This window comes from Caretta caretta, chromosome 2, assembly GCF_965140235.1.
Source record: "Caretta caretta isolate rCarCar2 chromosome 2, rCarCar1.hap1, whole genome shotgun sequence".
In the NCBI taxonomy this organism is placed as follows: Eukaryota; Metazoa; Chordata; order Testudines; family Cheloniidae; genus Caretta; species Caretta caretta.
The window spans coordinates 5800306-5870483 of record NC_134207.1 but is presented as its reverse complement, the minus strand read 5'-3'; the positions used below and the strand labels follow the sequence as shown (position 1 = coordinate 5870483).

The 70178-nt window shown below is 49.8% G+C and overlaps 4 protein-coding genes across 4 annotated transcripts; 3 read left to right on the top strand and 1 right to left on the bottom strand.

Moving 5' to 3' along the window:
• The first annotated feature begins 13939 nt into the window (after positions 1 to 13939).
• LOC125632898 (ly6/PLAUR domain-containing protein 2-like) lies at positions 13940 to 20882 on the top strand. Its single transcript, XM_048841801.2, has 3 exons — positions 13940 to 14085; positions 18946 to 19065; positions 19997 to 20882. The coding sequence occupies exons 1-3, from the start codon at positions 14034 to 14036 to the stop codon at positions 20200 to 20202; spliced, it is 378 nt and encodes a 125-aa protein (XP_048697758.1). The 5' UTR covers positions 13940 to 14033; the 3' UTR covers positions 20203 to 20882.
• A 4213-nt stretch (positions 20883 to 25095) lies between these two features.
• Positions 25096 to 32405, top strand: THEM6 (thioesterase superfamily member 6). The gene is made up of 2 exons (XM_048837257.2): positions 25096 to 25706; positions 30397 to 32405. The coding sequence occupies exons 1-2, from the start codon at positions 25203 to 25205 to the stop codon at positions 30508 to 30510; spliced, it is 618 nt and encodes a 205-aa protein (XP_048693214.2). The 5' UTR covers positions 25096 to 25202; the 3' UTR covers positions 30511 to 32405.
• Positions 32406 to 32545: 140 nt separating this feature from the next.
• LOC125632899 (uncharacterized) lies at positions 32546 to 43642 on the top strand. Its single transcript, XM_048841803.2, has 2 exons — positions 32546 to 40386; positions 41090 to 43642. The coding sequence occupies exons 1-2, from the start codon at positions 39984 to 39986 to the stop codon at positions 41305 to 41307; spliced, it is 621 nt and encodes a 206-aa protein (XP_048697760.2). The 5' UTR covers positions 32546 to 39983; the 3' UTR covers positions 41308 to 43642.
• A 6386-nt stretch (positions 43643 to 50028) lies between these two features.
• LOC125632897 (ly6/PLAUR domain-containing protein 2-like) lies at positions 50029 to 64279 on the bottom strand. Its single transcript, XM_048841800.2, has 3 exons — positions 64173 to 64279; positions 52108 to 52227; positions 50029 to 50740 (listed from the first exon to the last, which is right to left on the bottom strand). Exons 1-3 carry the CDS (start codon positions 64222 to 64224, stop codon positions 50529 to 50531), a joined length of 384 nt encoding a protein of 127 aa, XP_048697757.1. The 5' UTR covers positions 64225 to 64279; the 3' UTR covers positions 50029 to 50528.
• Positions 64280 to 70178: the final 5899 nt, after the last annotated feature.

Genomic DNA, 70178 nt, shown 5'->3' with positions numbered 1-70178 from the left:
GGGCAACAAAATGGCAAATGAAATTTAATGTGGATAAATGTAAAGTAATGCACATTGGAAAAAATAACCCCAATTATACATACAATATGATGGGGGCTAATTTAGCTACAACTAATCAGGAGAAACAACTTGGAGTCATCGTGGATACTTCCCTGAAGACATCCACGCAGTGTGCAGGGGCAGTCAAAAAGCAAACAGGATGTTAGGAATCATTAAGAAAGGGATAGAGAATAAGACAGAGAATCTCTTATTGTCCTCATATAAATCCATGGTACGCCCACACCTTGAATACTACGTACAGATGTGGTCCCCTCATCTCAAAAAAGATATACCGGCATTAGAAAAAGTTCAGAAAAGGGCAACTAAAATGATTAGGGGTTTGGAATGGGTCCCATATGAGGAGAGATTAAAGAGGCTGGGACTTTTCAGCTTGGAAAAGAGGAGACTAAGGGGGGACATGATAGATGTCTATAAAATCATGAGTGGTGTGGAGAAAGTGAATAAGGAAAAGTTATTTACTTGTTCCCATAATATAAGAACGAGGAGCCACCAAATGAAATTAATGGGCAGCAGGTTTAAAACAAATAAAAGGAAGTTCTTCTTCACTCAGTGCACAGTCAACCTGTGGAACTCCTTGCCTGAAGAGGTTGTGAAGGCTCGGACTATAACAGGGTTTAAAAGAGAACTGGATAAATTCATGGAGGCTAACTCCATTAACGGCTATTAGCCAGGATGGGTAAGGAACGGTGTCCCTGGCCTCTGTTTGTCAGAGGGTGGAGAAGGATGGCAGGAGAGAGATCACTTGATCATTACCTGTTAAGTTCACTCCCTCTGGGGCACCTGGCATTGGCCACTGTCGGCAGACAGGATACTGGACTGGATGGATCTTTGGTCTGACCCAGTATGGTCATTCTTATGTTCTTAGTGGTTTACGGTAGAGGTGGGTTAGTGACATTTCTCAAACTGTGTGTTTTTAATTAAGGTAACTGTAATCAGCTTGTGAATCACGGAAGTTCAGCCTCTGGGGAAGCCGCATCTTTCACATTCCCCTCTGCTCGGTGTACTCCAATGAAGGACAATGCCCAAACCGCACCCCAATGCCATAGCCTAGTCTCCCTGACCACTAGGAGGACCTCACACAGCAGGCCCGCACCTCTGCAATGAGCTGCGTCAAACTTCCAGCTCCCTCACCGCCAAATCTAGGAGAATGCCCAAGCTCACTTTACCTGGTATCTGCTTCTGCATGCTTCAGACGAGAGAGACACTACCCTTGTGTTTCCCTTACAGCTGAACTCTAGGGCCCGGGGAAAGGCAGACCTCTGTATCGCCCACAGCAGTCACAGAGGCCGGGTCAACAGGCTTGCGGGGCTCACACTACGGTGCTAAAAGCGGCTACGTGGACGTTCAGGTGGAGCTCGGGCTCTGAAATCCACCCACCTCCCTAGACTTCAGAGCCTGAGTTCTGGCCTGAGCCCCAGCGTCCTTTGGGGATAGCCCCCAGTTATCCTTAACGCTGTACCGCAAGCCTGAGACTTGCTGCCACGGGCCGCCACGCACTGTGTGGACGCACCCAGTGCTGCTTCACCGCTGCTGAAGGCGGGTGGGAAGGAAACAGGTCACCCACTCCCCTGAAGCTCTTTAAGGATGTAGCGGGCAGCGGGCCTTTACAGGTACCCCCTAGAGATGGCCAGTGTGGGGAGCAAGCCTGCTGCCTGCCCCAAAAAGATAGGAGGGAATCTGCCCCTAAATATTGTGGGGGAGGGAGCATGTGGGCTACTGGAATCCCCAGAAACCATCTCATAAGAATGGCCATACCAGGTCAGCCCAATGGTCCATCCAGCCCAGTATCCTGTCTTCCCTCAGTGGCCAAAGGCAGATGCTTCAAAGAGAATGAACAGAACAAAGCAATCATCAAGTGATCCATCCCCTGTCATCCACTTCCAGCTTCTGCCAGTCAGTCTTAGGGACATCCAGAGCATGGTGTTGTGTCCCTGACCATCTTGGCTAATAGCCATGGATGGACCTATCTTCGGTGAATCTCTCTAATTCTTTTCTGAACCCAGTTATACTTTTGGCCTTCACAACATCCCCTAGCGATGAGTCCCACAGGTTGACTGTGCAGTGTATGAAGAAATACTTCCTTCTGTTAGTTTTAAACCTGCTGCCCATTAATTTCATTGGATGACCCCTACTTCTAGTGTTATGTGACGGGGTATATAACATTCTCTTAGTCACTGTCTCTACACCAGCCATGATTTTATCAACCCCTCTCATATCCCCCCTCAGTCCTCTCTTTTCCACGCTGAACAGTCCCAGTCTTTATAATCTCTCCTCATGCAGAAGCTGTTCCATACCCCTAATCATTTTTGTTGCCCTTCTCTGTATTTTTTTCATTTCTAATATCTCTTTTTAGAGATGGGCAACCACAACTGCACACAGTATTCAAGGTGTGGGTGTACCATGGATTTACATAGAGGCATTACGATATTTTCTGTCTTATTATCTATCCCTTTCCTACTGGGTCCTTATATTCTGTTTCCTTTTTTGACTGCTGCTGCACATTGAGTAGATGTTTTCAGAGAACTATCTACAGTGACTCCAAGTTCTCTTTTTAGAGTGGCAAGAGCTAATTTAGACCCCATCATTTTGTATGTCTTGTTGGGATTATGTTTTCCAATGTGCATTACTTTGCCCTTACCAGCACTGAATTTCATCTGCCATTTTCTTGCCCAGTCACCCAGTTTTGAGAGATCCCTTTGTAACTCTTAGAAGTCTGCCTTGGACTTAACTATCTTGAGTAATTTTGTATCATCTGCAAACTTTGCCACCTCACTGTTTACCCCTTTTTCCAGATCATTTATGAATATGTTGAAGAGTTCTGGTCCCAGTACAGGCTCCTGGGGGACCCTGATATTTACTTCTTTCCGCTCTGAAAACTGGCCATCTTATACTGAACTCGGTGCAAACCAGGCCTTGTTAGGAGCCAGCCTGAATCATCTACAGGCTTTGTGGGAGCCTATTCCCTGGGACAGAGTGAAGCTTTACTTGTCTATCCCCACCACGTGCTGTTGGACTTGATGCAAGGATGGCTGGGAGAATTTCTCTGGCCTGTGGTATGCAGGGGATCAGGCTGAATGATCACAATGGTCCCATCTGGCCTGTGAATCACAGTATGAACCTGAGGTTCACCTTGTCTCAGGCTGAATCACCCACCCGGGCCATCGCATTCTCCAGTCACCACACCCATCAATGAGAAACTGCAGACCCTATGTTCTGCGTCGACAGGGCCAGCCTCACGGGTGGGTGTTGTGGTCAGGGGGGTGCCGTGGTCAAAAGTCAAGGAGCAGGGTGGGGTGGGGTGTGAGGCCATGGAAAGGAGCTTGGGGAAATGGGGGGAAGGCAGTGGGGTTCGGCGGCGGTGGGGAAGGTGGGCAGCCCGGGGAGGCAGTGGGGACCAGGGGGAATGGGTGAGGGGTCATGGGAAGCAGCATGATCCAGGGCCGATGGGGGATGGATAGAGAAACAGCACGGGCTTGGAGGGATGGGGGGATGGTTGAGAACCTGGGGGAGGCAGCAGAAGCCAGGGGCAATGGGGCGATGGTTGGGTGGCCTGGGGAGGCAGTGGAGACCAGGGTGATGGGGGGAATGGATGGGGAGGCAGAGGGTGCCCAGGGTGATGAGGGAATGGGTGTGGGGCCAAAGGAGGCAGCAGGGGCCAGGACCGATGGGGGGGTGGATAGGGAGGTGGTGGAGGGGCAGGGGTGATGGGGGAATGGGTGGAGGGCCAGAGGAGGCAGCAGGGGCCAGGACCGATGGGGGGGGTGGATAGGGAGGTGGTGGGGGGGCAGGGGTGATGGGGGAATGGGTGGGGGGCCAGAGGAGGCAGCGGGAGCCAGGAGCGATGGGGGGTTGGATAGGGAGATGGGGGGGCAGGGGTGATGGGGGAATGGGTGGGGGGCCAGAGGAGGCAGCAGGGGTCAGGAGTGATGGGAGAATGGATAGGGAGGTGGTGGAGGCCAGGGGTGATGGGGGAATGGGTGGAGGGCCAGAGGAGGCAGCGGGGGCCAGGAGCGATGGGGGGATGGATAGGGAGGTGGGGGGGACAGGGGTGATGGGGGAATGGGGGGGGCAGAGGAGGCAGTGGGGAGGAGTGATGATGGGATGGATAGGGGGGTGGTGGGGGCCAGGGGCGATGGGGGAATGGGTGGGGGGCCAGGGGCGATGGAGGGGGCAAGGTGGGACATCCGGGTGCCACAATACAAATTGGCCCATGGCCTCATTTCCCCTAAGGCTGTCCCTGTGCGTCGAGCTGGAAAGGAACGCAAAGGTCTAGCTGGAACTCAGCCGAGACACCTGAGCTGATCGCAATGCTCTCCCGAACAGAGCCGTAAACATCCCAGCTGGGCGATCCTCACACAGGCACAGGCCCTGAAACCCTTGTGTCACCCAGGCAGCCTCGGGCTCTGGTTGTGACATCCCAGCCAGTTAGGAAGAAAAGGAGGGCAGGGAGTGACTGCCTGAGGGAGCGCCCTGACCACTCCTACCTCCTAAAGCTTCCCCAAAGGCAGCAAGCTCCAGGGGACCCCCAGATTTCAAAGGAGAGCAGCCCCCGACTCATGTCCCCACCCCCCAGCCCCTCCGCCCAGGGCAGGTGTAGGATCCGCAGCTCCCCACAGCTGTAGGATTGCCAACTTTCTAATGCCACAAAACCAAACACCACTGCCCATTGCCTGCCCGCCCCTTCTCCAAGCCCCCACCCCTTCTCCGAGGCCCTATCCCCACTCACTCCATCCCCCCTCCCTCCATCACTCACTCTCCCCCACCCTCACTCACTTTCACCAGGCTGGGGCAGGGAATTGGGGTGTTGGAGGGGGGTGAGGGTTCCAGCTGGGAATGCGGGCTCTGGGATGAGGCCAGGGATGAGGGGTTTGGGGTGCAGGAGGGGGCTCCAGGGTGGGACACGGGTTTGGGGTGTGGGAGGGCTGCAGGGTCCCGGCGGCGCTTACCGTGACTCCGGGAAGCAGCCGCCAGGTCCCTGCAGCCCCTAGGCGCATGGGCAGCCAGGGAGGCTCTGCATCTGCCCTCATGCCCACAGGCGCCGCCCCCACAGCTCCCATTGGTCACAGTTCCTAGCCAATGGGAGCTGCGGAGCCGGCCAAAGCTTATGCCCACATAAATTTGTTAGTCTCTAAGGTGCCACAAGTACTCCTCGTGGTTTTTTCTGAAACCTGTCCTAGACAGTATCAGAAACAGAAAGCAAGACCCTAGCTATCGGGACTGTCCTTGCTGTAACTATGGTGCACATGGAACAGGATTCCCTAACATAGTGCTGTTGCTGGGTTGTCCTAGCCGCCTGATCAACAACAATCCATTTTCGGATACAAACACTTCCAACCATGAGCTGTGTGTGAATGGGGCCCTGAGGGTAAATTACCTCTGTGCAGGCTTGAATAAAATCCTGTGTGCAACCTACCATGGCTTTAAACATGGCTTAAGTGGTACCTTGGCCCCCAGGGAATTATCGCCTTCGTTATGCTAGCAGTTCTTCTAAAACTGCCCACCAAACCTGTTTGGTGAGTTTCATGGCACTAAAATGGGCTGAGAGTGGCTTGCAGAAATCCTGTTGACTATGAGTTTCAATATGGCGAACTGTAATCGCATATGTCGAGGAACAAAGAATATTGGCCATACTTACAGGATGAGGGACTCTACCCCTGAAAAAGAAAAGGAGTACTTGTGGCACCTTAGAGACTAACCAATTTATCTGAGCATGAGCTTTCGTGAGCTACAGCTCACTTCATCGGATGCATACCGTGGAAACTGCAGCAGACTTTATATACACACAGAGACCATGAAACAATACCTCCTCCCACCCCACTGTCCTGCTGGAAATAGCTTATCTAAAGTGATCATCAAGTTGGGCCATTTCCAGCACAAATCCAGGTTTTCTCACCCTCCACTCCCCCACACACAAACTCACTCTCCTGCTGGTAATAGCCCATCCAAAGTGACATGGTCTCTGTGTGTATATAAAGTCTGCTGCAGTATCCACGGTATGCATCCGATGAAGTGAGCTGTAGCTCACGAAAGCTCATGCTCAAATAAATTGGTTAGTCTCTAAGGTGCCACAAGTCCTCCTTTTCTTTTTGCGAATAAAGACTAACATGACTGTTACTCTGAAACCTACCCCTGAAAAAGGATTTGGAAGTTGTGAAGGATAATCAGTTGTGGCCAAGGGAACTAATGCAATCCTTGGATGCAGCAACAAGGGAATTTCAAGTAAGGGTAGAGAAGCTATTTTAACTCTGTATTTGGCACTGGTGTGACCGCTGGAATACTGGAATCCTGTGTCCAGTTCTGATGCCCACAATTAAGAAGGATGTTCATAAATTGCAGCGGGTTCAGAGAATAGCCATGAGAATGATTAAAGGATTAGAACACATACAATCATAGAATATCAGGGTTGGAAGGGACCTCAGGAGGTCATCTAGTCCAACCCCCTGCTTAAAGCAGGACCAACCCCAACTAAATCATCCCAGCCAGGGCTTTGTCAAGCCTGACCTTAAAAACCTGTAAGGAAGGAGATTCCACCACCTCTCTATGTAACCTATTCCAGTGCTTCACCACCCTCCCAGTGAAAAAGGTTTTCCAAATATCCAACCTAAACCTCCTCCACTGCAACTTGAGACCATTTCTAGTTGTTCTGTCATCTGGTACCACTGAGAACAGTCTAGATCCATCCTCTTTGGAACCCCCTTTCAGGTAGTTGAAAGCAGCTATCAAATCCCCCTACACTCTTCTCTTCTGCAGACTAAATAATCCCAGTTCCCTCAGCCTCTCCTCATAAATCATATGCTCCAGTCCCCTAATCATTTTTTTTTGCCTTCTGCTGGACGTTTTCCAATTTTTCCACATCCTTCTTGTAGTGTGGTGCTCAAAACTGGACACAGTACTCCAGATGAGGCCTCACCAATCCTGAATAGAGGGGAATGATCACGTCCCTCATTCTACTGGCAATGCTCCTACTTATACAGTCCAAAATGCCGTTAGCCTTCTTGGCAACAAGGGCACACTGCCGAGCCGTTCGGTCCCTAGTCTGTAGCAGTGTATGGGATTCTTCCGTCCTAAGAGCAGGATTCTGCACTTGTCCTTGTTGAACCTCATCAGATTTCTTTTGGCCCAATCCTCTAATCTGTCTAGGTCCCTCTATATCCTATCCCTACCCTCCAGCATATCTACCTCTCCTCCCAGTTTAGTGTCATCTGCAAATTTGCTGAGGGTGCAATCCATCGCCATCCTCCAGATCGTTCATGAAGATATTGAACAAAACCGGCCCCAGGACTGACCCTTGGGGCACTCCGCTTGATACCGGCTGCCAACCAGACATGGAGCCATTGATCACTACCCGTTAAGCCCGACAATCTAGCCAGCTTTCTATCCACCTTATAGTCCATTCATCCAGACCATACTTCCTTAACTTGCTGGCAAGAATACTGTGGGAGACCGTTTCAAAAGCTTTGCTAAAGTCAAGGAACAACACGTCCACTGCTTTCCCCTCATCCACAGAGCCAGTTATCTCGTCATAGAAGGCAATTAGGTTAGTCAGGCATGACCTGCCCTTGGTGAATACATGATGACTGTTCCTGATCACTTTCCTCTCCTCTAAGTGCTTCAGAATTGATTCCTTGAGGACCTGCTCTATGATTTTTCCAGGGACTGAGGTGAGGCTGTCTGGCCTGTAGTTCCCCAGATCCTCCTTCTTCCCTTTTTTAAAGATGGGCACTACATTAGCATTGTTCCAGTCGTCTGGAACTTCCCCCGATCGCAATGAGTTTTCAAAGATAATGGCCAATGGCTCTGCAATCACATCTGCCAACTCCTTTAGCTCCCTCAGATGCAGTGCATCCGGCCCCATGAACTTGTGCTCATCCAGCTTTTCTAAATAGTCCCGAACCACTTCTTTCTCCACAGAGGGCTGGTCACCTCCTCCCCATGCTGTGCTGTCCAGAGCACCAGTCTGGGAGCCGACCTTGTTCGTGAAGACAGAGGCAAAAAAAGCATTGAGTACATTAGCTTTTTCCACATCCTCTGTCACTAGGTTCTCTCCCTCATTCAGTAAGGGGCCCACACTTTCCTTGACTTTCTTCTTGTTGATAACATACCTGAAGAAACCCTTCTTGTTACTCTTAACATCTCTTGCTAGCTGCAACTCCAGGTGTGATTTGGCCTTCCTGATTTCACTCCTGCATGCCCGAGCAATATTTTTATACTCCTCCCTGGTCATCTGTCCAAGCTTCCACTTCTTGTCAGCTTCTTTTTTGTGTTTAAGATCAGCAAGGATTTCACTGTTAAGCCAAGCTGGTCGCCTGCCATATTTACTATTCTTTCTACACATCGGGATGGTTTGTTCCTGCATCCTCAATAAGGATTCTTTAAAATACAGCCAGCTCTCCTGGACTCCTTTCCCCCTCATGTTATTCTCCCAGGGCATCCTGCCCATCCGTTCCCTAAGGGAATCGAAGTCTGTTTTTCTGGTCCATGGTCCTTATTCTGCTTCCTTGTGTCAGGATCCTGAACTTGACCATCTCATGATCACGCTTCCCAGGTTCCCATCCACTTTTGCTTCCCCTACTAATTCTTCCCTGTTTGTGAGCAGCAGGTCAAGAAGAGCTCTGCCCCTAGTTGATTCCTCCAGCACTTGCACCAGGAAATTGTCCCCCACACTTTCCAAAAACTTCCTGGAGTGTCTGTGCACCGCTGTATTGCTCTCCCAGCAGATATCGGGATGATTGAAGTCCCCCATGAGAACCAGGGCCTGCGATCTCGTAACTTCTGTTAGTAGCCAGAAGAAAGCCTCGTTCTGCTGGTCTGGTGGTCTATAGCAGATTCCCACCACGACATCACCCTTGTTGCTCACACTTTTAAACTTAATCCAGAGACTCATGCCTTATAGTGATAGACCCAAAGAGTTCAATCTACTTATCTTAACAAAGAAACTGTTTGTAAGTGTCTATATGGGGAATAAATATTTAATAATGCACTCTTTAATCTAGCAGAGAAAGGAGTTGACATTATCCAATGGCTGGAAGTTGAAGCGAGACAAATTCAGTCTGGAAATAAGGCGTACATTCTTGACAGCGAGAGTAATTAACCATTGGAACAATTTGTGAAGGATCATGATGGATTCTCCATCACTGGCAATTTTAAAATCAAGATTGGCTGTTTTTTTTAAAGATCTGTGCTAGGAATTCTTTTGGGGAAGTTCTATGGCCCGGATTACACTGGAGTTCATAGAGTCATAGAATCATAGTGTTAGAGCAGGGACTTGATCCCTAACCACTGCACCATCCTTCCTCTCCCTTTGCCAGTCACCCACCTTCTGATCTCCACTCTCACCTGCTGCTGTAGCTTCAGGCATCTCCCCCGATGAAACTATTGGGCTGAAGAAACTAATATGGAGAAACGTCCGACAGGTACCAAGGGGAGAGACCCACCAAACTCATCTCACCTAAAGCCATACCTTTCTGGCTTGGTGCAGCTCCGTTGAACACACAGAAAGTAAGGGCCTAATCCTCAGCAGCTGTGAATCTGCATGGGTCTGCTAAAGTAAAGGGAGCGACATTGATTTCCAGCTGAGAATCTGGCCCTAAAGGAGCAGGTACCTGGGCCCAGCAATGGGAGAGTCAGTGACTAATGCTTTGTGTGGACGCCTAGCAGGCTGTCAGGGCATGGGATGAAGGTCCAGAATAGGGTGGCAGGAGGGAGCTGGATGGTAGCAGAACAAGCTGTGGGGTGGCAACTCATCTCTGGCAGTCGGAGGGGGTGGAATTGGGGAGCCCCAGAGTGAAAACCCACTGAAGGTGGCTCAGGATTGTTGGTCAAGCTCCTTTGGTGCTGGTTCATCTCAGGTCCAGATCAGTGACAGGGGGATGAGCGGAGAGCCCATGCACACAAGACAAAGCAGCCGTTGTCTCGTTCTCTGAGAGAACAGCGGGGCGCAGCCGTGTCCCAGGACGACACCCCCAGTTCTAATTAAAGCTGGCACACTCTGCTATCTGGTCCATTAGCCAGCAGGCAGGGACGGCACAACACATTGTGATGACGAAGGCCTCCCACCCAGCTGAGCCGTGTGTCCAACACACCAGCTTTTGCTTGCTCATGTGAAAGCTTCTACACTGAGCGGGAAGGGAGGGTGGAAAACACCAAGTCCCAACACGACACGCCAAGATGTTCTGAAGCTCTGCCTCCCACGGCAACCACAGGTTTGCTCCCAGTCACTACAACGAAGCCCAGGAGAGCAGATTTTTAATGCTTCTTTCCTTGTTATTAAAGATGCACTGTGCAACAGGGCTGATTACGTATGAGGCTGGAGCCCGAGGCTGGTATCATAGAATCACAGAATATCAGGGTTGGAAGGGACCTCAGGAGGTCATCTAGTCCAACCCCTTGCTCAAAGCAGGACCAATCCCCAATTAAATCATCCCAGCCAGTGCTTTGTCAAGCCTGACCTTAAAAACTTCTAAGGAAGGAGATTCCACCACCTCCCTAGGTAACGCATTCCAGTGTTTCGCCACCCTCCTAGTGAAAAAGTTTTTCCTAATATCCAACCTAAACCTCCCCCACTGCAACTTGAGACCATTACTCCTTGTCCTGTCATCTTCTACCACTGAGAATAGGCTAGAACCATCCTCTCTGGAACCACCTCTCAGGTAGTTGAAAGCAGCTATCAAATCCCCCCTCATTCTTCTCTTCCGCAGACTAAACAATCCCAGTTCCCTCAGCCGCTCCTCATAAGTCATGTGTTCCAGACCCCTAATCACTTTTGTTGCCCTTTACTGGACTCTCTCCAATTTTTCCACATCCTTCTTGTAGTGTGGGGCCCAAAACTGGACACAGTACTCCAGATGAGGCCTCACCAATGTCGAATAGAGGGGGATGATCACGTCCCTCGATCTGCTGGCTATGCCCCTACTTATACATCCCAAAATGCCATTGGCCTTCTTGGCAACAATGGCACACTTTTGACTCATATCCAGCTTCTCGTCCACTGTCACCCCTAGGTCCTTTTCCGCAAAACTGCTGCCAAGCCATTCGGTCCCTAGTCTGTAGCGGTGCATTGGATTCTTCCGTCCTAAGTGCAGGACCGTGCACTTATCCTTGTTGAACCTTATCAGATTTCTTTTGGCCCAATCCTCCAATTTGTCTAGGTCCCTCTGTATCCTATCCCTACCTGCCACCGTATCTACCACTCCTCCTAGTTTAGTATCATCCGCAAATTTGCTGAGAGTGCAATCCACACCATCCTCCAGATCATTCATGAAGATAATGAACAAAACCGGCCCCAGGACTGACCCTTGGGGCACTCCACTTCATACTGGCTGCCAACTAGACATGGAGCCATTGATCACTACCCGTTGAGCCCAACAATCTAGCCAACTTTCTACCCACCTTATAGTGCATTCATCCAGACCATACTTCTTTAACTTGCTGACAAGAATACTGTGGGAGACCGTGTCAAAAGCTTTGCTAAAGTCAAGAAACAATACATCCACTGCTTTCCCTTCATCCACAGAACCAGTAATCTCATCATAGAAGGCGATTAGATTACTCAGGCATGACCTTCCCTTGGTGAATCCATGCTGATTGTTCCTGATCACTTTCCTCTCATGTAAGTGCTTCAGGATTGATTCCTTGAGGACCTGCTCCATGATTTTTCCGGGGACTGAGGTGAGGCTGACTGGCTTGTAGTTCCCAGGATCCTCCTTCTTCCCTTTTTTAAAGATGGGCACTACATTAGCCTTTTTCCAGTCGTCCAGGACTTCCCCGATCGCCATGAGTTTTCAAAGATAATAGCCAATGGCTCTGCAATCACAGCCGCCAACTCCTTTAGCACTCTCGGATGCAACGCATCCGGCCCCATGGACTTGTGCACGTCCAGCTTTTCTAAATAGTCCCTAACCACTTCTTTCTCCATAGAGGGCTGGTCACCTCCTCCCCATGCTGTGTTGCCCAGCACAGCAGTCTGGGAGCTGACCTTGTTCGTGAAGACAGAGGCAAAAAAAGCATTGAGTACATTAGCTTTTTCCACATCCTCTGTCACTAGGTTGCCTCCCTCATTCAGTAAGGGGCCCACACTTTCCTTGGCTTTCTTCTTGTTGCCAACATACCTGAAGAAACCCTTCTTGTTACTCTTAACATCTCTTGCTAGCTGCACTCCAGGTGCGATTTGGCCCTCCTGATTTCATTCCTACATGCCTGAGCAACATTTTTGTACTCTTCCTTGTTCATTTGTCCAATCTTCCACTTCTTGTAAGCTTCTTTTTTATGTTTAAGATCAGCAAGGATTTCACTGTTAAGCCAAGCTGGTCGCCTGCCATATTTACTATTCTTTCAACACATCGGGATGGTTTGTCCCTGTAACCTCAATAGGGATTCTTTGAAATACAGCCAGCTCTCCTGGGCTCCTACACTGTTGGCTGCTGAGACCCCATCGACCCATTCCACAACCGTTTTCTATCACTGCGATCACTATCAATAGCGTTGTCTTTAAAAACTCTCGTGTTCCCTTGGACTTTGAATAGCCAGGAAGATTCTGGGCCACGGTGCAGCTCCTCCATGGTACCACTTCTGGGTAAAGAGGCCAGAATCCCAGCACATCCCCCACCACTCAGCAAATCCCAGAAGATCCTCCCCAGATGGATCCCAAGCAGATTCCCCACCTCTGGCTGTTGCATTGATGCAGCTCCACCAGTGGGTAGCACTAGTCAGAGAGCTAATGTGGACTGTCCCTGGCTTTTCCTCACCATCACGACCTCTATGATTATCATCTAGGCTTGCTCAGAGCAGGGTGAGCCAGCTGTGCCCTATCACATGAGGGCTTGCACCAGGCAAGGGTGGAGATCGGGAGGGGTTGGTTTCCTGATAACGCTTCCTCAAGGGAGGAAGGACAGGCCAGTGGTCAAGGCCCAGGATTGGGAATCAGGTGACTTGAGCTTAATGCTCAGGTGAGTCCCTTTGTTGACCATGCCTCAGTTCCTGCTGTGTAGCACGTGAGTGTTGAGGAGGGGCCATATCAGGACCTAGACAGCCCTGGAGAGGAGGGCTGGCTTAGTCTGAGAGCAGTGGGGCCTAGAGAAGGGCAGAACGGGCAAATAAACTCTTCCAGGCCTGGAGGCTGCTGAGGGGAAGAGGAGTTGCTATCCTGTCACTGCTAGGATTGGAGTAACGGAGGCCAGTGTACAGCAAACAGGGAAAGAGAGAGCAAAGAATATTGTACCTTGCATTCCAGGAGCACCTGCCATTGCTCAGGGCGGTACAAACACAAAGTGGCAGGCAGCCCGGCCTCAAAGAGCTCCCAATCTGAGTAAACAAGACAGGGGAGGGAGCAAGGAGCAGCAGTGTCCCCTGAGACACAGAGAGGCTAAGTGACCCACCCAAGGTCACACAGGGAGTCTGTGGCAGAGTGTAGCGCTGGTCGCCCAAGTCCCAGCCTAGCAGTCTGACTGCAGGACTGTCCATGCTGTCGGACTTGCTTCACTTCCCTGGTGCCACTTCACTTCCTGCCGCCCAGAGCTTCTAAAGACCGTTTCATCCAGAGCCATTATCTCTCAGGGGCCCCCAGCTGCCTGCGAAAGCGAAGAGGGTCAGTGAGGGGCATCAGCGTGGCACAAGGAGCTGGCACGAAGAGTCACTCCGGTGCAGGGGGATGAGCTGTATGAACCCCTCTGCTCTTGTCTGATGGGGAGGGTACAACCCCACCCCACCCTGACCAATGCAAAGGTCCCTGAACATAACCCCTCTGTACTGCTATTTTCAGCCCTGGAGAGCTTCAGGATGTGCAGGGATGGGGGAGGAAGAGGGCGGGGCCCTGCTGCGATAAGATCACTCAAGGAACTTGTTCCCCTACAGGTCTGGGGAAGGCTCTAATCAGAACCAGCGGAGGACGGGAAGTCACCTGCAGAGGGGAAGAGTAGAAAGCTACCTGCGAGCAGTTCTTGCTCTTCTTGGCCGTCCAGGCTGAGGGTCTGCTCAGGATGAAGGTGCTTCTGGCTCTTCTGCTGGCTGGCCTTGTGTGCGTGGAGCTAGGTAAGACTGCAGGGGCTTCACCTGGATTCCCCAGACTGCAGAGATTTATCTGTGACATTCCCAGTGTGCGGCTGCGCTGGACAAAGGTCTGGACAGCCCAGAGAGAGGGTAGGAGTGTTGTTATCTATTTGACAAAATTATCAGGCAAAATGAAAGGAAGGTTTTGGGGAAGGGAAATGGGGGGGGATGTTCCCGGCCAGGCATTTACTGACAGCAGAAGAGGGAGGCTCTCCTTCTGTCCTGCATTGCACTTGGTGCAGGCATCCACACCTGTGTAATGCGATTGCCTCAGAGTGGTCACATCTCACACCCCCTCTACGCTGGTGTAAAGAACTAACAAGGTAACAGGGCAAGGGAGAACGGGAACCGAGGGATCCTCCTCTCTGCTCCAGATCCATGACCCACAGCGGAATAGGGAGGGTGAAAGGACAGGAAGGAGGCCGTGGAACTGCAGGCAGGGATCGGACCTGACACGTGCTCCACCTAGCCCCCCAGTTTGGTCCTTTAGGTGCAGGATGGGTTGCGCTCCACCTTCTATGTGACTGTGGTGGCAGTCTGTAAATCAGCGTTGGCCAGACGATGGGGAGGGATGTCCAGAACTCGGATAGTTAATGCTAACACAAATTTTGGAAAAGGTGGTAACCCATGGGAGTCAGCATTTAAGCCCATCTCTAGCTAGTGGGATTGGAATGAGACCTTCATGGGGGAGATGATCCTACACATGCCTCCTATAGCGTTTCCTGAACCTTCCCCTGAAGCATCCGGTTCTGGCTACAGTCAGGGACAGACCCTGGCCCCGATGAAGCTTGGGTGTGATCCAGTCTTGTTGTGATCCTTGTGTTCCTGTTATATATCCTTGCAGTGCACATCCCTGGCAGTGCTGAGATTTAACAGCCTGCTGGGGGGTTTCTCTTGACATCTCTGCTGTGACTTTAGGTGTACCCCGGGAGTCTTTCAAGAGTTAACCACTTGGGGGTTTTCCTGATTCGCGCTGTCCTGCCTTTCCTCCCTACTCCTCGATCCTCTCCATCTGCTGGACTTATTTATATACCACGGGCCAGCTACTCTGCTGGGTTAAGTGAACAGAGCTCCATTTACTTCACCAGACCTGCACCAATTTAACCCCAGCTGAGGGTGTGCCCCATGTTCTTGTTTCAGCCCCCTTCCAGGTAACCTATTCCACATACTTAGTTATTTCCCTCTGGGGTATCATAACATTGCTTAATATTAAAATACCATAGGTGGGGGACATGACACTGACCTATTTTACAGATGGAAAGATTGAGGCACAGAGAGGGGAAAGTGACTTGCCCTAGGTCCTGCAGTGAGACGGGGCATGGCTGGGCACGGAACCGGGATCCCTTGAATCACTCTCGGGTGTGCAGGCCAGAGCATTGCACAGCCCTTTGTATGCCCTTGTTCTGCTTCTCCGTGGACTCTTTCCTCACCATTGGATTGTTCCTTAGTTTTGTAACCTCTCCCCCGTGCTTCTTTGGTCCCTTCCACGGCCCCCTCTCCATGGCAATAATGGCCTTTTGCTCCTCTGGGAAGGGTTGATTTGCCAAGGACTGTGGGGGCCTGATTCTCTTCTCCTTTAAGCTGGTGTAAATCAGAAGTAACTCCACTGAAGTCAATGGAGTTACCCTAGTGGAAAACTGTTGTGAGGTCAGAATCAGGCCCAACCAAAATTCGCTGGCCGGGCCATGATTTATACTTGCTGAAGTTCTGATCCCACATGTTAACAACCATCTTTATGCAAAAAAAAAAAAAAAAAAAAAGTAGCACATCAGTGAGTCTCAGAGCCTGGGCCAACTGACTCAGGCTCACAGGACTCACACCCGGGGCTAAAATGATCAGTGTAGATGTTCCCGCTTGGGTTGGAGCTCAGGCTGCAAAACCCAGAGAAGGGGGTGGGTCTCAGAGCCCGAGATCCAGCCCAAGGGAGAACATCTACACTGCTGGTTTTAGCCCCGTACCACAAGGATATGTCTACACCGCACTTACAAATCTGCCACTGGCCACTTGGGCTCATAGGGCTCAGGCTATGGGGCTGTTTAACTGTGGTGCAGACATTCTGCCTCGGGCTAGAGCCTGGACTCTAGGACCCTGCGAGGTGGGATCTGGCCCACTGAGCCTAATTTACCACAGCCTTCCACCTTATATTGTCATTCCGACCTGTGCAAAGTAGGTGGAGAGCATCTGCAAATCAAAATGGGAGCATTTCATACTCTGCCCTCCCTCTGCACGGTTTGAGGCTGGCATTTTCAAAGGAGCTACATGCTCAACTCCCCTTGAAATTCAGTAGGAACTGGATAGCTAATTGCCTTAGCATCCTTTGAAAATTCCAGCCAAAATGACTACCCTAGGTATGAGGCTATGGAGAATTGTCCATACAGAGCACCTGGATCCAAGTAATATATTCTTAGAAACAAAATTCATTTCTTTCTACATTTTCGCCAGGCGGTGGCAGTAGAAACGTTTCTTGCATTTTTTTAACTACTACTAGACGGATCACGTTTATAAAAAGGACACATAGGAAAGAAGAAATACATCAAAGGTCTTGACTGTGCAAGCAGCTGCTCTTAGCATATTACAAAACAACTGTAACATCATCAGTGGTTTTATACCGCAATAGCATACCCTAAGGAGTGCATTGTCCTCGCTCTGTCCTCAGTAACTCTGGGGTAAATCTGAAATTCACTGGCCCATATTCTGATCTCAGTTACATCAGTGCAACTGACACACACATACACAACTCAGATGGTGGCTGAACCAAGTTAGTCTAAAAACTAACTAACTAACTTCATAAAATTCTCTTCTAAGCTGAGAGAACGTGCATAGAAAAATTCATCCTGAAAGGAATTTGTTTTGAGAACCCTCTGAGCAAGTGCGAGGGGGCCTTGGAGTGGAAGCTGGAGCTCAGTGATAGTGGGTGCTATGGTAGGGGTATAACTGAGACCCATTTTGTTTCATGTGAACAGCACCTTGAAATGACAGCAACCACTTTGCCCTTGGTGCCGCTGCAGTTTGGTCCAGAATACACACACACGTGTTGTCAGACGCCACCAGTGTGGTGCTCTGCTCTGTCCAATGCTGATAGCAGTCGGCTGCGTGCGTGTGTTCCCTCTGTGTGCTGCCCTGGCTCTGCGCAGATCGCTGACACAGCAGACCCCGAGAGAACCCCCAATGACCACAGACTCCGATAAGGTACGAAGGCACCCGGCCAGGTTTACGGTCAAACGAAACACAGTCTTCTAGCTCCCCGCATCAGATGTCTACAGTTCTGCTAGTCCATATGTGCTCTCTGACAATGGACGCAGCTCAGTCAGTGGCGGGACACTCCACTGCCCCCTAGGCTGGACAGACACACCGCCCCAGAGATGCATTCTTATACACAAGTACAAACAAGTTACACAGCGCTCCTGATGTACTGCGGTGCAGCCCCTCTACATAGCAAGTTTCAGAGTAACAGCCGTGTTAGTCTGTATTCGCAAAAAGAAAAGGAGGACTTGTGGCACCTTAGAGACTAACCAATTTATTTGAGCATGAGCTTTCGTGAGCTACAGCTCACGCCATCCGATGAAGTAAGCTGTAGCTCACGAAAGCTCATGCTCAAATAAAATGGTTAGTCTCTAAGGTGCCACAAGTCCTCCTTTTCTTTCTACGTAGCAAGGCGCCGCCTCTCCCCTTGTACATGTTTGTTCAAACAAAACAACGCCATCCACCATACTGCCCTTTGCTCCTGTCTTTAGGATGGGTCCGCCTGTTCCTTGTTATGTGTGCGGAATGTGCAAGTTTCAGGGTGTTCTGGTATCTCGAGTGTCCAGTACCTTTTAGGGATGTAAAAAGAACAGGAGGACTTGTGGCACCTTAGAGACTAACCAATTTATCTGAGCATGAGCTTTCGTGAGCTACAGCTCACTTCATCGGATGCTTATGTTCAAATAAATTGGTTAGTCTCTAAGGTGCCACAAGTCCTCCTTTTCTTTTTGCGGATACAGACTAACACGGCTGCTACTCTGAAACCTGTCATACTTTAGGGATGTGTATTTTTGCAACATCAGCCCTTTCCTTGCCAGCATCTGTGAGCAGGGCCTGCCTCTGGCTCGCAGCTTAACTTTGCTTTATGTCAGCCAAGTCTTGACCATTACTTTAGCTCAGGCCTTAGGCCTCATACCAGGCCTCTGATACAAGGGTTTATGTTTCAGGGCCTCATCTTACTACAGCATGTACACACACTCACGAGGAAACATCTCTTTTGTTCTTTGTTGCTTTTCTTAATCTAAAAGCAAAGTCATTTCAGGTGGCTGGAACTTGCTCTTTGTGCGTGGACACACAACAGCTCCCAGCACCGGCTCTCATGTATATAAACCTGCGGGACAGGAACAAGTGTCTACTGCTTGGCAAAAATGCTGACCACGCAGGCACCTGGTATAACCTCAGAGGTAGCAATCCTACAAGGAAGTAATGAGGATCGCCAGGCAGGTGATTCATACTAGATCCCTTCACTTTTCAAGTTGCGGAACCCAAACTAGGGGACACTGGATCTTAGGTCCTTCCAAAATAAAAGAATAATAATCAATGAGCCAGCTACAGCTTGGTCTTTTAGCTCAAGTGGTAGAGGTTCATGCTTTCAGCTCTGAAGTTCTGGGTTCAAATGCCATTGCACATGGCTGGTTATCAAGGTACTTGAACCTGTGACTTACAATCGCAATGTACCCTGTGGGGGGGAGGGAATCTGGTGTTCTAAACAGCCATTTAGCACAATTGCAGGTTGTCCAAAGCTGACAAAAAAGCAGAGCCACACTCAGCACCTGCTAAGATCTATTCAGAGGCATGCCATTTTGTTCCTCTTGACAGCCCAGTCCTTGCGATGCTACACCTGCAAAGAACCGACGGATCTTTCTGCGTGCACCACAGTCAGCAACTGCTCTAAGAACGACACTGCATGCAAGACAACTTTGCATTCTGTAGACTCGGGTAAGTCTCAGCCAATCACTGCAAATAAACAAGGCAAAGGAAATGCATCTCGGTTATAACTTCTCACGCACCCTCTTCCCTTTTTTCCTTCCCCAGCCAGTGTGAGATTGTCCCCTACACTGTCTCTGAGGAACCCAAATGGAGAAGTCCAAATCCAAATTTACAGAAGAAGGAGAATAGTCTATTTAACTCTACCCTAGTGGTAAATCACCAGGATCTGGGCTCTCTCTGCTTACTTTGCTTCATCTATGCTTCATTCCTGCTTTGAGCAGGGGGTTGGACTAGATGACCTCCTGAGGTCCCTTCCAACCCTGCTATTCTATGATTCTATGTATCAGGCAATCTTACCTCTCTAACTTGTGGGGACCTGGACTCCCTTTGTTCACTTTGCTTCACAGAAGCTTTGGCCGGCGCTGGTTGTTTACAAAGGAGAACAACAACATGCCAGTGCTAATTTTACAGGAGCATCTTCTGCACACTCTGAACTGACCGTCTGCACTGTGTGATTATCGGAGAAACTACTGTACTGCTCATATGGCTGTGCCCCGTCATAAGATGCAGTGACTTTACCCTTAATTTACACTGGCATCCATTCAGAATCAGGCCCCTGGAGAGGACGGGAATACCAGCTGGTGCCTGGGTCTGAATTCCATGCAACTTTGGCACCGGGACTGTGTCTTCACATGCACGTACACAGCACCTGGCACACTGTGGGTACCACTGGATTACAGATACTAACTAAAGCCAATGAGCTTTTTGCTCACCTGCACTCAGGCTCCTTTGGATATAGTTTGCTTACCCTTCTAAGGCCCCTTTCTACTTCCAAGACAGTGTAAAGTAGCCTTAGCATAAAGGAGAACCAGGCCCTAAATCTATAAACCTCCCTTCACCATTTCTCTCTCCCGTTGTTTTCCTAATCTATCCATTACAGGTTACCCCTTTTTCAGGAACATCACCGTCTCCAAATCCTGCGCTGAAACGTGCATGCATTCCGACCCGGATGGAATTGGGGAGTCCCACCCCATCTCGTGCTGTTACAGCGACCTGTGCAATGCCGGGGGAGTGCCAGGGCTGAGAGCCAGTGCCGTGGTGATCACAGCTGCCACTCTCTGGACCCTCCTGAGTGTCATGCTGTAATATAGCAGGGTCTCAGAGAGAAATCCTCCTGGCCACGCTGCCCAATGCGTGGCACTGTTAGACGCTTGAGGAAGATATTTCTTCAGTTAACTGTGGCCTCTTCAATCGATGCCGGGAATTTAATGGACCTTTGGAGATCAAACCCACCCAGCTTTGAAACCCTGGGCAGCGCTCTGCTCCCAGCTGCTAATCAAGGGGACACGTTTCTTCAGCATTGACTACATCCTGCCGCTGCAGCCCTCCAGGGATGGGGATGTGGAAGAGACATGGCCGTTCTGCATAGCAGGAAGGGTCGGATGACAGGGACTGTGTGGGGGTGGGCACTGTTCTGTACTGGGGGGAGGTGGAGGAGCAAGACAGAGCCATGGCAGGCAGGTCAAAGAACTACAGAAACTCACCAGCCAATCCATCCAAGTAGGGCCATGCAGGGCTGGTGTCAGGGGAAAATGCAGGGTGCCCCCCAATTCTCACCTAAAGCCTGTTTTCTTGTGCAGGGGATCCAGCATTTAACCCCAATCATGCCACATTTGATTTCTTCTTAGCAGCTCCCAAGCACTGCAGTCCCCCATCTTTCTGTACGATAAATAGCTTAACATAGTGATTCCCTGTTCTGAATGTATCCGATAAAGTGAGCTGCAGTTCACGAAAGCTTATGCGCAAATAAATTTGTTAGTCTCTAAGGTGCCACAAGTCCTTCTTTTCTTGTTCTCTGGGGATGTCAATTTCCACCTCCCATTTTCTCAGCGTGCTTGAACCCCAAGAGGTCGGTTTTCAAATGCTGCTTAGAACAATGAGCGAAACGAGTTTGAGGGCTCATCTGAGAGTTTCTCTAGGTTGCAAATCCCGCTGCACAGTTCAAGAGAGAGGCCCAGAGTTGGAAGGGCAGGAGGGTTGTGCACATCAGAAATGCAGGTCCAGCTAGTACGGAACCTGCCTGCCCTTTGCCAGACGTGAACTAGTAGTCTCAGTTCTTTACTTTCAATTGCACTAAAACCCAGACAAGTTCCCAGTTGGCTTCAGACACCTGCCTCCGGGCCCCCCTGTTTCCCCCCCCCAAAAAAAACATAAAAGGGAAATATATTACTGGGCCAGATCCAGTCTTCATGGAGCACGTCCTCTGCTGAGGATCTGACCCAGCTGAGGATCCTCCCCCCCCCCCCCGCCCCCGACCCTTGAGAATGTTTTCAAGGCACATTTGTCCCACCTCTGCAGTAAAACTAGATCCAGCGTAACCGGATCCAGTTCAGAAATGGCTTGCCAGGGATTCCTAGCTCTGTCCCATCTAGGAGGGAGAATTTGGACTTTGCACCACTCTCATTCCCATGACAAAGACTTTGGCATGTGAGCCGCCCCGCTGAAATCAACAGGATGACTCACGTAAATGAGGGAAGGAGATCTGGGCAGCAGGCCCTGAATTCCAGTTATAAATGTTTCACTTTGACCAGCCTTTCCTCTGTGTCACCTTCCCATCCGGAGTAAGGTCCAGCGTCACTCCCATGAACTCTGGCACATGGAAACTGATCAGAAACCTGATGGGCAAGATGTCTGCTCTGTCCTCTGCTGCACGCTGCCTCTAGCTGGTCCTTGCACTGGGCCTGTATGTTTGGAGTCCCACAAGGGGGCACAGCACGAGCTTGTGGCAAGGGCAGAGGACCTGCCCTCTCATCATGGCTCTGCCACTGACTCCGTGTGCGACCCTGTTCAAGTCATGGGGTCATTGCTCCATGCCTCAGTTTTCCCAGCTGTAACACGGACACAGCTTCGCTGGCACAGCTTTGTAAAGTGCTTTGAGATCTAGGGGTGAAAAATGCTGATTCCCACCATTAGAGGGGGCACGCTGCCTCGGGCAGAGACAGGTCTCCTCCTCCAGTTACTGCTTCCCCTCCATTTCAGACTGGTAAGCCCCCTTCCTGCCCATACCTCAGAGAGTCTGAACTCTAAACGCCAGAGCAGACCAACCTCACCATTATCCTTTTTAAAAGAAGGTCCCGATTCCCCCTTCCCATTCTACACTGTAAAGACTGGAGTTCAACATTTTCTCTCTGGTCTTTGGATGCAGATCCCAAGCCAGAAGTGGCGACATGAGCTGAGCTGAATTCTCCACGTTGTATTGTCTGAACATGTCAAATTATTTGCCGTGGTCTGTACAAGGGGGAAGCTGGCAGGGGCCCTGAACTCCCACTGGGGCTCTTCTTCAGGCTGGCAGGTCTGCGGAAGGATCCAACAAGCAAAGTCACGTTCAACAGCTCTGCAATCTCTTCCTGTACAATTCCAAACCATTGCCCAGGGACCAGCTGCCCCCCTCCAATGGGGAACAACAATCTGACCATAGGGAACTAAAATTTGATAATGGGCATTTCAATCTAGCAGACAAAAATCGAACAAGATCCAATGGCTGGGAGTTGAAGCTAGACAAATTCAGACTTGGCAATAAGGTGCAAATTTTTAACAGGGAGGGTAATTACAGAGGCGAATTGGAACAATTTACCAAGAGTCATGCTTGATTCTGAATCATTGGCAATTTTTCAATCAAGATTGGATTTTTTTTTTTTTCTGAAAAATCTGCTTTAGTTCAAACATTCAGGGAAGTCCTATGGCCTGTGTTAGGCAGGAAGTCTGTTGTAATCAACGGGCCTACAAATTCACCCTGATTGTGAGCTCTGCTGTAAAAAGTAAGTGAAAGTTTCTAAGATGTCACAACAACAACAAATGTTGCTGAGAAAAGGCACAAAAAGACTGCATTCGTCCAAACAAAAAGGCCGACCAATAGAACGCCATGTTTCTTCTTGTTTCTATCCTTCTCTTTTTTCCCATCTGTATAATAAAAGTCTAGTTTAGCTAGCCAAGATGACATATTTTGCAGCACTTCTGTAAGCCTGTGACCAGAAAGAAGCGACTAAAAGCACTGCCCTAAACAGCCCAATGCTGGCATGAGTTTGCCAGGCCTCAGAGCAGCTGATCAGCCCCTGTGCTGGCCTCTTTGTCAGCTCTGAGGTTGCATGTGAGAGTTACCACCAGAGACAGAGGCTACAGTGTCTCTCTTTGGCACCTTAAAGACTAACAGATTTATTTGAGCATAAGCTTTCGTGGGTAAAAACCCCACCCCAGCTTACCCACGAAAGCTTATGCTCAAATAAATCTGTTAGTCTTTAAGGTGCCACCGGACTCCTTGTTGTTTTTGTGGATACAGACTAACACGGCTACCCCCTGATAAATGTCTCTCTTTGCTGTTCTTTTCTCTGCCCTTTTGCGTGTTTGTCTTGTTTTGTCTTCTAGGAAATGAGACTGGATTTTAACAGCTCCCAGCCCATCACTTTTCCCCCAAAAGCATGTCTTGAATAGCATCTAAAAGACTGTCAGACAAGGGGTGGGTTCCTTCTAAAAACTCTCTCCCGCTAAAGGAAAAAGTTAATGTAGGGATGTAGTTAAGGATGTAGTTAAAAGCCTGACTTATGCTCAAGCGCTTTCCATGTCAAATGCTTGAACTTTTTCCTTCTTTTCTGTATCTTTAATAAAAAGGTTAAACAAAAATTCAGTGGTGGGTTTGCCATGGTACTAAGCAAGCTGAGGTCTCTGTGTACCAAACCCCAAACCTTGTTGAATACGGTTGGGTTGTGTTAAGACCTTTTTGGCCCAAACATTCCATCTGAACGAATACAGCAGATCAGACTCCATCCCAGGGCTCTCTTCTGGCTTCATAATCTCAGCCAGCCCATCTGCAGAGGGAGCCTGGCTCAAGAAGCTCAAGTCAGGGGGCAAGCCCTGGAAAGGTGACTTCGTCTAAGGCTCTGTCTACACTTGCAGAGCTTTTGCGCTGTCAGTTTCACCAGCGATAGGGAACCGGTGAAAGTAAAGCGCTGGTTTGGGTACTCACTTACTTCCTACATTTGCAGCATTTCCATCCCGGATGCTCTAGGGCAGCTATCCCACAGTGCAGCTCTCTCCATTTTGAGGATGGCTTTGTGGGGAAGAGGGAGAGGGGGGGTGTTTGTGGGGCAGCCTGCCTCCCTGCACAGCCTCCTCTCTCCAAACACTGATCAGTCCCAGGAGCTCAGCACTGCTCCAGCTGGGGATCCTTTGCTCCCTGGAGCAGCTATTGTCAGCCGGCCAGATGGCACCTGAGCACTTGCCAAGAAAACGGGAAGGGGAGTTTCAAAGTTCCCGGGGCTTTACAGGGTGGATGTCTGTTTACCTGGCGTCAGGGCAGCAGAGCCGCTGGCCAGACTGGTCGCCGAGGCACTGTGGGATAGCCTGCGGGGGAGAGCCTGTCTTCCCTCGCCCATGGCCGCAAGAGCATCCCCGGTAAGAGCTGCACGCCTCTGGCGGAGGGGGCTTTCCTTCTGTGGGGAAACTTCTGAGTTTCACCGCAAAAAGTCATTGGCAAGTGTAGACGCTCCCAAGAGGTTTGCGCCCCCAAAAAGGGACTTTTTTCCGCTTTAAATGGCAAGTGTAGACATGCCCTAAGGACCCTGGCTCAATCACGTACCCAGGGGGGGTTGGCTCTAGCCCTCAAGCTGCCTCTGGAGACCCTCCGCAGGGCTGGGAGAGGACTGGGGAGGGAGCCAGGGTTGCAATCACCAGAGAGAAGCGGGGGTAGGGGGGGTGCCAAGGCTGCACACATTGGGGCGGGGGGGGGGGGTGGCAGGAGAGCAGCGCTGCAAGAAGTCCGACCGCCAGGGCGGGGACAGCGGGGCTTGCGATAGTCCTCGTGGACCGAGGAGCTCGGGCTGCCGGCAGCAGCCGGGGGGGAAGGCAGCGGGCGGGGAGAGACGCCTGCTCCAGTGCGGGGCCATCTCGCTGGCCGGTGCAGCCGAAGGCGCCGCGCCCCCGGCTCCGCAGGCAAAGGGGCGGTGCAAGGGGGCGGACTGAACGGGGCCTTGCGGCGCAGGACCGGGAGGAAGCAGCCGCTGCCGGGTCCCGCCCCTTCCCGGCATCCCTGGACGCTGCCGGCAGGCGGGAGGCTGCGGCGCCCGGGCATCCCTCCTCCCTTCCCTGCGGCGATGCTGCTGGTGCTGCTGGGCGCGGGGGCCGCGCTGTTCGGCCTGCTGGACGCCTGGTACCTGCTGCGCCTGCCGCTGGCCGTGCTGCGCGCCCGGTGGCTGCAGCCCCGGCTGCGGGACGTGCTGCAGGAGCAGAGCTGGCCGGGCCTGGTGCTGCCCTCGGACCTGGACTGCCTGCTGCACATGAACAACGCCCGCTACCTGCGCGAGGCCGACCTGGCGCGCTGCGCCCACCTGGCGCGCTGCGGCATCTTCAGCGCCCTGCGCGCCCTGGGGGGCAGCCTCGCGCTGGCCGCCTCCTGCGCCCGCCACCGCCGCCCGCTGCGCCTCTTCGAGCGCTTCGCCGTGCGCACCCGCCTGCTGGGCTGGGACGCCCGCGCCTTCTACCTGGAGCAGCGGTTCCTGAGCCCCCGCGACGGCTTCGTCTGCGCCCTGCTGCTCTGCCGCCTGCACGTGGCCGGCAGCAGCCCCGGGCGCCTGGTGCAGCACCTGTACCAGAGACAGGTGAGGCCGGGCGGGGGGGCCGCGCCTGGCCCGTCCATGGCAGGGGCTGTGCGCGCAGGAGCATCCTCGGTGCGGCCCTGGTGAAGCGGGCACCAGGGCGGCACAACCGCCCGGCAAGGACGCTGGCAAGAGAGCAGCTGTGGCCCGGGATTGGTATGAGCAGGAGCAGGGCCAGCAGGTGGAGGGAAGCGATCATTCCCCTCTATTCGGCACTGGCGAGGCCACACCTGGAATATTGCATCCAGATTAGGTCCCCCCACTACGGAAGGGATGTGGACAAATTGGAGAGAGTCCAGCGGAGGGCAACGCAAATTATTAGGGGTCTGGAGCACATGGCTTACGAGGAGAGGCTGAGGGAACTGGGCTTATTTAGTCTGCAGAAGAGAAGAGTGAGGGGGGATTTGATAGCAGCCTTCACCTTCCTGAAGGGGGGTTCCAAAGAGGATGGAGCTCGGCTGTTCTCAGTGGTAACAGATGACAGAACAAGAAGCAATGGTCTCAAGTTGCAGTGGGGGAGGTCTAAGTTGGATATTAGGAAACACTATTTCACTAGGAGGGTGGTGAAGCACTGGAATGGGTTCCCTAGGGAGGTGGTGGAATCTCCATCCTTGGAGGTTTTTAAGGCCTGGCTTGACAAAGCCCTGGCTGGGATGATTTAGTTGGGGTTGGTTTTGCTTTGAGCAGGGGGTTGGACTAGATTACCCCCTGAGGTCCCTTCCAACCCTGATATTCTATGATTCTATTCTAAGAAGAGGCGGGCACAGGGACGCAGCAGGGAAAAGCCCCTTCTGCCCCAGGGGCACCTGTTCCACACATTCCCCCCCGCAGCAAACACCCACCTCTCCCCGTCCCCCCGGAATAGAGCACTGACTATGGGAAAGGGAAATATTTAGTTACAGAGGGACGGCTGGAGAGAAACAGCCAGGGTGCAGCCTGCACATGGCCCTCCAGGCCCAGCGGTACCACAGTCTGACAGGGCAGACACTGAGCAATGCGTCTACACACAGTTCTGGAGTCCTGGGCAGGGCTCCACTCTGGCGCTGAGTCTTGGTGCTCCTGGCCCTTTTCGATGCCCATGGACTTCCCACAACAAACCCCTCTGGCACCCCCTTCGGCCTCTCTCTGCAAACCCACACAGGGCCCCCACTGCCCCACTTAGCCAGCCACAGCCTCCCTCCTTATTCCCAATGCAAGGTCACAAGCCCCAGACAGCTCTGGGCAACAGTGATACTGGGTCCAGCTCCAGTTTGGTCTTCTCAGGTGATTCCTCCCTGGTGAGGGACTCCTCCTGGTTCCTGCTGCTCTGTCCCTCCCAGGCTTCAGGCTGGTTTTCGGCTGCTTCACTACTTAAGGGACTGTTCGCTGTAGCCCTCATGTTTGGAGCTACAATCGCACACACCCTGTCCTCTTGCTCTCGACACCCCTGGAACAGCCAGCCCTTCCCCTGCCTCAGGACAAGGTTTTAAACGGGCCATGCTCTCCAAACCCCAAGGGGGTTACATTATTTATTATTTGCAGTGCAGTGGCACCGAGGACTCCTAGTTGTCTACCAGGACCTCTTGCGTGAGGCGCTGCACAACCAGACAAAAGAGCAGCCCCAGCTGCAACAAGTCTGCAATCCACTCATAGCCTGGCCCGTTCATTCAGAAAAACCTGTTAAAAATAATCCTCCCCTGTAGAAATAATGCCCATGGTTTGTAGCCCTTGTGCATGTTGCTTCTGCAGGATGTTGCCTGCCAGTCCCCGGTAGCACTGCTGCATTATCAGTTGGAACCTCCTTCCTTGGGTTTTATTATTCTGAGCAATGATCATTTGTTATCTGAGATTGATTATAGTCTGGTAGGTGCTCATGGTGCTTTAGAGACCCAGGGCCATGCCTCAGAGGGCATGCAGTTTAAAGGTCCCATCCTGCCAAGCTGTTATTCAGATGAGCAGGTGTGTCCAGCTGCTCTCCAGTCAGTGTGTGTGGTGTGAAGCCTGTTACCTTGAGACTAGCTTAGTTTCTTGCATGCGTACAGGTTGGATACACAATGCGCCTTCCAGTGTGACCGATTAGTAGCCTTTTTGCACTTGCTTTGCACGATAGTAAATGACAAATCAGGGCGCATGGCAATAGAGAACCAGGCCTTTCTTGGGTGTGGACTCCTAGCATAGACATATTACACAGTGTAAATCGTGATTTGCAAAAGCCACCGTCAACATTAGGGGTTTGCATCCGCGCAGCTACACAGTGTGAGGAAGACTCCCAGGCCACTTATTCCAGTTTTCTATGTTGTAGCTGTGAACCAAATCTGTTCCCTTGGCAGTACTTCTGTGAGTAAGGATTTTGACACAAGATCAGCAGGTACTTTGGCCTTTGAGCACCAGAGCAAGAACATTTCTTCTTCCAGGACAATGCAGGACCATTGCTCTGATCCAGCGTGGAGGTTCCTGTCTAGTTTCTGACAAAGCTCAGGACCGGTGCTTCAGAGGAAGGTGCAAGCCTTCCTTGCAGCAGGGAGTTACGAAATAACTTATCCCCAGGAAAGCCTTCTTCTAATCACCAGTAGGTAGAAGTTGGCTTATATCCCTGCCAAAGAACTGCTAGGATTTAAAAAAATATTTACTGTTATAATGCTGCATTTTCTCATCGGTTAGCTCTCTTTGAAATCTTGCTAATGATATGTTGTGGCAATGAGTTCCACAGGCTGATTTGGTGGTGTCTGAAATTGTCTAGCTCCCTAGTGAAGACCTTAAACATTCCCTGGGCACTTCTCCGCTCCCAGTGGCCTGGGCCTGTTTCAGTCTGTCATTCCAAGCACCACCACGGGTTTCCATCGCTCCGGAAAGACTGAACTGCTTTAGAAAGGCAATGGGAGAAGTTGTCCTGTATCTGTGGGGGAAATTGCCTGATTTTCTGCACCAATCTCTTTACACTCTCCACTTCCTTGGAGGGGGTGCCCCCAGTTTTCGCCTTGTTGCCCTCTGTGAGGAGCTGTCGTGCTAACCCCACCCCTTGCCCTTGGGGAGCACGCAATGCTGAAGCAGAAGCTTACCAAATACAGGCTTGGCAACCGTAGCAGAGAGGGGGAAAGCTTGGGGGTGCAGAACTTTTTGTTCCGTTTAGTTTTTTCAATCTGACAACATTCCTGTTAAAGAAAAATTAAATTTCACCCTTACAGAAAATTGTAGAGGTTTAGAGCAGGGATTCTCAAACGGGGGATCGTGACCCCCTCAGGGGGGTCACAAGGTTATTCCATGGGGGGTCACGAGCTGTCAGCTTCCACTCCCAAACCCCGCTTTGCCTCCAGCATTTATAATAGTGTTAAATACCAAAAAAAAGTGTTTTTAATTTAAAAGGGGGATTGCACTCCTAGGTTTGCTGTGTGAAGGGGGTCACCAATACAAAAATTTGAGAAACACTGGTTTAGAGAATGCTAATCTTTCCTTAAAAATTTAAATCAGTCTATAGAATTCTATAGCAAGGGTATGAATCCCTATAAAATTCTGTAAGCCAGTTTCACAATGTTAATAGGCTACAGTTCTCCATAAAATCCTGTTGTTTTTTATGTGAATTTCTGTATAAGCTTATTCAGTTTCTGTAAAATTGTATTGGTTTAATCCCTGTTCAATTGCAAAGGACTTTTCTATACGAGAAATGTTTCAGTTATTGCCTTTTTTGTACTTTTAAAGGTAGATGAATGGGATTTATTAGTAATGGGTTAATAGAAAAATGGCATAAGGTTAGTATCACTCTGCTAGTGAGAGAAACATTGCTTTATAATGACGGGCCAGATCTGCAGCTGGTGTAAATGAGCTTAGCTGCATTGAAGTCAGGGGAGCTACATCAGTATCCACCAGCTGAAGGTGATGTTGAGAGCTCTGTGTGGCGCCGACAGAAACAACAGGACAAAATTGCCAAGCGTGGGTGCCCCAACTCAGACCCTAGAATCTGAATTCAGCCCCTTGAACAGAAGTGAGCTGACTCTCCGCGGTGCTGGGTTTTTGCTGCTCCCCCCCTGACATCAGTGGGAGCTGTCTGAGCTCAGCATCTCTGCAAACCGGGCCCCTTCTACTTAGGTGCCTGCTGAACTCACTCCTGTCTTTGGCACTGTGCCCAGAATGGACTGTTGCAATAGGTGTGGCAGGCGGCCATGTGGTAACTGCAGCTGGGTTTCTTGAGGCCCAGCAGTCGATGTAGGCTAAGAAGGGATTCTGGAGAAGCTCACAGCCCGTGGAGCTGTGTAACACAGAGAGCACAGCCGTATGTTGTAACTAGTGCTGCGATCACTGGTAAGGAGAGGAAAGCAGACCTCGCTTGGGAGCTGGAAAGTTAAGAAACACGAGCAGCAAGTAGAAAATCGGTAAGATTTTCAGCCCTGGAGCGTTCTTTTTTTAAAGAACTTATTTCAGTCTTACAGTGCGCTCCATGGTTTAATCCGAGTGGTCTTGATATACTTAGTCCTTGATACTTAGTCCTGCCATGAGTGCAGGGGACTGGACTGGATGACCTCTCGCGGTGCCTTTCAGTCCTACCATTCTATGATACCCAAAATCTTGTGGGAAACATAATGGACAGAAAGGGGAGGAGTGCATGTTGCTGAACTGAGGGTGATTTGGAGATCAACTGAGTTATTTTGTATGTGACACTGGCAGGGAATCTGTAAAACCTGGACCCTGAACCAATCTATCCTGCCTCTCTTTCCTCCAGGTGGACTCCCCAGAACTTCCAGAGGAGGTGCAGCATTGGATCAGCTACAACGAAGCCAGCAGCCAAAAGCTAAGAGCTGAAAGCGGCCTGGGAATCAATACCAAGGATGAGTAACCAGATGTTGTTTTCCCCCACCTGTCCTTCTCCAGACTGCAATAGACCTGTGCTTCAAACAGACCCAAGTCCTGTACTCACTGCAGGTGCTCTTTCTCATCAGCTTCCCTGCTTATGCCGCTGCGGATAAGAGACTGATCCAGATTGCCATCAGCTTCCTAGACAAACAAGCCAAATGGCTGGCTAGGAAAGGACCCCCGGAAACCCTATTAAGTTGGTGAAAGCCCTCTCTGATCTCAGTTGGTACAGTGAGCTCGGTGGTGGCTGGGTAGCACCTAGAGCCCCAGGACAGTGGGGAGTGGCACCTTTTGGTCTTTAGAAGGGAGTTTTCACTCAAAAACGTTATTTCCAGAGGCTGGTAACGTCAGGAAAACAAAACTTTGGTGCAGCCCAACCTGCAGGGGATCTGGGGCATCAGCACATCTAACATCCTCCCCCGCAGGAATTTGAAACAGCCACCCCCACTGGCTGATGTGCTGATGCCTCCACTGTACCCACAGTCCTTTGCAGTAGCCCTGCCTCCACACGCCTTCAGTCACTAACACTGCCAGCAGAGGGAGCCCAGGACCTGCTCAGTAACAGGCTCCGTGAATGAAAAACCTGCTGATGTATTGCAAAAGATAAAGGTACCCCATGGTATGCCAGGCTTATGCCCAATAGCACTATTTAGAAAACCCTGACCCCAGCCGCATTCATTTATTAACAACCCTATCCTAGGATTTGTCTGTAGGGAAATACATCAGTGCCGTGGGGGGGGAGGCTAACGTGGTGTTTGCAAGTAAATAAGGCTTCACCACATACATATGTTGTCTCCGTCTTTAGACAGAATGAATGTGATCACCAGGGTTATTCCAAGCGTATTTCGGAGCAGTAGGTTAGGACTAGGAGCCTCCTGCGTTCCCATCATGGCTGTACCACTGAATTACTATGTGACTGAGGTCACACAATCTCTCTGTGTCCTGAATTACTCAGCTGTGAAATGGAGATGCTACCTACCTACCTCCCAGGGGTGGGTGTGAGAACTACCGTAATTCACTGATGTTTCTGAAGTGCTTTGAAGAGGAAAAGTGCAGCGCATGTGCTAAAGTATCCCCTGGCCCTGCTTTTCTTATCTCTGTAGCTGCAAATGGGTTGTGCCTCTTCTTGAAATCCTGATCTACACAAAGTCCTAGGAGTGCTGGTTCAAGGTGTTAGCTAAGAGCTTTCCTAATGCCTTCTAAAAGGTCGTAGTGTAGACAAAGCGGTGTATACGGCACATGGTAATATCTACACTAGACTATTAGAACATGTCATAATGTCTTAGCTAACAACACACCGTGAAATCCTAGTTGAGGTGAAGCCTTTGAGTTTCTGCACTTGGGAAAATTGGGACTGTAACACTCCACTGGTAGTGTAGTTGTAAACAGGATTCAGAGCAGGGTTAGAGGATGCTGGGGTAAAAACATGGGAGCCCATTCAGTGCTACAATCTCCCTTCATTGGTATGAACCATTGGAGCGGCAGGAAAAACACAAATGGCCCCAGCGTAGACATGACCCAGGTGTTGCAACCTGCTTTAGAGCAGGACTCAGGGAATTCAGGTCCCCTTTGCCCATGTAAGCAAACAGGGCAATTTCCTTTCTGATTGTTGGATATTTGATTCTATTTATATTTAGAACAGTTCTTGTTATGTACTTTGTAAATGGAAGATTGCTGTATATTACGCTAACGTTTTCCTCTTATGAGCACTTTACACCAGAACTGTATTGAGGGAACATGCTTGGAAGTGTGGCTAACCTGTGAATTTGTGCATGTGTTCTGTAATCTAAATACCACCGCTTCCTGCGGTGGTCTGAACCCAGACAGTGAGATAGCTGTGAATTGCCTCTGAATATATATTTGCCTCTTCTAATGGTTTTCTTGGCTCGCAACTATTACTTACTGGAACTGCTTAGCCACACTATCTTATATTTACTTGAAGACATCAAAGGATTCTAAATGAGATGAAATCCCGAGAGCAACGTTTATTCCTTTAAAAAACAATGGATCCATTTGCACCGCAATCTAGCGAAGCTGTCAGGCATATGCTTAACTTTAAGTAGGTGGAGGCTACTCAGTGTCCTTAAAATTAAGCATATGATTAAGTACTTGGCTAGAACAAGGCTTTGGGCTATAAACATTAACCAGACACTGTCAGATGGTGGAAAGAGAGAGAGAGAGAGAGAATCATAGAAGTGTAGGACTGAAAGGGACCTCAGTAGGTCATCTAGTCCAGTCCTCTGCACACAAAGCAGGACTAAGTAATAACTAACCCATCCCTGGCAGGTGTTTGTCTGAGCTGCTCTTGATAACTTCCAGTGATGGAGATCCCACCCGCTCCCTAGAGTTGGAGGAACTCCACCAGGCAGTGAAACAACCAATCCAGCCAAGACAACTGGTGGCCGCAGCAGACTAAATCTCACCGAGTCTTTCCTGCAGTTGCACCTGATGGTTTCACCTTTTAAATACAAAAAACCAAAACCCTAAGCCAGTCCCTTGCCAGCAGGGAAGTAAGAGAGGGGAGATGCTGCTGTTGTGACTGTGGGGGTGTTACACTGTGGTGGCAGATGCCCATCTTGGAACGTACTCGGGTAGGCGAGAGCTCACCTTTGGGCTTGATCTAGCAAGTTGTTGGGAACTCTGGCCCCGGTTCTTCAAAACATTTAAGCACATGCTTAGCTCGAGGCACGTGAGTGTCCCCATTGAATTGTGTGAGAGGGACAGAGCACAGAATGCCAGCTCCCTACTTCCGATGGGGCCCAATTTGAGAATGTACCTCTGCCTGTCCCCACTCTGCCATGAGCCTGTCCCTGAAACCAAGGACTGCACCAGGGCCTGTTAGCAGCGCAGCTAACAACTTCATAGCTCGCTGACAGCTCTGACAGCCTGAAGTATTCAGCATCATGAGTCAGGCCCCAAAGAGTGATGAGGGTGCATAAAAATAATGAAATTTACAAGAAAATACCTTTTAGGTTCTTTAAAATGACCTTGGGGGTTCTGAATTTTAAGGATGCCCTTGGTTCCCTTTTTCGGGCTTTCCTTTACAATCATACGAGTGAGAAACCTTTTTTTTTTTAATGAAATCTGAGATTCACATGTCCTGAGCTGACCCAGAGAGCTGGGCCTTTCCGCCTGAGACCCGATACTGCAAGGCTTGCGATAAAGTATCAAGACTTGGCAATGCTGCATGTTTAACCAACTGTCCTTTTAATCCACCCAGCCTCACTCTGTGACCCGTTGTCATATACGAAGTTGTCCTACACAGTGGAATTACCACCAATCCCTTATTATTAATCACTCTCTGAAAGTCCCTTGTGTCGCACTGATGTCATTCAGAAAGTCACGTGCCTCCCTGCAGCAACACATATGGGAACGGCCTGTGAATGCCAGTGATAACTGAACCTGATGATACTGGGAACAAAAAGAGCTCTCCATCATGTGTGGCAAAGCATCTTTTCTGCCACATAGAATCATAGAATATCAGGGTTGGAAGGGACCTCAGGAGGTCATCTAGTCCAACCCCCTGCTCAAAAGCAGGACCAATCCCCAATTAAATCATCCCAGCCAGGGCTTTGTCAAGCCTGACCTTAAAAACTACTAAGGAAGGAGATTCCACCACCTCCCTAGGTAACGCATTCCAGTGTTTCACCACCCTCCTAGTGAAAAAGTTTTTCCTAATATCCAACCTAAACCTCCCCCACTGCAACTTGAGACCATTACTCCTTGTCCTGTCCTCTTCCACCACTGAGAATAGTCTAGAACCATCCTCTCTGGAACCACCTCTCAGGTAGCTGAAAGCAGCTATCAAATCCCCCCTCATTCTTCTCTTCTGCAGACTAAACAATCCCAGTTCCCTCAGCCTCTCCTCATAAGTCATGTGTTCCAGACCCCTAATCATTTTTGTTGCCCTTCGCTGGACTCTTTCCAATTTATCCACATCCTTCTTGTAGTGTGGGGCCCAAAACTGGACACAGTACTCCAGATGAGGCCTCACCAATGTCGAATAGAGGGGGACGATCACGTCCCTTGATCTGCTCGCTATGCCCCTACTTATACATCCCAAAATGCCATTGGCCTTCTTGGCAACAAGGGCACACTGCTGACTCATATCCAGCTTCTCGTCCACTGTCACCCCTAGGTCCTTTTCCGCAGAACTGCTGCCGAGCCATTCGGTCCCTAGTCTGTAGCGGTGCATTGGGTTCTTCCGTCCTAAGTGCAGGACCTTCACTTATCCTTATTGAACCTCATCAGATTTCTTTTGGCCCAATCCTCCAATTTGTCTAGGTCCCTCTGTATCCTATCCCTGCCCTCCAGCGTATCTACCACTCCTCCCAGTTTAGTATCATCCGCAAATTTGCTGAGAGTGCAATCCACACCATCCTCCAGATCATTTATGAAAATATTGAACAAAACCGGCCCCAGGACCGACCCCTGGGGCACTCCACTTGACACCGGCTGCCAACTAGACATGGAGCCATTGATCACTACCCGTTGAGCCCGACAATCTAGCCAACTTTCTACCCACCTTATAGTGCATTCATCCAGCCCATACTTCTTTAACTTGCTGACAAGAATATTGTGGGAGACCGTGTCAAAAGCTTTGCTAAAGTCAAGAAACACATCAGCTTCTGCCTTCCTCCTGCTTTTGGGACCACGGGGGGCAGGAGTAACCCAGTCCTACTCTGGAAGTTTTTAGTTCTTATCTTTGGTTTATTTTCAACATTGACAAGGCAATCCTGAGTTGATCTCTTACTGAAGAAAACCCACAATGCACAATAAATATATTTCCTTGTGCCCACCAGAACGTTGGTGCTGGGTTCTGGTCCCCAGCTGTTCCCCAAACAGAAGTAAATTTGGTGTTTCCCCAAGAGGGAGGGGAACATCCCTCTACCTTGGAGAAACCTTTTCTCACTGCTGCAACTTATTTCTTCTACCTCCTCTTGCTCTCTCAGCAGAAGAGGGGTTTTGAAATGTCACTGGCAACCCCTTAACTGGAGTCAGGTGTCTCTAATTAAGGTGAGGTAACCTCTTTTCAGTTCATAGTAAAAAGGGCCTTCACCATACTAGCACTGATATACCTGTCTTCCTCCACTCTTATCCTGTCAGGTCTGATTTTGTCTCACGTGCTTGTAGCTGTTCTTGCCGCTTCACACTGACTCAACAGACATTCTAAGCTTCAGCATGACACGACAATCCCAGCATCGTATTATGGAAATTATTGTTGCTTAGTTTATGCAAGCAAAAAATAAAGACTTCCCACGTGCTAGACACAATATTCATTTCTCTCCACTATTCACAGAAGCACTAGAATATTATGCATCTCTCAAGTATATGAGGGCTATTCTACACCACCCATTGCATCCACTGCTGCTTTACATGCTGCTAAAATGGCTTAGGCCATTCTTTCCCTCTCCCACACTTGGCCCTAGAGTTGTCAAGTTTTGTGCACCAACATGTGTAATATTTTTCACTAGGGAGAGCGAGTCCCTGATCTTTCAGTCAGGGTGCCCCGAGCAGTGAGCCAGGTTTGGGGGAGGCAGGAACCTATCCCTCACACCCCAAGCAGATGGGGAAGGAGCCAGTTGGGTGGGGTGTATGGTGAGCCCTGGGAGCTAGTAGGAAGCAGAGTATTGGATGAAGTAAGGGCACCTAGGATCGGTGTGTGATAAGCCCCTCGAGCACAGTCCTTACTAGCAGAGATTCACTCCTCCTTACAAGATATATCTACCCCTTCTCTGTTTGGCTCCTGGCCAGTCCCACTCCCCAGCAGTACGTGATTGAGGTTTTGTTTATGGTGAACCTTCACACAGGGCATATTAAGTACCGTTCTGTTGCCCATTAGTCCCATAATAAGGATAATAACAGTATTATTTTATTTACAGCATTATCATTACTCCTACCTCCTAAACTTAAATGAATTTTAACCAAAATGTTCACCGGGCATAGTGGATGTCAGCCATGCAAATAAAGGCTGGCTCATTGTGTCTTTTCCTGCATTTCACCAGTGGATGGCAACAAAGAGCTCCTTCCCCTATGATCTTCAGACCCAGAAGTTTCCAGCTCCCTGTATTGACACAGCCCCAGATTTGGCTTTTATATCTGGGGAGGGGAAATGACCCACTTCACCTTAAGTGAAAAGAATCCTGGGAAATATAGTTCAGTAACTGGGTGCACACAATTGTTTGTCTATAATTGGCTGAACTGCAGATTGTAATTATGTGGGGGTTTGCTTGTATTAGAACTGCATGACAAGATGCTGGGTTCTGTTTGCATCTCCCCATAACAATGGGGGTAGCTTTGGCGCAGAGACGGACTTGTTTGTTCTAACCTCTTAGGTGAAGGGATATGTGTAAACTCCTCCCTGCTGCCTCTAAAGGGCTGTGTTAGCAGCCAGAGAGAACCTCCTTGATTGCAATTCATGGCCTGTCTCTAATAAGCAACCTGAAAGGTAACATTATACTCAGTTACCACGGTAATGGTAATTGAGTATAACTGAGTAACAGATTATTGAAAAGCCAGCTGGTTGGGTGATTTAGGCCCCTGGGAGATCATCAGCTCCAGACTTTGGCAACGTTGATTGCTAGGTGTTTGTATTTTTCTAATCTTTTCAGGCACGTCTACACGGCTTTTCGGATCTAGCAGGAGCGAACCTCCAGCTCAGGTCGGCAGACTAGAGGGGCTCTCGCCAATAGCTGCGTAGACAGTGTTTTGAAGGTGCAGCTCAGGCTCTGAAACCCACCCCTTCCCTAGGCTTCAGAGCATGAACTTTCCAGCCCAAGACGGAACTGCAGAGCACCATCTATACAGCTATTCTTAGACCTCTGGTGAGAGCCCTGCTAGCTCACGTCTATGGACCCAGGCTGGCTCCAAAATGCTGTGTACATTTACCCCTCTACTTTCAATGCTAAGTTAGAAACACACTTTTTTTTTTTTATTTATTAACCATACATGTGCAATATTACAGTTACAGGAAGGATGGTCTGGTGCTTCAGCCCCCTTGACTTGGAGTCGGGAGAGCTGGGTTCAATGCCCAGCTATGCTGCAGATTTTATGTATGATCTTGGGCAAGTTATTTAACACTGCTCTGTGCCTCAGTTTCCCCTCTGTAAAATGAGGATTATAGCACTTCCCTGCTTCCCAGGTGGGTGGTGAAGCTAAATTCATGAATGGCAGTGAAGCCATTTCAGCTGCCTGGATGAAAGTCACTGTGGAGGTGCAAATAATTACTTATTATCCTAGATATGATTTGTAAAAACAACACTTTGCATCCCTCTAGCAACTTTCATCTTAAGATTTCAAAGCGCTTTACAGACACCAACTAAGTTAGCCTGATGACCCATGCTGACAAAGTACATCAGTGATGTTTTCCCCATTTTACAGATAGAGAAGCAGAGGCAGAGGGAGGTGACATGACCCCGCCAAGCACTTTAGGGTCTGAACTAAGGATAGAATGCAGTTCTCCTACCTGCATTAATAACCAGGCAGTCCTTCCTGCTGCTGTATTAATATAGCTAACACGTGACTTTTGTGACCAATTGTATAACAGAAATAACAGTGAATTGTCTAAAGAGAGAGACAAGGTGGGTAAGGTGATACCTTTTATTGGACCACATTCTGCTGATGAGCGAGACCAGCTTTCGAGCTTACACAGGCCTCTTCTTCTGGGGATTGTTATAGGTTAGATTGTTATGCACAAGGGGTTTGAAAAGAGCAATTAAGGGTAGCAGGCAGTGCTGTACTACCAATTGTTTAATGAGACATAAAACCAGTGTGTGAGTTCATTTGAGAGTGTGGTGATTGTCTGATTTCACCCATATAATTGTTACTGGGGCATTTGATGCACTGGTTGAGGTATACCATGGGACGCTGGTAAAGCAGGTGCCCACTCTTGCCAAGTCTTTAGGCATCAGCTGAGCACCGATACATTCATAGCTGGAAACCAGACCAGCTCACCTGGTGTTCGTATCGTTCAGGATAGGGGGTGGACTTTGTACGGATGTGTTTAGTGTTTAGACTAGGAATTGCTTGTAAATTGCTGCATGCTTTAATCTCACTTGTAATGTCAGTATTCTATGCTACATGGTAAAATATATGTTTGTTTTATAGTTATAAAAATGCCTGCTCTGAACTTGTGAACTCAAGACGGGAAGCCTCTGTCCTTCCATCAGGGCTATCAAAATTAAGTGGGCCATTGTAGGATAAAAGTTTTGTCAATTGCCCCAGCTACCCATGGAGAAGTAGGTGCAGAAGGCCTTTTCCCATCGGTTTGAATGCTGGACAAAGGAAATAAAGATATTTGACATGAAGATTTTTCATCTCCGCTGTTTAGACTCTTACAAGGGCTGGAGCTAAGAAACAAAAAGCAAAAATCTCTAGTGTTGACCTAGATTACCTTTTGGCTGTGCAAATAAAAACCTGAGCGTCAAGAAGATCAGAGCAAAGATACCTCCCTGGGTGCTGGCAGGACAATAGGATGGGTTTCAGAGTAGCAGCCGTGTTAGTCTGTATTCGCAAAAAGAAAAGGAGGACTTGTGGCACCTGAGAGACTAACCAATTTTACTTCATCGATGCAGTGAGCTGTAGCTCACGAAAGCTTATGCTCAAATAAATTGGTTAGTCTCTCAGGTGCCACAAGTCCTCCTTTTCTTTTTGACAATAGGATGGTACGTCATAATGGCTCCACTTGAGGGAAGCCTTCCCAACATGTAGGTGACCAGATGTCCCTATTTTATGGGGACAGTCCCGATTTTGGGGCCTTTTTCTTATATAGGCACCTATTGCCCCCTAGCCCCTGTCCCAATTTTTCACATTTGCCCTCTGGTCACCCTACCAACATGCAACTTCTTCCTTGGAAGCTGAGCTGCCCAAGGCATCGCTCAGCCATTTCTACTTAGCCTTCATAGTGTGATTCCCAGCACAGAAATTACCCTGGACACCTGCTTGCTTTCTCTTCAGAGACGGAGGCCTTGTCTGCTCTAGCAAGGTGTACACACTGCCACACCACTGGGACAGAAACTGCACACTTACAGCGCTCTAAGAAAACCACCCCTCGAGCTTTCTGCCCCGGGGCTACAGCGCTGCGGTGACAGTGTGGACACCCTGGTCGATGACAGTGCTGCAATTGGCCTCCGGAAGGTGTCCCACAATGCCTGTTCTCGCCTCTCTGGTCGTCAGTTTGAACTCTACTGCCCTGCCTTCAGGTGACCCACCGTGAGCCCCGCCCCTTAAATTCCTTGGGAATTTTGAAAGTCCCCTTCCTGTTTGCTCGGTGACGCGTGCAGAGGTCTCAGCGCATCTTTCCAGGTGGCCAGGCCGGCTCCACGCACCAGGCGATCCCCCGCTTGGAGCAATGCCGAGCTGCTGGACCTCATCGGCGTCTGGGGAGAGGAGGCCGTGCAGTCCCAGCTGCGCTCCAGCCGTAGGAATTATGATACCTACGGACGGATTTCACAGTGCATGACAGAAAGGGGCCGTGACCGGGACACACGGCAGTGCAGGGTCAAAGTGAAGGAGCTGCGGAGCGCCCACCACAAGGCGCGGGAGGCAAATCGCCGCTCCGGTGCTACGCCCACGAGCTGCCGGTTCTACAAAGAGCTGGACACGATACTCGGCGGCGACCCCACCTCCACTGTGAAGGCCACTGTGGATACTTTGGTGGTTCGCGTGCCAGTCGAGAGCGGACCGAGCCAGGAGGAGGAAGTCTTGGACGAGGCTGTGGAGGGGGAGGGGGACCCAGAGGCAGAGGACGACTCGGAGGTCAGAGATGCATGCAGCCAGGAGCTCTTCTCTACCCAGGAGGAGGCTAGCCAGGCACAGCTGTTGGAGCTTGGCGAAGCGCAAACAGGGGAGGAGACCCCTGGTAAGTGGCTTTGATTTTGGGAATCCCTGAAACGAGTTTTTGGGGGCAGGAAGGTTGCAGAAAGCAGGCTTGTGTCTGTATGATGCACGTACCACCACATGCCTAGTCTGAGCGACAGAACAGGGTGTTGATTGACTCCCTCACTTCACGAGAATCTGCCTCAGAGATCTCCAGGAAACTCTCATGGAGATACTGGGCAATCCGCTGCCGCAGGTTCTTTGGAAGAGCTGCTTTGTTTCTTGCCCCATGAAGGGTAACTTTCCCGTGCCACTCTGCCATCACGGGGAGGCAGCGGGACCAATGCTGCACACAGGCGAGCCACAAAAGGGCCAGGGCAGAAGCCGCAGTCTTGGAGAAGACCCTCCCTTGATTCCCTGCTCACCCTCAGCAGTGAGATATCTTCCATAATGAACATAGCCTGTGGAAAATGTGGGGACAGTAATGCTTATCAAGCCCCCCCTACAGTACTGGCTCTCCCCAAGAGCCACATGCCCAGTGTCCAGTATGGTCCTGGAACACTGATTTCCCCTGCCCCTGCGGTTACTCACCATTTTGTGGGTCTTGTGGCTCATGTGTGCTTGCCTGAGGTCAGCCAGTTAGTGACAGGTGTGTGAATAGTGGCTGTGTTTTAAACCACTGAGTCAGTGGTCCGAGTGTTGGAAACAATACTGCTTCTGTAAAATGTTGCATTTTGGCTCCACAGAGATGACCTTGGGAGCCCAGCCTCCCTCTTTGTTATCGGCAGCTGAACGGCTGCACAGAATAAGAAAGTGGCCACGAAGAACTAAAGAGGACTTTCTGTGTGATGTCACGATGCACTTTGCCGCCAAAAACAAGAATTGGAGGAGTGGCGGGACAGCGAGAAGAGGGACCGAAAGGAGAACATGGCGCGCCAGAATGAAGCCACGGAGCGGCTCTTAAACGTTACAGAGCGCCAAGCGGACACGCTCCAGCAAACCGAGCAGCTCCAGCAAACCGAGCAGCTCCGCGCCCCCCCTCCCCTGCAGCCGCTGTTGCAAAACTCTTTCCCATGCGCCCCCCTCCATCTTCCCCCCCCCACACACACACACAGCGCCAACACACTCTAGTCTGTACCTGCAGCCTTCCACTCCTGCCCCGACACAATCCAGCCCTGCGGACTCCCAGTACCCACTGCACTCAACACCCGTCCCTCTGCAGTTTAGCCCTGCTGAAGTACCGTACCCACTGCATTGTACTCCAGAGGACAAGGCTGCATATGATTCCTGGACATACACAAATCTTTAACGGTCCCGGGACCCCACCTCCTCCTGGGACCCTCCCTTCCCCCATCCCCCGCAGTGGTGATGTGATTTTTTGTTTGTCTGTCTCCTCCTGTTGTTGTTTTTTAATAAAAGAATTGTTTTGGGTTGAAAGAAATCTTTATTCCATTAATTGAAAGCAAACAGAGCCCTGCAAAACAACAGGCAATTGTCTTAAACCTTCACAGTGCATTGTCTGCACCAATCACAATCACCTCCTAACATGACAAGCACTGCATTCCTGAGCATAGCAACACATATTAGTGGCTTTCAGCTTCATATTGTTGCCTCAAAACATCCCTGATCCTTATGGCCCCATGCTGCACCCCTCTAATAGCCCTGGTCTCTGGCTCTTCAAATTCAGCCTCCAGGTGCTGAGCGTCTGTGGTCCAGCCCTGCATGAAGCTTTTACCCTTCCCTTCACAAATATTATGGAGTGTACAGCACACAGCTATAAGCATAGGAATATTGTCATTGGCCAGGTCCAGCCTCCCATATAGGCAGTGCCAGCGGGTCTTTAAACGGACAAAAGCACACTCAACAGTCGTTCTGCACTTGCTCAGCCTGTTGTCAAACCGCTCCTTGCTGCTATCAAGGTGCCCTGTGTATGGCTTCATGAGCCACGGCATTAAGGGGTAGGTGGGGTCTCCCAAGATCACAATGGGCATTTTGACTTCCCCTACGGTGATCTTCTGGTCCGGGAAGAAAGTCCCGGCTTGCAGCTTCCTGAACAGGCCAGTGTCCCGAAAGATGCGTGTGTCATGCACCTTTCCAGACCAGCCTGCCTTAATGTCTGAAACACCCACGGTGATCCACATGTGCCTGGAGAACCACAGAGAAATACTCTTTCAAATTAATGTCCTCGGTGGCTAGGTGGTCTGGTGCCAGAATTGGAATATGCATGCCATCTATCACCCATCTGCAGTTAGGGAAGCCCATTTGTGCAAAGCCACCCACAATCTCATGCACGTTGCTCAGAGTCACGGTCTTTCGGAGCAGGATGCGATTAATGGCCCTGCACACTTCCATCAACACGAGTCCAGTGGTCGACTTTCCCACTCTTTACTGGTTAGCAACTGATCGGTAGCTCTCTGGAGTAGCCAGCTTCCACGGTGCAATTGCCACGTGCTTCTCCAGCGGCAAGGCAGCTCTCATTCTCGTGTCCTTGTGCCGCAGGGCTGGGCCGAGCTCATCACACAGTCCCATGAATGTGGCTTTCCTCATCCAGAGTTCATCCCTCCTCTCATATGGGCTCCAGCATAACAGAACATAAGAATGGCCGTGGCTTTCAACCTTTCCAGACTACTGTCCCCCTTTCAGGAGTCTGACTTGTCATGCGTACCCCCAAGTTTCATCTCACGTAAAAACTACTTGCTTACAAAACCAGACATAAAAATACAGAATTGTCACAGCCCACTAGTACTGAACAATTGCTTCCTTTCTCCTTTTTACCATATAATTATAAATCAGTTGGAATGTAAATATTGTACTTACATTTCAGTGTATAGTACATAGACCAGTGTAAACAAGTCATTGTCTGTATGAAATTTTAATTTTTACTGACTTTGCCTGTTGTAAAACTAGGCAAATATCTTGATGAGTTGATGCACGCCATGGAAGACCTCTGAGTGCCCCCAGGGGTATACGCGCTCCTGGTTGAGAACCACTGCTCTAAACCATCTCCAATTTGTCAACATCCTTCTTGAACTGTGGACACCAGAACTGGACACAGGAGTCCAGCAGTGGTCTCACCAGTGCAAAACACAGAGGTAAAATAAACTCTTACTCCTACTCAGTATTTCCCAAGGATTGCAATAGCCCTTTTGGCCACAACGTTGCACTCAGAGCTCATCTTCCATTGATTACCCACCAGGAGCCCCCAAGTCGTTTTCAGAATTGCTGTTCCCCAGGATAGAGACACCCCGTTATATTCTCAGATACTATAGTGATGGTTGTGATAGAAGAAACTAGATATAGCCTATCTACCTACCTCTAGCTCCTTTGATTCTGAGATAATTGACTTCCCTGTGGACTTTTTTGATGGCATCATTATAACTTCATCTCCTAGATTTAAAGCTTTGGGTTTTTATCCTGTCTTACAAAACCCAACACCACCATAGCCTCAGGAACTCACCCTATCGATGCCTATGACTGTGGTGATGTTCTTAAATGAACTCAGTGAAATGACCTTATAAAATGATAATCCAGCTCCTGAAGTATTTGCTTTTTAAATTCTATAATTTACAGTCAATTTACAATGTTCCAGGGTGTGTCTGTCTTGTGTAACAACCACTGCAGGGTAAAGACAAATTAACATGATGCCAATCATCCATCCCAGGAAGAGATACCGCTGTGCTTTGAAAAATAGTGAGGGCAGGTGTGGAGAAGCTGTCTTTAAGTAACGTGAATGTGTATTTAGCTAAGGTGTCATAAAAGAAAGTAATGAAATACCCCTGCATGCAAGCACACACACACACACACCCCTTCACCTTGTTCTTGTGAGCCTATAGAATTTGTTGTGGTGTAGCATTTAACCTGGTTGCAAGCATCTACGAAAGACGACAACATGGCTGAAGGCCTGAGGAGACTTGGGTTCTAGACCTGCCTCTGCTACTGACCAGCTGTGTGACCTTAGGCTAGTGCGTGTACCTCAGTTTCTCCAACTGTATCTTGGGGAGATCAGCAATTACTCTGCCTTAGGAAGGCCCTTGAGATCTGTGGCTGAAGAGAGCTAAGTATTACGATGTTGTGAAAAATAAAGCTGGGGGTAGAGTTGCCAAGCTTCCAGGATTGTCCTGGAGTCTCCAGGAATTAAAGATTAATCTTCAATTAAAGATTATGTCAGGTGATGAAACCTCCAGGAATAAGTCAGACCAAAATTGGCAACCCTAGGGCGGGGCATTAATGGGGCAGTGATTGTGAGCAGGCCTGATGCCTTTACCTTGACTCAGTGTGAATAATCATTAAGGCTACGATTTGGTCACAGCAGTCATGGATTCCGTGACTTTACTGGACCTCCGTAACTTCTTCGGCTTCAGCTGCCAGTGGCTGAAGCTGGGGCTGGAGATGGGACTGGGCGCCCCCGCCCTGCAGCTGGGGCTGGAACCAGGACTGGGCCCCCCTGCCCCGCAGCTTGCAGTGGGGGCTGGAGCTGGGGCCACATGCACCTGTCCCGCGGCCAGGGCTGCAGCGGGGACCATGTTCCCCCCTCATGGCTTCCCAGGGCCATGCATCCCCATCCCGCTGCAGCCGGGGCTGTGCGCCTGTGGCTGGGGTTGGAGCCGGGACTGTGTGCCCCTGCCCCGCAGCTGTATCCAGCTCTGGAGCGGGGGCTGTGTGCCCTCCACGGTGGGTGGGGGGGCTTGGCCTGTCAGTCCCCACCACACACAGGACTTCAGCTGTCATTCCTCCCCCCTCACCTAGCCCTGCCTCCTGGTTGTTTTTAGTAAAGTCACAGACAGGTCACGGGCTCCTGTGAATTTTTATTTATTGCCCATGATCTGTCCGTGACTTTTACTAAAAATAACCGTGACCAAATCTTAGCCTGAATAATCACAACTGGGAGCCATTGTGTCTTGAGCGAAACACCCCGAGCTCTCAGTGAGTCTTGTTAACGCTGGCTCTTGCAGATAACCTGGGATCTAGAGGCAAACTCACTGACTAACTTTCGACCTTTGCCATCTATTCTCTTCAGGTTCTTCCACTGCATCCACCCCCTTGGTACCTGAGCACCTGCCCTTTAGGTTGTATTTTGCAAGGAAAAGAGCTAAGAACTTTTGCTTTAATGAAAGACAAGTTTAGCCCTATCTCAGCCAAGTCCCCAGAGCAGTCAGCCCCAAATTTGCTTTGCAGACTGAAAAATCCAAGCTCTATCAATCCCTTCCTGCATCATTTCTGCTCCCCTTTGCCTGAATTCCCCCTTAGCTCCTGGATCCCTTGCATTTGTATTACGACCCTGCCTGCACTATTGGTTCCAGTTTTAGCTTTGAAAATTTCCATGAGATCCCTTCTGAGTCTCCAGTTGTGCAACCACAAAGACATTACCCCTTCGCTGTGATCTTCCGGCTTGATACAATCTTTGCTGCCCCTTGCTCCATTCTCTGCCAGGCTGTAATTTCCCTGTGGCCTGGCGATGGGGATTGCCCAGGGAATTCTAGCTTGAGGGAGAAGGGGCACCTGAGGCAGTAACAGTGTCACCTCTGTCATCTGAAGGGCTCGATTTGCACGAGGAGGGGCATGCTGGCATGTAGAATATGCTCAGTGCAGAGTGCAATAGGGACACACCCATGCAGACTCTCAGAGCATCCTCTGCCGTGATGTCCGAGCCATGTCTGGGCCTGGGTGATTACTCGTGTCCAACAGCTTTGGGGTTTTAAAAAAGGGGGGAAAATAATAAAATCTAAACCAAGAACCAGACCCCAGAGGCTCCAATAAGTCCATTAGGAATGTCCCCATTGCTACTGATTTTACCCAGAAGGTGCTCATGTACTCCAGTGAAAGACAGAAGTCACACAGCTTCAGATACAACAAGCGGTGGGTGTTCTGGAGACATGTCAAAGTACAGAAACAGCAAGCACCAGACAGAATACAGCGCTGCTGTATAGAATTGCTCCTATACCTGTTACGGAGAGGCAGCAGGGTGTAGTGGTTAGAGCCGGGGTGGGGTTCAGCTTCAAGAGGCCTGGGTTCTATTCCTGACTGTTAGTGACCTTGGGCAAGTTGCTGTATGCCTCAGTTTGCCCATCTCTAAAACGGTGGATGATAACCCCACCTTTATCAACAGCATTGAGATCACAAAATGGACTTAGCCGGGAGATATATTAATGCTGCAAAGTAATAGGATGAGATTTGCATGTAAACCTGTTGCATGAGCTGTGGCATGCAAGTGGGAAGTTAAGTGTGCAAAAGAGCACATGCAGAGAACTGTCACTTGCACTGGCTGCTGCAGGTGCATTTCTGAACATAATTCTTTTTTTTTCTGTACTGTTTTGCAGACCTGACCCCTTAACTGAGCATTTCACCTGCACACCTCAGAAAAGGAGGTCTATTTGGTATATCTCATTTTAAATTGATATTTCCCAAAGTGTGGGGAAGAAATTGAAGCTCTTGCCAAGGGTGCAGTATGGAGAGACCTCTCTATTGTTTTCCAGAGTCAGTTTTCATTTTAGTAAAAAAATTAGCCTCTAGCTCTTATGACTGTGAAAAAAACCTTCAAAATGTGACACAAGTTTAACTGACGCAGCAACATCTGCCTGAGTTTGCAGAGTGCCTGAAACAAGAGCTCCGAGGTGTGAACTACTCCATTGCTTTCGATGGGTGCGATTAAATGCCAGAGATGCTATTTTAACTCCCAATTTTATTAATTCTTTCACTGCTCATCAAAGTGGGTAAGAAAAGAGAGGAAGAATGAGATTATGAAGATCTACACCAGTATTTCCCAAACTTGGGGATGAAGGAGCAGAGAAGATGTAGAAATGTTAAGAAAAATTAAGAAATGTTGACCTTTTTTCAGGGGGACAAATTTGGTTTTATTTTCCTGAAGGGGACTCAGCTTTTAATAGTTTCAGAAATGCTGCCTAAAATTATCATGTTTCACAAGCTTATAAGTAGAAGTGGACAGGAAATGGTTTTCCCATCATGTGAAATTTTTCAAGGTATCAAAAAAACTTCCTGTCCTGCATCAGGAAGGAATGTCAAAAATCTCAAAAAATGTCATGTATCAAAAATCTGAAAAAGTTTTTGTTTTGAGTCAATCAAAATGTTTTGTGTCGATAATTTCAAAACATTTCATTTTGATCGCAACCATTTTTTTCTTTGAGTTTAAATTTATTAAAATAGCTAAACAAAAATTAGCTTTGTCTCAACGAACCCAGAATTTCTAGTTCTATAATGTCAAAAGAGGATGTTTTTACAATTTCAAAACGTTTTTTCCAAAATTGTTGGAAATTTTGTTCCCATTTTGTGAACAGTTTCAATTTCAACAAATCGGCATTTGGGGAGTGAAAAAAGTTTGTCAAAAAATTCCCAACCGGCTCTTCTCACAAGTGATCTTTTGAACAGCAACACCTGACTCAGAGGACAAATCCTGCTGCTGTTTCAAACTCTTGTGAACATAAGAACGGCCACACCGGGTCAGACCAGTGGTCCATCTAGCCCAGTATCCTGTCTTCTGACAAAAAGAAAAGGAGTACTTGTGGCACCTTAGAGACTAACCAATTTATTTGAGCATGAGCTTTCGTGAGCTACAGCTCACTTCATCAGATGTATACCGTGGAAGTTTCCACGGTATACATCTGATGAAGTGAGCTGTAGCTCACGAAAGCTCATGCTCAAATAAATTGGTTAGTCTCTAAGGTGCCACAAGTCCTCCTTTTCTTTTTGCGAATACAGACTAACACGGCTGTTCCTCTGAAACCTGTCTTCTGACAGTGGCCAATGCCAGGGGCTTCAGAGGGAATGAACAGAACAGGGAATCACCTAATGATCCATCCCCTGTCGCCCATTCCCAGCTTCTGGCAAACAGAAGCTAGAGACACCCAGAGCATGGGGCTGCATCCCTGACCATCCTGGCTAATAGCCATTGCTGGACCTATTCTCCATTAATTTATCTAGTTCTTTTTTGAACCCACTTATACTTTTGGCGTTCACAACATCCCCTGGCAACGAGTTCCACAGTTGACTGTGTTGTGTGAAGTACTTCCTTTGCTTTGTTTTAAACCTGCTGACTATTAATTTCATTGGGCGACCCCTGGTTCTTGTGCTAGGTGAAAGAGTAAATAACACGTCCTTAGACTTTCTCCACACCAGTCAAGGTTTTATAGACCTCTATTATGACCCCTTTTCGTCATCTCTTTTCCAAGCTGAAAAGTCCCAGACTTCTGCCTCTCAGGTTACCCTACCAAGGCTGTCTCTTGATACTGCTGTCTCTCCCCTACCCATGTCTTACACATGATCCACACATGGAAGTTCTCCTGCACTAGAAAGCTGAAAGGACAGCAACATTGAAGTTAGACAAACTGGAAGCATGCCCCGGGAGCTCCTTGTACCTTACACTAGGACTCACGAGGGAGACACATGACAACTGAGCAATGAGTGCCCCCCTCTGCGTGGTGTTTCTCAATCTCTGAAGCTTCCTCTCATTTCCTGGCTGGATCTGTCCATTCTCACAGTCAGTCTGGCCTGTTTCCATCCCTTCTGCCCAACTCTCCTATTATTTACTGAATCTTTTCTGGGAGTGCAGCCCCCTCCCCGAGGATGATAATATTAATTTACTATTGTCATTCCTCTAGGGGCTCTCATTATAGATCTGGACCCCACTGTGCTAGGTGCTGTACAATTTATAGGTGCCATCCTTCCCAGGGCAGCATTCACCAGGGGGGAAATTCACCCCATGCAGAGAGGCCCGAACAATGTCTAACCACCACTCGAGTCCCCCATAGACTTCAATAGAACTCAAGTGGCCCCTAGCCCTTGAGCACACTCACTGCATGGGAAAGATGACAACAATTCCCTTAACTGGAGGGAATATCTCTGGAGTGAAAGGGGAGTGCACCGACCAACCCACGAGTGTCTCTTCAGGGCACTGCCACTGTTTCATGAGTTAATGCAATCCATTGCCAGGCAGCTTTATTTTGAAGCCCATCATTCATGCCTGCTCTTTCCTCGCCAGGTACTAAGGAATTAAATAACTGTTCCCAATAAATGGGGGAGGGAGGAGAGGCCAGGGAAAGGGACCTTGACATTAACACGGAGAGTGGAGGAGATGGAGAGATGGTAGGAAGCTATTGGAGAAGGCATCAGCTGCAGGGGAGAAGGCTCTCATCCCACCAGCGCTGTTGAGATGACGTGAAAGGACGGAAGAGGTCAGAGCTAAGGAACTGGGAGAGAGCGGAGAGGGAGATAAAGAAAGACAGACAACAATGGCAGGGATTCCCAAACCAGAGTCTGAAATAAAGCCCTGATTCAGCAAAGCATGTAACCCCATTGCTTACGCCCCCCAAAGTCTTACTGCATGCCCTGCAGAGTGTGCAGCTTAGAACTGAGCCTAAACTCACTTCACTTGCTGCTCAAATAGCATTTCAAGCCAGAACTGAAGTTCAAAAAAAGAATCCTCGAGTAGATTTCAGCAGAGAAAAGTTGAACTATAAATAACTTTAATTATTACGGTTGATTAAGCAATTAATTCCTGCTCATTATTATTCCTCTTAAACTGGGACACAAAAGAATAGAAGAATTTTACATACTTCGATCGGATCATTGGCACATCAAGTCCAGACTCCTGCCTTGTGCTTCAGAGCTAGGTCAAAGATCCCTTACTCATCATGCACTGAGAATGGAATTTACTCTGTGTAAAGGTCCAGCACCAAAGTTATGGTGTCTAGGGGTTGCCCTGTCTCACTGAATTTCACCCCAAACTGGTCATTTAGCAATGATGTCTGTAGAACAGGGTCTAGTGAAATAGACATTTGCTAGGGGTGTTGGTCACAACGGTCATGCACTTAATTTATGCACTTAATTCAAATCGTTAGGTCTTGAGTAACTGGGTGTGCCGTGGAATTTTCCACAACTAATTGACACAACAAAGACATTCCAGTACAGATTAGCATTTAATTTAATTTAGCAAGGAGCCGGTAGAGAGATTGTCCAACTGGGCATTCCTGAGCCAGGTCCCTTTATCGGCAGGGACAGGAATGCAGAGATAACATCTTTCCAAGAGGCCACTGTGTCTAAGAAAGCAAAGAAGCATCTTCCTAAAAGTGTCCAAGACCACCCATTGGGAATGCAGATGGCAAGTGCAGCCAAGAGGGGCTTGATTCTTGTTGGGTGGTTCTTTGGGAGTAAAGGCTTCACCTGCCTGGCTCCTCACAGCCCAGTCCTGAGGAGGATGCAGAGGAAACTGGCTGAAATCCCCATCGCCACGTAGCTGATTTGTATGCTGACCGCCCCATCCTGGTTGCACAAATCAGAGTTACAGCAGAAGGTGGGGCGAGAACTCCCGATCTCATCCACGTCGGATGGGATGCATTTCTGAGCGCACGACTTGACGACAGTTGAGTCGCCCACGAAGGGGTAAACTACAACATTTCAAAGCAAGAGAGAAGAAAAGGGTATTAAAAGGAGGATTTGGGCGTGGGGTGTCTCCAGCCCTGCAGGGAGCACTGAACGTCTGTCCCACTGGATTCCAGCTCCAATTCCAAAAAGCTTCAGGGATTGAACCAGCTGGGAACTAAACCACCAAACCTTTTGCTGATCTCCTATGTAGAGAATCCCATACATACATTCCTTGGGGTCTATCTCTGTCTCTTTGGGTGCTGACCCATCTCTGTGTCCTTCCTGCGTGTCTCCCTCTGGCTTGGTGAACATACAGGCAGTTCTGCTTGGAAGCTAAGCAGGGCAGGCACATGCCCCCGGCTTTACCTAAACCTGGGTGCATTGTGTGTCATCTGTCTCCCTGCAGACACGACATCCCATCTCTAATCGCTGCTCATCCTAGGTTCAGCTGGTACCCCTATCCAGAGGATTCACGTGAAGAGACAGTGCCCCATTTCCTCTCTCTGGAAAAGCGTCTCTTTACTTGGCAAAGCTCAGCTATTGGCCAATGCAGGCCTCGTCCTGAGAGGTGCAGAGAATGCTCTGAAGTCAAGGGATCCAGTTTAGGCTCCTAGGAGCCCAGTGATTCAGGCACCCACCAGGGAGGTGGGGGACGTAGACCCCAGTCCGCTAGCTCCCATCACTCTTTTGTTATTTATCCACAACAGGAGAGACTGATGCTGCCCCCATCGGGATGCCCCAGAGCTCAGGGGTTAGAGCATCATCTGAGAGGTGGGAGACCTTTCTTCCCCGGTGGCAGGGAGGGGAAATGAACCTTCTAACCTCCTGCTGCTTTGTGTGACACACGGCAGGCACCTAACCCATTCCTGCAAGAAACACTTTACATGCCTAAGCTGCGGTTGGTTCCCGTTTGCAAATCACTAGCAGAGAGAGGTGCCTCCCTGCACCTATTGCCAAGAGGGGCGGGACTTAGCAACCCCCCCTTTCATCTGCCTCTCCCATTGGCTAGAGGTGTGTCCCTGCCTAGCGTGCCGGCTTTTGTGAATTGCAGTCTAAGGCCCCCGTCTCTCCCCCTTCATTGTACAGGAGCCTAGGTCCCTAACTCAGGCTTTGTGGATCCCAGGGCTGTTCCTGTGCTTTGCCAGGGCCCTAAAAGTTACTCGCCGTGACGCTGAGCATAGTGACACCTAAGTCCCTTTTTGGATCTGGACCTAAGTGACTCGCCCAACGTGAGTCCCAAGTACCCGTGTTGCAGCCTGGGTCCATCGCTAGGAATCACAGGGGAACTCTGATCCCCTGCAGTTCTAACCCTGGGGTTGGGGCTGGATGGACGTTCCTCCCTTCCTTAAATTTGAACGCAGGCTTCTCCCTCCGGGAGTCTCTTCCTTACCTTCCTCTCGGGAGTACATTACTGTCTTGCACATGATGTCATCCGTGGAGCAGTTGCTGATGGTCATGCACAGGGGGGAGCTCATCGGCTCCTGGCATGTGTAACATTGCAAGGTGTGGGCTGCAAAGAGGAACAAACCAGGGTTGCCTTCATGGGGATCAAGAGGTGCTGTCTGCCCTTCCGTATCACCCCTGTTAGGCAAACCGCCACGGCACCACTCCCCTAAGGTAGTTATCAGAATGCGCTACTGGAGCACACGGCAGTTCCCTATACATCTTGTCTGATGCATGGAGGGACATGCTGCTAAATCCACATGCCATGCCTTCGGTGTAATGCCAGGCTAGTGTTAAATTGCCTCCAGGCATGTGGGTATCAGAGGTGAATCCGCTCCTTGGACAGCAGCACTTTGAAGAGGATCATCTTTCAGCTTTGTAACAATTAGCTAATAAGACCCGTCTCACAGTTATCTGAGTGGCAGAAACTTCAGCCAGCTAACCAGATCCAGCATAATAGACGGGCTGAGCTGATTGACACAGAGATCATTCCCTTGGTGGGCCGGTCACTCCTGAGGCCTGATTCTGATTTACACTAGAGTCCCTGTGCTCATCCCCTTTACATCCCCAGAGCACAGTTGCCAACTCTCAAGCGGTAAATAAGCACCCCGACTTTCACAATAAGCCAAAAATCAAGCTAATCCCATGTCAAAACAAGCCAGCCCCTAAGAACCCCAACACTCTGTGTGACTAGATACCTCTGGAGTGCAGTCTGGGACTGTGGTGGGCCCGCTGTGCACCCCTGACTCTCTCCCCGCCTTGCCGGGAGCCAATCAAGAAAAAGAAGCAACAAGTCACAAACTAGCCAACAATCAACTCAGAAGCCAATTAAGCCAAAAACAAGCCCAATTTCTGCATTTTTTTCACGGGTTTGGCATGTCTGCACCAGAATGGTGTAAAGACACCTTATAAATAGCATAAATAAGCCTTCTTGTAAGTAAGAATCAGACCCTCAGCCTATAAGCTCTTTGGGCTAGGGGCTGTTTTTATTTAGCACTTTCTCCAGTGCTAAGCACATGGTCAGCACTTACCACAGAAGAGTCCTTGGGGCAACTGGGTAGAGAGATAGAATAAGGCCCATGGGATTTGTGTGGGCATGAGGGAAGTGAGGCAGGCCCCAGGCTAGGACTGTTCTGTGCTGAGATGTTTGTTCCACATCAAAAAGTGGGTTTCACATTATTTAAAAAAATCACACATTTAAACGGGGGACAAATATTATACCATAAGCAAGTCCTTCTACCAGGAGGAAACAGCCCAAACAAGCTGCAGGTGAGCTAATTCCACCCCAAAGTAGACCCCCAAAAGATCCCTTAGAAAACTGGACCCAGCTGCTCCCTCAGGCTTTCTAATGTAGAGTTGGACACTCTGCGGTGCTTACCGCGGTCTGGCTGGTCTCTTTGAAAGTTAAATTATACAGCTCCCGTATTTAACAAAGCTCTAAACTTAGCCTTACAGTGGTAGCTCTGTCAGTGGCCTTGATTTCTACCCGATTAACTACCAGCAGAGTAAAAGTGACAGGATTTTAGTTTCTCTGAGTCAGTAATGGGGAAGTATAAAGGGATCTTCACTGCAATAAGTTTTAGACCTTGAGAGTGTGCACCGTATGTTTATATTAATGTCCTTTGGGTTCGCAAGATGTCATCAAATATTGGTGGATAAGCTAACTACTAGTTAATTATTATTGTTTTACTGGTAAAGCGGCCCTGCCTGGCCAGAAACTCAGGGTGCTGTGCAGGTTAGAGCATGGTTGGAAATGTAATGAAATAATCTTATGAAAATAGATACAGACAGATAATGTGATTGAACAGGAGAGATACTTAACCCTAACTGCATCATGAATTAGAAAACACAAAACTGTCAGGGGTAAAGGCAACAAAATTCATTATTGAACACACGGCATCAAACTGGCATGAACTCTGACAGGCTTTGCCCACCTTAACTTAGACAGTGATGGATCATCCATCACTTGTCTCTGTCTTGGGTGCTTGGGCAGCAAGATGGTTGGCATCTTAGAAAACACCTGCAACATGTATATTTTACTCACGTCAAGTAGACAAGGGCCTATACACCTAGTTATTGTGGTGTTCTCCACATTAACACAAGGCGCACTTGTGTTAAACAAATAAAAGCCTTTCTTCTTAACATATTATTCACCTAACAAAGCAAAGTCTGCTCCTAGCTACTGCATGCTGCTCTCTGCTCTGCTCTGCATTCAGATCTCAGGCAGCTCTCTGCCGGATCAGCATTCAGATCCGGCTGTGTTGTTATATGAAGGGTGGCCATTTGAACGCTCCAACACACCCAATACCCTTAGGGTAACAATAGCAGCTGGTCCCCACAGTTGTACCCCATTATCATGTCATTTCTGTAAATGATTGGCCAAAACACTGTCATCACATAAAGAAAAGGAGGACTTGTGGCACCTTAGAGACTAACCAATTTATTTGAGCATAAGCTTTCGTGAGCTACTCTGAAACCTGTCATCACATGTAAGCCCAGAGCTCACACTGACTTCAATGGAAGACATCTGCTCACATCCACAGGCAGGAATTGACATTGTTGCTGTTTTTTTTAAAGAAGTAATGGTTTGATGGATGATAGGTTGAGGATGATTTCTATAATAACTAGAACTGGGCAAATACTGCCAAAAATATTCATGAACATTCATTGGAATAAAACCCACGAATTCAGAATTCGCAACCCTTTTTCTGTTCAGATATTGTATTCTGTTTTGCTGAAGTGCTTGTTTCTGGAAAGCAAAATTATTATTGAAGTGGATCAATAATAACTGCATAGGAAAGGATGTGGCCTGAAGAAGACAAACTTGAAATCTCAGTGCGTCCCTTCCTTCTGTTGATAGAAGTTCGGGGAGCTGAGACCACACCGGAAACCCAGTGTCAATAGTGGTGAAGAGTCCATGAGCGATCAAACATGCTGCCATATGTTACGGGGCTGAAAGTAAAATTGAGCTCTTACCGGTGTGGGGCCGGCTCTCCCGCCACCCAGAAGGGGCGGGGCCTCAGACGGAAGGGGCAGGGTTGGGGGTCAGCGACCCCCCAGCCAGCCCATCTGCGCTGCCTGGCCCGGGCCCTTTTAAATCGTGGCCCTGGGACAGCTACATCCCCCCCTGCCCCCAGCCGCCGCCGAGGGGGGCAAAAGGGGCAACGATGTTAAAGCCCTGTCACGGCAGCGCTTAAAGCAGGGTCCTTTACCGCGGCACCACTTTAAAGCCGTTGCCCTTTTGCGCCTCCCCATCGGCGGCCCTGCCGGTAGGGACCTGGCAGGGCCGCCGATGTGGGGCACAGAAAGGGCAACGATGGTAAAGCAGTGTCACAGCAATGCTTTAAAGTCTGCGTTACGGGCCGGTACTGGCAGCAAACTTACTTGCACCCCTGGGAGTAAGTTCTGTAGGGCACTGCCTTTATGTTTATACAGCGCCTAGCACAATGGGGCCTTGATTCTGATTGAGTGCCACTGTAATGTAAATCATATTACTTTTGATGAAAACAATTAAATTGAATCCTGGTAATGTGCAAATAAATTTTTCACATTGAATAATTGGCTCAGCGCGATTAATAAATGTATCATGGCCTAAAATACCTAATGGCCAGTGGCCAAAGCTCATTTTGCTGGAAGCGCTCTGAGTTACTGATGTGACTCTGAAATGCCTAGGGCATAAGAATGACTGGAACATGATCAAGTTTACAGTATCTATGTAACTAAAGAGAAAGGCAGAAGCTGAGGCAGCTGTTAGTGTTATTTGTTGTTTGTATTGTGGTAGCACCAAGAGGCTCCCATTACAGACCAGGACTCCATTGTCTAGGTGCTCTACAAAGGCAGAAGACAAAGATGGTCCCTGCCCCAAGGACCTTACAATCTAAGTAAAAGACAAGAGGCAACGAGTGGATTCAGACAGCGGAAGCACCAGGAAACAGTGAGACAGTATTGGTCAGCATGACAGGTCAGCACACTAGCTGCCCAACTGTTGTCAAATTTTCTGTAGGCATCATGGCAAATCTAGTGTGTGGGCATATCAGTGCGGAGTTCTTAGGACAGTAGGAGATAAGAATATAGCCATTTGTATCCTATACTGGAATTATACTTATGTTGTTGCCTACTGTCTGTCTTCTACACTGTAAATTCTCCAAGGCAGATGCCTGAGGCTTGTCTTATAAAGCGCTGAGCAAAGAGCTGTCACTGATTTCGGTCGGAGTTCAGGACCTAAATACCTGTGAGGATCTGGGCCTAAAAGCTAATAGGGTATCTTTCCTGATAAGCCAATTCCTCCAGCCTCATAATCATTGGAGGTGCTTTTCTTTGACATACCTTCACTTTATTGACCTGTGGTTTTGAGGTGCCCAGAGCTATAAGCAGTATGAATGGGACGCGGTAGGGAGAGCCCATTTCATCTCCTTGCCCCGTGACGTATTATGATTTATTCAGTGGCGAGATAGTGGTGCTCACAGAGAGTTACGGATGCTTGCTGGTACATCGTCCCCTTGCAGAATGTTGAGCTGAGCCAAATTCAAATGGCTGAAAACTGGGAAATGCCCAGTTGATGTTGCCCATGCAGTGCTGACTCGGCCGTCTTTCAGCAGTGCCCCCGTATGTCTCATTAACACACACGTCTTTACCCTGCCAGCCTCCCAACGGGCAAAATGTACGATCTCTTCCCCTCCTGTGGCAGCCCAGTCACGCTCACCCACAGGGTGACTGTCCTGTGGACACCCACAGGAGTCCATCTAAGAACAAAAAAGGAAAACATGGGCATTTCCTGGTTTTCAGAAGTTTGAGTTTTGCTGAGCTCAGCATTCTGCAAGGGGCCAACGTACCACTCAGCAACCTTAACGTCGGTTTTTGCTTCTCAATTTCCTATATATATTTTTTTTAATCAGGAAACTATAGGTTGCTGGTAGTAGTTAGCAGTCATTTTGACAGTTGTACATATCCTGTCCTGCAATTTGCATACAGAGTCAGGCAGCCCTGTCCCTCATCAGCTGGACCCCACCAGTCCTGCTCCGGCACAGATCCCCAGCCATGCCCCAGACCCATTCACTGCACAATCCACTCCATCCTGGTCCCTTTCCCACTGCTGGGCCCGGAGCAAAGGATAACTATGATACAGAGGAATGGTGTTCCTGGTCGTGTTTCACAATGGTTGGAGGGTAGGGTTTGAGGCAGAGCTAGTGCGAGAAAGCCCAGCCAGGGTTTCTGTTCCAAAATTCTGACAGTTTTACGTTTGAGAGAGAGCTCCTGTGACCTCTCTCTAGTAGATGCACCCCATCTCCGAGAAACAGTGAGATGTCAGAGCTTGTCATGTTTCTGTGCCAGACAATTCACTTTCTTCTGGGCAGCCACGAACCCTACAATTTCCTGATTCACATTCTTCCAACTCTTATTAATAACTTTCCTATTGTCACTGTAGCAATTATTCAGACACAGCCGAATCAGGGAAAACCATCACAGGTCCTGGACACCGATCTCGGATGCAGTCCGTATCGCCTTTCATCCACCGTGTGAGGTGTACACTAGAAATAAGGCCCAGATCATTTCTGCCTGTGTGAATCACCACCACATCCAGTAGATCATAACCTCTTAAATCACCAGGAAGAGGCTGCAGATTGGGCAAAACTTGATGCCAACGCAGGCCACCCCTCTCCACCCAAATCAGCGCGCAGACAGCAACCCCCATGCCATGGTTTGCTCTCCGGCAAGCTTCTGCAACCTCGTGATCCAGGCGTCGCTCAGAATCCACAGCTTGCCAACCCTGGCGCAGCAAATATTTATTTTCCCTCAACTAGCAAACCACAGATTTTCTCATTCAACCCATCCAAGGCTTGTCTATTGCCTGTCCTCATTTCATGCCCCTCCTCCGCACAGCCATAACCTCCTCCCTGTCCTTCCATCCTCCTCCCACCTACGGACACATGCAAAGTCTTCTGTCATCAGTCCCTCCCTACCTGACACAAGACCAGCTGCTGACTATTCTGCTGCATTCACCATAAACCTCGCCAAAGAATAAAAACACATTACATTTATCCAAGGCACCTTGTAGCAAGGGTTATTAATAAATCCTTACTACACAGTGGTACAAAGGTTCAGACTTGAAATGTCAGTGCCCCGTGTTCACCAGGGCAATGGTATCACCTCATTCCCGCAAACTACCCAGGCAAGTATAACACCAACAGACCCTCGTCATCAGCAGGTGGGATTGAACCTGGGACTCCGGGAGTTCAGTGCATGAGTCTCTCCAGCACGAGCTAAACACCAACCGGCTGTTAGCTGGGGCTGTAGAGCAGACTCATTTTATATCTCTCTCAAGTGGTCTCAGTGCCACGAGATGGGACAGAACCCCGCACCCAGAAGGTGTGTGGGTTACATACTCCCCCTCGCTGAGGAAGCTCGCCCCAAGCTTCAGAGACTTCCCAAATCCCGGACGAGCCCCCACTGGTAATGCCGACAGACCCCGGTCATCAGTGGACGGGATTGAACCTGGGACTTCTAGAGCTTAGTGCATGAGCCTCTACCACAGGGGTCGGCAAAATACGGCCTGCCCCCCTAACAGTTCTGTCTGGCCTGCCATGACTAACATTTCTGTCCAGCCTCCTCTGCGCCCTCGTGACCTCTAAGTCACGGCCACTAAAAGTCCCGCGGCACAGCGGGGTGCTCAGGTAGGCTGCCTGCCTGCGGTGGCCCCACGCCACCTCCTGAAGTGGCTGGCTCCTGCTGGCACATCGCTGTGTGCCCCTGGCGGGGGGGAGGCGGCCCCACGCGCTGTCCCTGCCCCCAGCACGGTCCTCACAGCTCCCGTGGGCTGGAAACTGGTGAATGGGAGCTGCGGGGGTGATGCTTGCGGGAGCGGGCAGTGCACGGAGACCTGCTGCCCTGTCCCCGCAAGGGGCGCACAGAGACATGCCAGCAGCAGCCTGCCTCAGCCCTATTGCACCACTGGCCAGGAGCCACCTGTGGTAAGTGCCTCCCGGCCAGAGCCTACACCTCCCGCACCCCAACTCCCTGCCCCAGATCAGAACCCCCTCCCGCACCCAAACTCCCTCTCAGACCCCACGCCCCCTCCTGCACCAAAATCCCCTGCCCCAGCCCGGAGCCCCCTCCTGCACCAAACTCCCTCCCAGACCCCCCCCCCATTAATATAGTAGAAATGTGCGGTCCGTGACGACTTACCAAAATTTGTGGCATGGCCCCCCTGGGAAAATTATTGCCCACCCATGCTCGACTGCATGAGCTAAAAGCCAACAGGCTGTAGAGCAGACTCAGTTTACCTCTCTGTCTAGTGGTCTCGGTGCCACTAGATGGGACAGAACCCCGCACCCAGGCAGGTGTGGGTTACACAAGCTTAAAGCGTCTGCATGGAAACCTCCCGCGTTCGTCTGATATATTGGCACAGGCACCCTATAATCCTTCCAGACGGCACAGCTACGCAAGCGACGACGTGAACGTGCTCTTAATTACCGCTCACAGTGCGGCTGCCCCAAAGACACAGTGGGTGCCGTGCACTTGTGGGCAAAAAACGATCGAGATGTTTGACCTGCATCTCAGCAATAGTTCGATCTCTAGCTCCGTGCAAAAAAAAAAAAAAGCCCCAGAAAAAACCCCCAAAACAACACACACACACACACACCCCTAGGAACTTTTTGAAAAAGGGCTACGGAGGGAGTTTATGTCTGCAGAACCCCTTGCTCAACTGACCTCAAAATTGGGTCACTAGCCCTATTTTTCACTTCCAGGAGGCACCGCAAATTTCAAGAAAATCTTGCAGATTTTAGAGCACTGAGAAGCACTGGCCTTTAAATGGGAAGACTAGCCCATGGGCTCCTCTACACCTCCACCTGCAGCCCAGGCCGCTCGGAAAGGTGTGAAGTGGCCCTTTTCCTCTCAGTGGGACGGTCTCTGCTGAGATGATACAACCTGCAACACTAGCTCTGGGGCATGCGAACGGCTCCATTCCCCTCAGTGGGTGTTCCCCTCCCCCTCCTGTGCTTTAGAGCCAGGTGATATGCGTGAAGGATGCCTGTTCTCAGCTCCCCACCCAAAGGGGCAGGGCTTCCCCGGATCCTGGGTCGCTTAGGGGGCCTTCCAAAAGGGCAAGCCCGCCACAAGCCAGGTCACATGAGAGAGGCAGGGACAACTCCTGTAGATGGGCACATGTCCCCCCACCCCCCCATCCTGGCATACAGACAGGGGGCAGTGAGCGGGGCTCAGAGACCCCCAGCAGGGCAAGGCTCCCATATCCCGGCTCATATGAGCAGGGCAGGGAGAGGGGTTCAGATGCCCCTAGAGGGGCAAGAGCCACCAGCTCTGGGCACACACATGGAGGAGGAGAATGTGAGGCTGACAGATGCCCCCCCAACCCCTAGTCTCCCCCAATTCCCTGTCACTCACCCCTTGTCCCCCTTCCCAGTGTCCCACCCTGCCACACTCTCCCTAATCCCCATGCCACCCTCACCTGAGACCTCAAACTCTCTCACCCATCCCCATTTAGCCAACTTCTCATTATTCCCCTCCCCAAAGCCCCAAACCCTTCTTCCCCCTGTTCCCCACCCCTAATACTCCTCCCTGCCCAGGAAGCATTCACAGATCTAATTTTTTCCCCACCAAATACTTTGCTTGCATCTCCTCCAAAACAACAAGATGAAGGGGGAACACAAACAAAGAGAGTCAAAATGAGGGGCTACCCAGGAGAGAGGGATGGGGGGAGACAAATGAGAGGGGTCGCAAAGATAGAGGACAAGGAACATAAATGGGAGGGGAAACACACAAAGGGGGGGCCATCACTGGGGGGAAGGGGCGCACAGAAAACTGGGGCCACAAATGGGAGACACTTTCGCCATAGTGGGGATGGGGGTGCCAAGTGGAGGGGGTGACCCAGAAAGGAGGAGGGAGAAACAGGATGTCAATAGCAGGAGAAACAGGGGACCTTGTAGGGTGGGAGAGAGAAATGGGGGCGGGGCTCAACCCCATCCTGAGAAAGGATTGAGAGGATCTATGTCCCCTGGGGAACAGAGAGAGAAGAGGAAAGCTCAATGGCTTCTCTGGGAGACGCAGGAGGGGAGGGAACTGGACTCCTCTCCTTCCCCTGAGCCCACTGGGAGAGGAGGAAGGGGGTGAAGATGAAGGCTCCTGGGACACAGTATGGCGGCTCCTATTAATCTGGATAAGAACGGATGGCAATATCCGGCCATCAGCAGGGTGGCCCCAGCCACCACACAGATGCAACATGACTTTCCCTGACAGGAAAGGGTTCCCGCTCGAGACATTCCCGCTCACTGAAGTCCTGAGGGTTTCATGTCTCCCAGGCTGGGATCTGGGCCATAATGGCCCCAAACATTACGCCAATCAGGGCTTGCCCAGCCATCACCACAAAAAAGTGGCCATTTGTCCTTGTCACAATAAAGCAGAGAAAACCCGACAGGGACTGTGCTCTCATAACCCACCCCTGGTGACACAGGTGACCCCGAGAGTGAGGTGGCAAGAAGAACAGGCTGCCGGAGCACAAGTGCGGCCAGTGACGTGCGATGGATTGATGTGACTCAAAGAGAAATGCCAGCGGGCCAGCTTGAAAACCACCATAAGGCATGGGTGTAGTTAGGGGGACAAGGAGGAGTTGCCCCCCAAAACTGAAAGCCTCAGGCCGGTGCGGAATTCCCCCTCTCTCCCCTCTCCCTGCTGTGCATGCCCCATTGGCCTGGCTGAAGCTGCCCCCTCCCCAAATATAAAAGTCAAACTACACCTATGCTGAGGTCTGGGGAACAGCCTCCAGACGGCGGTTGTGCAAATGAGTCCTGCAGGGGGATCTTGACCGGGTGACGGAGCCCACCCTTTCCATCTCTAAGTGCCCAGGTATCTATGAATCACATGCGGTGCATGAAACAAGCCGCTGGAGAAGACAGCTAAAGCAGAGTCTGTGGAGGAGTGTCAGGAGAGAAGAACACCAGCACGTGGGAATAAGATAAAGCCACAAACTCTCTAAAGCATCAGGCTGCATGGCAAAGACACAGCCAAGAGAGGATGAAAGAAATCACACATAAAGCCAAGTAATATCTATCAGTGGAGAGACATCCATTAATAGCTGCTAAAAGAATAAATCCTGGGTTAGGGGTTCTACGGGTATGTTAGCAACAAGAAGGTCAGGGAAAGTGTGGGACCCTGACTGAATGGGGGAGGCAACCTAGTGACAGAGGATGTGGAAAAAGCTGAAGTACTCACTGCTTTCTTTGCAGCTCCCAGATTGCTGCACTGGGCAGCAACAGTAAGGGGAGGAGGTGACCAGCCCCCAGTGGTGAAAGAACAGGTTAAGAACTATTTAGAAAAGCTGGACATGCACAAGTCTATGGGTCCAGATCTAATGCATCCAAGGGTGCTGGGGGAGTTGGCGGATGCGATTGCAGAGCCATTGGCCATTATCTTTGAAAACCCGTGGCGATCGGGGGAGGTTCCAGACGATTGGAAAAAGGCAAATATAGTGCCCTTCTTTAAAAAAGGGAAGAAGGAGAATCTAGGGAACTACAGACTGGTCAGCCTCACTTCAGTCCCTGGAAAAATCATGGAGCAGGTCCTCAAGGAATCCATTTTGAAGCACTTGGAGGAGAGTAAGGTGATCAGGAACAGTCAACATGGATTCACCAAGGGCAAGTCATGCCTGACCAACCTGATTGCCTTCTATGATGAGATAACTGGCTCTGTGGATATGGGGAAAGCGGTGGACATTATATATCTTGACTTTAGCAAAGCTTTTGATATGGTCTCCCACAGTATTCTTGCCAGCAAATTAAAAAAGTATGGATTGGATGAATGAACTATAAGGTGGATAGAAAGCTGGCTAGATTGTCGGGCTCAACGGGTAGTGATCAACGGCTCGATGTCTAGTTGGCAGCCGGTATCAAGCGGAGTGCCCCAGGGGTCAGTCCTGAGGCCGGTTTTGTTCAACATCTTCATTAATGATCTAGATGATGGGATGAATTGCACCCTCAGCAAGTTTGCAGATGACACTAAGCTGTGGGGAGAGTAGATAGGCTGGAGGGTAGGGATCGGGTCCACAGTGACCCAGACAAATTGGAGGATTGGTCCAAAAGAAATCTGATGAGGTTCAAGAGTCCTGCACTTAGGAAGGAAGAATCCCATACACCGTTACAGGCAGTGTGCCCTTGGTGCCAAGAAGGCCAACTTCATACTGGACTGTATGAGTAGGAGCAGGGCCAGCAGATTCAGGGAAGTGATTATTCCCCTCTATTCGGCACTGGTGAGGCCACATCTGGAGTACTGCATCCAGTTTTGGTCCCCCCACTACAGAAGGGATGTAGGTAAATTGGAGAGAGTCCAGCGGAGGGCAATGAAAATGATTAGGGGACTGGAACACATGACTTATGAGGAGAGGCTGAGGGAACTGGGGTTATTTAGTCTGCAGTGAGAAGAGTGAGGGGGGATTTGAGAGCAGCCTTCAACTACCTGAAGGGGGGTTCCAAAGTGGATGGAGCTCGGCTGTTCTCAGTGGTGGCAGATGACAAAACAAGGAGCAATGGTCTCAAGTTGCAGTGGGGGAGGTCTAGGTTGGATATTAGGAAACACTATTTCACTAGGAGGGTGGTGAAGCACTGGAATGGGTTCCCTAGGGAGGTGGTGGAATCTCCATCCTTAGAGGTTTTTGAGGCCCGCCCTGACAAAGCCCTGGCTGGGATGATTTAGTTGGGGTTAGTCCTGCTTTGAGCAGAGGGTTGGACTAGATGACCTCCTGAGGTCTCTTCCAACCCTGATATTCTATGATTCTAAGATCCCAGCCTGAAACTTATTATTTTTGTAAACGATGCTCTGAAACATCTGGGCAGGCTGCAAAGAGCACCTCTGTCACATCAGACCACCACCAATGACTTCACTGCTAGGTTCCCACAGGGACAGATCTTGCGGCAGTTAAAGTCAATGGCATTTTGTCACAGATGTCCCTTCATTCACTCTTCCTACCCTGCCACACAGGGCTTGGTTAATAAAGCAGAATCTTACCTAGCTCCACGCACACAATGGCAGCCAGCAGAACAGACAGAAGCCCCTTCATCTTGAGCAGCTCCTCACAGCCTGGAGCTCCTTGCAGATAGCTTTATCAATGGGCCCTCTGGGTGGGCTTTTCCTTTTACTGATTCTGACCATTCCCCACCCCCCCTCGCCCCACCCCAGGATCCAGCTGTACTGGAAAAGCAAGTCTGACTCATAAGGGGATTAAATCTCTAATTACAGAGCCCCTCCTTCTGCTTTTCTGTACATCTTTTTTTAGATTTTTCATGCTGCTTCGGAAAGACGGTCAGGGTTTGAATGGCAGACAATAGCTAAGCTAATTACATCCCCCTTCTTTGCAACAAGGTGTGATCCCCATTCATCCCCTGGTTCTTCACACAAAGTGAGTGTTATCGAATCCCAGCCATCTCCAACTTCCTATGGGCCTTGTTGACATTTCGTCTTTTCTTTAGCAATTAGTGGCACCTGGGCAGTTTCTGTAAAGACAAATGGGACTTTTAAGAGGCAGTGGCAGCAGCTGTGGGCCGCAAGTGGTTAAATCTCAAGAGATTTCCCTCCCCACTTTTTGCCCTTGAGAAGTGGTAGACCATGTGAGACCAGCAAGGGGCATGTGTACTAGCTGGTTAAATTCAAACCCTGTTCCACGTTGAGCCTCCAAAATACACATAAAGGGCCTCTGTGCAGATGCTAATTTGTGCTCACAAAAATCTGAACCTAGAATTCTGCAGTTAATTGCTGTGGCAGATCTCAGCTCTTGGGCATCTGGCTGGTGTGTGAAGGCAAAAACTGGAGACTGGAGTGATTTGTTTAAAAATGAGGACCCAAAATCTCCTTTGGCATGGAGGGGTGGGGGGAGAGAATGGGCGTCCATTCAACATAAAGGTTGTAACTTGATTTGCCGCTGCACGTATAGCTGCCCAGAACCACAGACTGCTAATGATTCCCAAAACGGGACTTGAAAATCCAGTTGAAAAGGGGACCTGGCAGTTACTGACTGGACTGGACACCAAAAATCCAGTTACCATGGGAGGGGAGTCGGGGGCGCCAGGTCAGCCGGGGCTGCCTCCTACCTGCAGGAAGGCTCCTTGTTGGGCTGCAGCATTTCCCTTTCCAGCCCCAGGAGCAGAGGGAGCCCAGGTGGGGAAGGGAGGGACGTGGAGACAATACAGCGAGCGATGAGGGTGGGGGGAGAGGAGTGAGTGATGGGGTGGGTCCTTGGGGAAGAGGCAGAGCAGGGGCAAGGCCTGGGGGAAGAGGCGGAGAAGGGCGGAGCCTTGAGGGAAGAGGTGGAGCTGGGGTGGCCCTTGGGGGAAAGATTTGGGGCACGAGGCAGGGCCTCGGGGGTCTGGTTACCAGCAATTAGAAAAGTGGCAACCCTACTGCAAGCAGACCAAAGAGTCCTGTGCTGGTCACTACTAACTAAGTCTGAGTAAAGCCAAAACTTACATGTCAGTGATTTCACACAGTGCTTATCATGAGGTGCACACTGGGTGGGGATCTCCCATTTGTCACCACCTCCCACGCAGCACTGCAGGGCCTGAGCTGGGAAAGGAGAACATAACAAAATACCTGAGTCATCAACTAAACCTGGGGAAAGGAGGAATGAATAACCCAGGCAGAGTGATGAGAACAACGCTTCCTCAGCTCTCGTCCCCTAAAGCCCCTACTCTACTTGCGCTATATTGATGACATCTTCATCATCTGGACCCATGGAAAAGAAGCCCTTGAGGAATTCCACCATGATTTCAACAATTTCCATCCCACCACCAACCTCAGCCTGGTCCAGTCCACACAAGAGATCCACTTCCTGGACACTACAGTGCTAATAAACAATGGCCACATAAACACCACCCTATACCGGAAACCTACTGACCGCTATTCCTACCTGCATGCCTCCAGCTTTCACCCTGACCACACCACACGATCCATCGTCTACAGCCAAGTTCTGCGATACAACCGCATTTGCTCCAACCCCTCAGACAGAGACAAACACCTACAAGATCTCTGTCAAGCTTTCTTACAACTACAATACCCACCTGCAGAAGTAAAGAAACAGATTGATAGAGCCAGAAGAGTTCCCAGAAGTTACCTACTACAGGACAGGCCTAACAAAGAAAATAACAGAACGCCACTAGCTGTCACCTTCAGCCCCCAACTAAAACCCCTGCAACGCATTATTAAGGATCTACAACCTATCCTAAAGGATGACCCAACACTCTCACAAGTCTTGGGAGACAGGCCAGTCCTTGCCTACAGACAGCCCCGCAACCTGAAGCAAATACTCACCAACAACCACATACCACACAACAGAACCACTAACCCAGGAACTTATCCTTGCAACAAAGCCCGTTGCCAATTGTGCCCACATATCTATTCAGGGGACACCATCACAGGGCCTAATAACATCAGCCACACTATCAGAGGCTCGTTCACCTGCACATCCACCAATGTGATATATGCCATCATGTGCCAGCAATGCCCCTCTGCCATGTACATTGGTCAAACTGGACAGTCTCTACGTAAAAGAATAAATGGACACAAATCAGATGTCAAGAATTATAACATTCATAAACCAGTCGGAGAACACTTCAATCTCTCTGGTCACGCAATCACAGACATGAAGGTCGCTATCTTAAAACAAAATAACTTCAAATCCAGACTCCAGCGAGAAACTGCTGAATTGGAATTCATTTGCAAATTGGATACTATTAATTTAGGCTTAAATAGAGACTGGGAGTGGCTAAGTCATTATGCAAGGTAGCCTGTTTCCTCTTGTTTTTTCCTACCCCCCCCCCCCCAGATGTTCTGGTTTAACTTGGATTTAAACTTGGAGAGTGGTCAGTTTAGATGAGCTATTACCAGCAGGAGAGTGAGTTTGTGTGTGTATGGGGGTGGGAGGGATGTGAGAAAACCTTGATCTATGCAGGAAATAGCCCGACTTGATTATGTAAAGAGTTGTCACTTTGGATGGGCTAGCACCAGCAGGAGAGTGAATTTGTGTGGGGGGTGGAGGGTGAGAAAACCTGGCTTTGTGCTGGAAATGGCCCACCTGTTGATCACTTTAGATAAGCTATTACCAGCAGGACAGTGGGGTGGGAGGAGGTATTGTTTCATATTCTCTGTGTGTATATAAAGTCTGCTGCAGTTTCCACGGTAAACATCTGATGAAGTGAGCTGTAGCTCACGAAAGCTCATGCTCAAATAAATTGGTTAGTCTCTAAGGTGCCACAAGTACTCCTTTTCTTTTTGCGAATACAGACTAACACGGCTGTTCCTCTGAAACCTGTCAAAGGCTGGTAAGGATCAGGATTAGAGCTGAACGAATAATTGATCTTTTTGATCTGGGGACCGAACGAAAAAAGTCAGGAAAACAAATCGATTTGTTTCAAACGGAACCTGAATGTTTTTGTTTTTTCTCACTGAATGGAAACCTGAAAAGAAATCATTCGTGTTGAAACAAAACAGTTCAAGTTTCAGAGTAGCAGCTGTGTTAGTCTGTATTTGCAAAAAGAACAGGAGTACTTGTGGCACCTTAGAGACTAACAAATTTATTTGAGCATAAGCTTTCGTGAGCTGAACTGTAGCTCACGAAAGCTTATGCTCAAATAAATTTGTTAGTCTCTAAGGTGCCACAAGTCCTCCTGTTCTTTTTGCAAAAACAGTTCAAGTGTCAATTCGAAGCGACAGTTTGAAATGAAATGTCTAACTAAATGGACATTTTCAGGATGGTTAGTTTGGAGTTTTCCAAAATGAACCTTTTCTCCATTTCCAGTGTTTGTTGTCAGGGGTTTTTTGGCCTGAAACTATCCACCAATTTGACCCAAACTCACAAATCATTTTGGTGCCCCCAAAATTGTATTTTTCAGCTAGTTTATTATTTGCCAAAAAGTTGCCCCCAGCTCTGATCAGGATGCCACAGTTTGGAGGGCGGGTATAGGCAGGTGCTACTTCCCCAGCCTATTCCAAACAATTCTTACCCTTCCTGGGGTCTGCCTTAATGGCAACCAAAGCACCAAGGCCTTAAACTTACCTACCCCTCATGACTAGGGGCCTATCAAATTCACAGTTGTGAAAAATGCATCACAGACTATGAAATCAGATCTCCCCTGTGAAATCTATTATTGCAGGGGAGGGGGAAGGACAGGGATGGGGCATCCCAGCTGGGAGCTCCTACCATGCTCCGGGCTCCAGCTGCTAGTGCTAGAAGGGCTAGAGAGGGAAGGAACTTCCTCTTACCCTGCACAGCCACTCTTGCGGCGAGATCAGACCCACCTATGATAAAGATGTGACGGAGACCACGGAATGGGAAAGTCTCGCACACAGAACTATTCACCGATTTCCAGTTGGAACTTGATCCACTCCTGGTGCGTTAATTGTCTAGCAATGAGACCACTGTCACCATGGGAGGAGCAAGGTGCTGTCCACGGCATCCCAGCAGCCAGCAATGTCGTTACGTGCCGTGGTCAGGTGTGTATCACCAAGTAATGGCAGAGTGTGGGCGGCGCTGGGCTGTCCCATCGCAGCCCTGGAAAGCCTGTTCTCCTGCAATGCGCTCCCCACTCAACTGTGCACGTAAGCCCAGGCTGGAGCTTCCACGGCCATGGCTAAGCAGGCTCCCGCAGAGGCCAGAATCTCATTACCGGGGATGAATTGGGAAGAGATGGCAATCCTGGGTGTGATTGCCCCCCGCCCCCCCGCCCGCAGTCACCGCTCCTGCCCCATGCTGGGCAAGGCGCAGACCCACCCCCCACCCCCAGTGAGGCTACAGTGAGGGGCAGCAGCAGGGGAGGAGGCGGACATGTGATGGCAGCCACCCCCCCCAATCTCCCGGGACCCACCACAGGGGAGGAGAGGGGGTTTCCTGGACCTGAGAGGGGCCCTAGGAGCACGTGCAGTGACGGTGGTGCGAGGTGAGTGTGCTGCTGGGGGGCAGAAGGGACCCCTCCCCCGGAGCTCCCTGCTGCTGGTGGGGAGAGGGCTGGGGTGAGTCCTCCTCTCTGGCCCCAGCCCCGGGGCAGCCTGAACCCCGAACTCCTCATCCCCGGCCCACCCCAGAGCCTGCAGCCCCAGTCAGAGCCTTCACCCCCCACACACACCCCAACCCTCTGTCTCAGCCCTGAGCCCCCTCCTGTACCATGAACTTCTCATCCGCAGCCCCACCCCGCAGCCCTCACCCCTGCTCCCCAACCCTCTTCCTGAGCCCCTCCCACACCCCAAACCCCTTCAATCACACCTCCCCCCAAAGGGTATGGCCGTTCTGATGTTCTTGTCCATTTTAACCATTTGCTATTCCCAGTGGTCACAACGCTTACAGCTACAGGCATAATAAACCCTGTGTGCACTTCTGATCCCGCTGGGTATCCCCGCGCTACATAAGCCCCATGTAATAGCTGAGGCTGCAGTATAAGTTAAAGGGAGAGCAGCTTCGGACTGTGCTGTCTTTGTCAACATAAAAGAGGAACCGAAGCCACACGATCAAGTAAATAGAGGCAGAAGTGAGGGAGGTCCATCATGGTCCCCGAGAAGCTTGTGGCTAAGGAGGTGGGAATGAGAAAAAAATGCAAGAAGAGGGCTTGTGACAGTGGGAGGATCCCAGAACAATGCCTAGCCTCGCTGTACTTTCACAGGACAGAGATTTGGGGTGGAGGGGGAAGGGGGGGGTCTTTCTTTTGCAACAGGCGCAGCGATCAAATATCCTCTCTCTGCTGCTCTCCAGGCTTCCCACCTCCTTTCACAGGCCGTTTTGGGGGGAGTCACTTGCAGCCAGCTAGATGTGGATTTGCAATTAAAGGCCAATGCCGTTTTGAGCAGTAGCCACAGGAACGGCATCACAGTGCTGGGACAGGAGATGATCATCCCTCTTGTGCAGCTGTAGCTGGAATGCTGCATTCATTTCTGAGTCTGCATTACCCAAAAGATACCGACAATGAGGATTTAAACTTGATCGGAGGTACAGCTGGTCTTGAGCTAGCTGAGGCTGCAAGAGGCCGCAAGCTG

Coding starts and splice junctions, on each gene's coding strand:
- LOC125632898 (XM_048841801.2), top strand. CDS start 14,034: ATGAAGGTGCTTCTGGCTCTTCTGCTGGCTGGCCTTGTGTGCGTGGAG. Junction 14,086..18,945: donor CCTTGTGTGCGTGGAGCTAG/GTAAGACTGCAG, acceptor TCCTCTTGACAG/CCCAGTCCTTGCGATGCTAC. Junction 19,066..19,996: donor TTTGCATTCTGTAGACTCGG/GTAAGTCTCAGC, acceptor TATCCATTACAG/GTTACCCCTTTTTCAGGAAC.
- THEM6 (XM_048837257.2), top strand. CDS start 25,203: ATGCTGCTGGTGCTGCTGGGCGCGGGGGCCGCGCTGTTCGGCCTGCTG. Junction 25,707..30,396: donor AGCACCTGTACCAGAGACAG/GTGAGGCCGGGC, acceptor TCTTTCCTCCAG/GTGGACTCCCCAGAACTTCC.
- LOC125632897 (XM_048841800.2), bottom strand. CDS start 64,224: ATGAAGGGGCTTCTGTCTGTTCTGCTGGCTGCCATTGTGTGCGTGGAG. Junction 52,228..64,172: donor CATTGTGTGCGTGGAGCTAG/GTAAGATTCTGC, acceptor TCCTCTTTGCAG/CCCACACCTTGCAATGTTAC. Junction 50,741..52,107: donor AATGTACTCCCGAGAGGAAG/GTAAGGAAGAGA, acceptor GAAATGTTGTAG/TTTACCCCTTCGTGGGCGAC.
- LOC125632899 (XM_048841803.2), top strand. CDS start 39,984: ATGACAGAAAGGGGCCGTGACCGGGACACACGGCAGTGCAGGGTCAAA. Junction 40,387..41,089: donor AACAGGGGAGGAGACCCCTG/GTAAGTGGCTTT, acceptor TTGGCTCCACAG/AGATGACCTTGGGAGCCCAG.